This window comes from Balaenoptera borealis (genome assembly GCF_965194805.1).
Source record: "Balaenoptera borealis genome assembly, chromosome: 1".
Taxonomy (NCBI): Eukaryota; Metazoa; Chordata; class Mammalia; order Artiodactyla; family Balaenopteridae; genus Balaenoptera; species Balaenoptera borealis.
The window spans coordinates 193,634,122-193,700,476 of record NC_138860.1 but is presented as its reverse complement, the minus strand read 5'-3'; the positions used below and the strand labels follow the sequence as shown (position 1 = coordinate 193,700,476).

Here is a 66,355-nt window from a genome sequence, read left to right as displayed (position 1 = left end):
CCGAGCCACGCTCTCCTTCCGCGGCTGTGGGGCGGGGGCAGCTGGCAGGGGACCACACCCACCTGTGGCGCGGGCCCCGCCGGCAACTCCGCGGGATCTTGGGGCCTGGACGGGGAGGGGATGGGGCCTGTCGGGGAGGCTTGTCCCTGCCTCAGTTTCCCTTTCCTTGGAGTGATCGTTAATAGAGGGATGGTGAGAGGGTTGGCGTCGCCCCACTGGGTTGGGGGAAACTGAGGCCGCAAGGCCGGGACCAGAACCGAGACACCCCAGGCCCCTGTCTGCTCATGACAGTGGCCAAGGGCCCCATCTGCCCCCCGGGGTGCCGGGAGGAAGGGGGAGGCTCCGGAGGGGCTGATAGGGCCCTCGGGCTGCTGCAGCAGGTAACCTGCTTCCTGGGTCCAGGTGGAGCAGAGGATGGGGGCCAGGGGAGGGGTGACATCATCTGTAAGTGGGGTCAGGACTCCAACCGGGACTCCGGTCTTTGGGAGGGGCTGCAGTCAGCGCTCTGTCCCCCCCATGCCTCCACCTCTGCCCCCCCCATGCCTCCACCTCTGTCCCCAGTCTCCCCAGCTGCCTTTGTGCCCCCACCGCACGCCCCACCGGTTGCTTTACCTGGAGGCTGAGCGGTGTAGGCTTCTTCTTGAAAGCCAAGCCCTGGTGGCCCAGACCCATCCACCCACCACTCCTGGGGGCTGGGCCGGGTCCAGCCTTCACATAGAGTCTGCTGAAGACAGGGAGGGTGTGGGGGCTTGGAGGGGTCAGCTCTCCTTTGCAGATGAGACATGAGCCCAGGGGGTGCCCCAGGCATGTGGCCAGGGTGCAGAGTTGGAACTGCTGAGAGTGTGAACCTCCTGTTGGCTTAGGACCCCTCTCCCCCCCGGGGTGCCACCCCAGGACCTTTGGGGTGTGACTGAGCAGGCTTTCAGGGCTTCCTTGGGTAAGGGCAAGTGCCAGCTTAGGGAAAGCTCAGGCCCTGGGGGTTCTGCCCTGGGTGTGGGGCTGTCTGGGGGCCACCACCTGGGGCTGAACCCTTCCCTCTCCCCCAGGCCCCCCGGCATCTGCCCCCCAGGGGGACCTGCTGTTTCTGTTGGACAGCTCGGCCAGCGTGTCTCATTATGAGTTCTCCCGAGTTCGGGAGTTTTTGGGGCAGCTGGCGGCCCTGCTGCCCCTGGGCCCTGGGGCCCTGCGTGCCAGCCTGGTGCATGTGGGCAGTCGGCCGCACACCGAGTTCCCCTTCGGCCAGCACAGCTCAGGCTCGGCCGTCCAGGACGCCATACGCGCTGCAGCCCAGCGCATGGGTGACACCAACACTGGCCTGGCGCTGGCATACGCCAAGGAGCAGCTGTTTGCCAAGGCGGCGGGGGCCCGGCCGGGGGTGCCCAAGGTGTTGGTGTGGGTGACAGACGGCGGCTCCAGCGACCCCGTGGGGCCCCCCATGCAGGAGCTGAAGGACCTGGGCGTCACCGTCTTCATCGTCAGCACCGGCCGCGGCAACCTCCTGGAGCTGTCGGCCGCCGCCTCGGCCCCCGCTGAGAAGCACCTGCACTTTGTGGATGTGGATGACCTGCACATCATCACCCAGGCGCTGAGGGGCTCCATTCTTGGTAGGTGGGAGGAGGCAGGGCCCGGGGGAACCCCAGCGGGGATCTCAGGAGGAGGGCCAGGTGAGCCTCCAGGAGGACCTCGCACGTCTGGAGCAGAGGCCAGGGCTGCAGGCACAGGGGTGCACACGCGGCTCCTCCAGGGACACACTCCAGCCGTTCACCCCAGGCGCCCCCCAGCCTGGGCTGAGGCGGGACAGAGGGGCAGGCTTGAGTAAGCACCTCCAGGTGGGGCTCTCTGCTGGAGAGTGGGGGACTTGGTGTGGGCTGAGGGACTCGGGCGCTGCATCTGGTGGAATGTGTCCACCTGGAGAGGAAGCGTAGGAGGTTGCAAGCCTGGAGACTCTGCAGAGGGGCCCACCAAGCCTGGAGGGAGGGGGAGGGCCAGGTCAGGAAGGGCCGAGACTGCCCCCCAAGAGCTAGGGCCCTACTCTCCCCGGGGCGAGGGCAGCCGCGGAGGGGTTGGAGTGGGACTGCACAGCAGGCGGTTGGGGATTGCTGGAGAGGAGGGCGGAACTTGGAGGGCCCACTGCGGGGGCTAGCAGCTCCCCTCCGAGTTTCTTGTGGAACCCCCTGACCCAGCTAAACCTGGCGGAAGAGGGAGCTGGTGTTGAAGGGCCTGGTCACTGGCAAGGTTGGCTGTAGCCACTGAAAAATGCCAACGACCCCAGGGTCCTCCCAAGTCTCCACCTGTGGTTAATCGTCCACCTGAAACCGGAAGGGGTTGAACTGTGGGTTGGAGGGAGGTAGAGTATCCTTCCGAAGATTTACTCCAGGACACCTGGCCCTGGTGGCCCCTGGGTCAACCACTGTGGCTGAGCCTGGAGGCGACAGCAGGAGAAAGGGCAAGCAGCTGGACAGGAAAAACCCAAGGCTGCAGGGCAGTGAGGCAGTAGGGCGGGGGCTCCTGGGAGCGGGGGCAGGGTCTGAGTGTGGGGGATGGGCGAGGGGCGTGCCAGCCGGGCAGCTGCACACCCAGCATTAAAGAAGGCAGCATGGGGTCCCGAAGGGCTTAACCCTGTCCAGACATTTATGAGCTTCACCCCCTTTGCACGGCCACTCAGACGGCCCTGTGGTGCTCGGCATCAAAGCTCAGGAGTAACACACGTTTGGGGGTCCCACCCTGGAGTGCTCCCAACACACTCTCCTGGGGACTGGACGCCGGCAGCACCCGAAACTCCAGGTCCAGCTGCTCCTGGGGTTGTCACATCTCTCCTGCCCCTCGGGGCATTCTCCAGTGGCTCCCTTCTCCTGGCTGTACTGTGGGCCCCCTTTTCCTTGACTGTTCAGAGCTGAGCTGACCCCAGACTCTGTGCCGGCCACTCAGGCTGGATGGGGGGGCTGGTCCTCTGTTCTCTGACATCATGACAGTTTGGATCCTGCCACCTTTGAGGGGCCCTTGTCCAGGCCACTGGACTGGGTGGGAGGTGGCTGCTATACCTCCGCACTGGTTTGAGTTTGGAGCTCAGGCCAGGAGGGAAGCTGCTGACGGGGCAAGGTAGGGGGCTGGCTGCACTCATGTCCTTCTGCGGATCCTTAGGATCTGGTGGGCGTGGCCGGGGCTGGCCTGGCGCCCCGCGCCCTGTTCCCCGCCTCTGGGTGTCTTCCGGGAGTCAACAGTCAGAGCCCCAGTGTCGGGCGCGAGGAGGCACCTCTGTTCTCTGACCCTCTGCCCCCAACCCCGCAGACGCGATGTGGCCGCAGCAGCTCCGTGCCTCCGAGGTCACGTCCAGCAGCTTCCGTCTGGCCTGGCCGCCCCTACTGACCGCCGACTCGGGCTACTACCTGTTGGAGCTGGCGCCCAGCGCCGAGCCGGGGACGGCGCGCCGCCAGCAGCTGCTAGGGAACGCCACGGGCTGGGCCTGGGCCGGCCTGGACCCTGACACGGACTACGACGTGGCGCTGGTGCCGGAGTCCAACGTGCGGCTCCTGAGGCCACAGCACCTGCGGGTGCGCACTCTGCCGGGTGAGGCGGGACGCGGGGCCAGGCGGGCTGGGGGTGCGGGCGCGGCCGGGCAGGGCGCGGGGCCGGGCGGCGCGGCCCCCTCCCAGCTCACAGGCGCTTCCCCCGCAGAGGAGACCGGGCCGGAGCGCATCGTCGTCTCGCACGCCAGGCCGCGCAGCCTGCGCGTGAGCTGGGCCCCGGCGCTGGGCCCGGCCGCCGCGCTCGGCTACCACGTGCAGGTCGGGCCCCTGTGGGGCGGCGCGGCGCAGCGCGTGGAGGTGCCCGCGGGCCGGAACAGCACCACGCTGCAGGGCCTGGCGCCAGGCACCGCCTACCTGGTGACCGTGACGGCGGCCTTCCGCTCCGGCCGCGAGAGGGCGCTGTCGGCCAAGGCCTGCACGCCCGACGGCGAGCGCAGCCGCGCCTCGCGCCCCCAGTCGCCGGGCGCCGGGGGCCGGGAGCCGTGAGCCGGCCGCGCCCGCGCACCCGAGGGCGCCCTTCTCCCGAGCTCGGTGGGTCTTGCCCCGGGGGTGGGATGCTGGCCGGCCTTTGGCCCGCGGGATCCCCGCGCAAGAGGGCGCCCTGCTTCGGCGTCCGCCCTTCAGGACGCGGCCTCGCCTGACCCTCCGCGGCAGCTCTGGCAGCGGCGCGTGCCCTCGCGACTCCCTCCCCTGCCTGGCCCAGAGCTTGGGCAGGACTTAGCGGGGAGGTGGACAAGGAGTCGGGGTCCCGTTGAGAACGTGAGACCCGAGATGGCTCTGGGCCCAGGACCACAGGGCGCCTGGGCGGCCGGACCTTACACTTGTATTAAGGGCCACACCCTCTGGTGGCAAAGGCTAGCATTTGTTTGAAGGAGCTTGGTCTCCGTGGCAGCTCTGAGTCCCCTCCGGCCACTCAGGTCCTGGATGGGAAGGGAAGGAGGTGGCTCTGGCCAGGTCCCCAGAGGCTTCCTGGAGGGAGCAGGGTCTGGGAAAGGGGAGGGGAAGTGCTGGGAGTTGATCGTGTGGTCAGCAACTGGGTGGCTGGAGGGACAGTCTTCACCGGCATGCTCAGCCGGCTTGGGGGAAGTGCTTGCTGGGAACAGTGGCCCTTCCTGCCTACCCAGGACCCCACTGGGCCCAGCCACAGCCACTGGGACGCAGATGGCACCTTTTGGGAGGAATGGGACAGGAGCTTGGCATTTGGGACCCTGGAGACAGGCGAGCTTGTTCCTGCGGGACCCCAAGGCTGGCGCTTGCAGGGAGCGTTCCCTGCTTCTGGCTGGAGGGCCTCCAGGCAGGGGCAGGGACAAGCACGGTTCCCCTGGGTGCTGCGCCCCAGCCATTCTCTGCAGTGTCTTCTGACCCCACCTCCTGTCACTCCTTACTATCCTGGGGCCACCAGGCAAGTCCCAAGGCAGTGCTGCTCTCCCTCAGCCCCACCAGGCACCTCCTCCTCCGCCTGCGCTGACTCAGTGCTCACTTTGCCTCTTCCCCACTAACGCCCCAGACTTTAAGATACAGTAAATCAGATGTAAACTTAGCCCTGCAGTCTCCTGAGAGTGCTTTATTCCTTGTGAAAACACGCCAGCCCCATAAAAGGTTGCAAGTTAAGAAAAACGTCTTGGGTGGAGGACGGATGGTACCCCGGCTGGTGCTGGAGAAGAGGAGGGGGGAGCCTCCCCCTCCCAGTGCTGGGACTCAGGCCACCGTGCCCCCTGCGGCCTCCCTGTGCATCTCCTCTTCAGAGAGCGCAGGCCCCGTTTCTGAGGGCATTGCTGGGACCTGGGACGGCAGGCCCTCTGCAGGGCTGCCGCCACCTCTGCTGGCCCAGCCAAACCCTCAATGGCAGTCTGGCTCCTGCTGCCACCTGCTAATGGGAAGGAGAGCCCCTAACCCAAGCAACTGCATGTTGAGAGGTGGTCTCCGGGGCCCCGGTTGGTGTCTCAGGCTGCATGCCCCCGCCTGGTGGGTGTGTTGTCGGGGAGGCTTCAGGTGCACCCGCCTGCCACCATTTCCCAAGCACCTGCCTCTGAGCATCACGTGGCCCCCTGCTCAGGCGCCCACAGCCCACACCGCCCACCAGTTCAGTGTGCTCGGCGTTCGTGGGGGCAGGCTGTGTGTGAACCCAGAGACCCCTGCCCTGCCTGTGTGAGCAGAGTGGGGAGCGGGGCTAAGTTGACGAGTCAGACGCAGGGGCAGATGGTAGTGTCTGGCCAGGCCAGACTTGGGTGGTGGGGCCGTGTGGGTGGGTGTTGTTTCTCCTCCATGTCCCCCAACCCCCTCAAGGCAGGCTGAGGGAAGCCTGGGACTGTGGCCTGTGCCACTGCAGGTTTCTGCTTACACCCTGAGCGGCGTTCAGCAGTCAGCTGAGGGTCAGAGGCTCCTGTGATCTCAGCAGCTGGCCCCATCCCAAGGCTGGTGAGCGTGAACAGCAGGGTCCCAGGGTCCCAGACAGCACTGACCAGGGAGGGGAACCCTCCCCGGGCCTGGGACCTGGGCCTGATCCATCCCTGATGGGCAGAATTCCCCCTGTGGAGGCCTGCATCCCCCACCCCAATCCCCTGGGTGCTCGCGGGTCACAGCCCAGAGGGGCACCCCTTTCATGCTGCACCCCTGAGCCCAGCTTGCGGCGCACCGTGCAGGCGGCAGGAGAAAAAGCAGGAGGTGCTGGTGGGGCGTTTCCTAGTGGCTCAGTCACATACTAAAGACAAGTTGGGCTGTGAGCCCCTTCCCCAAAAACATGCCTCCAACCCCGAGAGAGGGCAGAGCAGCTGGAAGACGCACACCCCCACCCCCTGGAAGAGGCTCCAGCCTTGCCTCATCTCTGCTGGATGCTGAGGCCCAGAGAGAGGAGCCCCACATCCACCTCCAGGCCAAGGAACGCCCCTCCGGGAAGCCCTTGTCTCGGAAGTGCCGCCCTTGCATCATCCCAGGCAGTTCTTAAAGGTCTTGGAGTCTGGGCCACGTCTGGAAAGAGTCTCCAGGAAACAGCTTTGTCCCGGTCTCCACCCCTTCCCTCTACATCCCCTGACTCGCAGGCCCTGGCTCCGTGGTCCACTCTGGGTCTGGGGCCCAGGCTGAGGCCTGCAGGGACTTACACGTGCCACTTCCTAAGGCAACTGCGAGCTTCTGGGAGCACCTGAAAGTCAGAAAGGGCCGTGCAAGAGGTTATGATCCGCGTGGCAGCCCCGGTGCCTGCGGCAGGAGTGGGCCAGGCGGGGGAGGATCCTGCCGCTTCTAGGGGACCCCAAAGGGAGGCTCCTCTGGTGATGCTGGGCGGGCACAGTTCTCACACTCACGAAGGTTGCTGCCACTTCCTAACTTGACGAGGAGAAGCCAAGGATTTCCCCAAGGCTGCATGTCACACTCATCCCGCGTGGGGTCTTCCCTGCAGCCCAGGGCTTGCCTGACGGCAGGGAGCTGCGAGGGCCAGGTAATGGACAAAGGCTGTCTGTGAGAAGGCCAGATGGCTGCTGGGTCTGGATCAGGTCTCCGGAGGTGGGTGTCCATAAGTGGGTGGTGCAGCCACTGGTAGTTCCCTGGAGCAGGAGCTGTTACCATGGCGACAGAAATAAATGGTGTCAGGCCGCTGAGTGAGACGTGTGAGTCCTCACAGCCTCCTGCTGTGGTGAGGGGGCAGCTCAGGAAGCTTGAGGCCGACAGCTGTGTGTCTGTGCTTTTCTTCTGGGATGAAAAATTTTCTTCCAACATCCATTAAAACAAAAATGCCAGTGGAAGTCATAGCTCCCCCTAGAGGTGAGTGTGGTGAGAGGGCCCCCCCCCCCAACCCTGGAGACCCTCCCCCACAGGTCCCAGTCCTTAGGTGGGAGGTGGAGAGGGCAGGGTGTGCTTCTGGCTGCCGGCCGTCGGCAGGGGGCTCCCGGGCCAGAGCCCTTCTTGGGAAGGGAGAGGGCTGAGGTCTCCCAGGCAGGGGCGGGGTGGGGCGGGCGGGAACCCTGTTCACTGACATGTTCTCACCAGGAGTTAAAACTCCTGCCACTCATTGCTTATGTTTCAGAAGTGTCCGTGAAGGCACCCATGACAAATTATATCGTCCTAGCCACAGACACTAAAGCCTCGCAGGAAGGACAGGCCCCCGTCCCCACCAGGTGTGTGCACGAGCACAGGGAGAGCAGTGGATGGCCAGCGGCTTGCCTGAGCCCCTGACCACAGTGTCCACGGGAGCGGAGGCCACGACCACCCGGCTCTGGTGCCGCACGCGGGGTGCACAGCACTTCCCAGGGGAGGGGGTGAGAGCCACGAGCTTCTCAACTCGCTGTGGGCCTGGGGCCCTGGCCAGCTCCCAGGCCCGCTTCTTCCTCTGCCCCAGGGCCAGCCCCTACTGGACGTGAGGGCACTGGAGGCCGGTCCCAAAGGCGCCACTCCCAGCCCCTCCCAGACGACACCGGGGCTCCATCAGTGCCACAGGGCTTGAGCGACTTGCTTCCAAGGTCTGTCCAGACTATGCAGCTGACCCGGCTCTTCTCCTGGGAAGGCAGAGGTCCCAGCTCAGCCCTTCAGGGGGCAGGTCGACGCTCACAGCATGTCTCCTGTCCTCAGCGTGGTGGCCGGGCAGCTGAGCGCCTGTGCTGAGGGTCCCCGCACCCTGCGTGCCTCTGGGGATGGCCTGGCTGTGCTGGCCTTCTGCTGGGTGGGCCTGTCGGTCCAGCTGGTGGGGAGGTGGGGCGTGGCTCCCGGGGGGAGGGGAGAGCTGCTTGCTCGCCAAGAGCAAACACAATGCAGGAAAATGAGGCCCTGAGGGCTCCGTGCTCCCTCCCCTCGTAGCCTCTTCACCCCGGAGCCAGGAGGGGAGGAGCTGCAGGGGACCTACGGAGAGGGCTTTGGTGGGTAGGGTGGGGACCAGCAGCCGGAGGCCCTGCCCCGGGGGACCAGGCCGGGCCAGCAGCTTTTCTTTCGGCTGGACTGGGGCGCGTGAGCTGGGGTTCCAGAGACTGGAACCAGCAGGTCCTGTTGGAACCTGAAGAGAGAATGGGAGCGGAGGGGGCCCAGCTGCGTGAGGGAGAGAGATCCGCCCCTGAAGGCCCAACTGTCCTAGGAGAGCAGGACCGAAGAGTGATGCTGGGGGGCTCCAAATTCAAGTGGACAGGCTTCTGTCCCTGGGAGACACTGGGCAGGTTGGGCAGCTGGCGCTGCAGCCTCAGTGCTGGGAAGTCCTGGGGCCTGATGGAAAGCCCCAGCTCCCCAAGGGTCTGGCCAGATGCAGGGGACTCAGGAGCCACACCTGCTGGCCAGGCTCTGGGGGCAGAGTCCTCTGCACTGGGCCTGGGTGGGGCCCACTCTGCTTCTGCTGGCTTGGGCTCTCGGGGGCAGCTGTGTCCCCTCACCCTGGGCTCAAGGTCAGGCTGGAGGCCAAGCTGTCCACCTGCACCTTTAACTTCTGCAGTCTCTCCTCCAGGTCTTCAAAGCTGGAGGACTCCTTCAGAGAAAAAAAAATGTCCTGTGGGGAGGGGGGATGTTGGGGGAATCCTGTCAGCAAAACAGCGCAGCATGGGCGGCTGAGAACCCCACGTTTGTCAAACATGAACACGTCAGGTAGAAAGCATCATCCTAATTCCCTTTTATTAACTTAGTGTCTTTAGGAAAGCTGTGTCTGTCCTGCCTAGTGGCTTCCACCTAAGACTTTAAGTGATAAACACAAGTGGACGGGACATTCTGCGTGGTCCATTGGAAATTGGAAAGTGTGAGCCGCACTGCTCTGATGAGGGAACCTGGAAGGAACCCCTCCATCAAAGGGAGGGAGCGCAAGCACTTAAATCTTAAGACAACAACTTAAGATTTCTGTTTTTTAAGCCAAGTTAAACGAAACTGACTTTTTTGTGAAACTGACTTAAAGAAATATATATTTATTTGGCTGCCCTGGGTCTTAATTGCAGCATGTGGGATTTTTTGTTTGTTGTTTGTTTGTTTTAGTTGCAGCGTGTGGAATCTTTAGTTGCGGCATGCAGGATCTTTATTTTATTTTAAAAGAATTTTTATTATTATTACTTTTTAATTTTTTGTTATTTTTTTATTTATTGTGGCTGTGCTGGGTCTTTGTTGCAGCATGCAGGCCCTTTGTTGCGGCATGCAGGCTCAGTAGTTGGGGTATGTAGGGTCTTAGTTCCCCGACCAGGGATCCAACCCAGGGACCCTGCATTGGGAGCATGGAGTCTTAACTGCTGGACCACCAGGGAAGTCCCTGAAACTGACTTTTTAAACGCAGAGCTTTATTTTCAATTACTCCTTGTCATACAAAAGTACACAAGCTTTCCAAATGCTGGCCTGTGGATGGAGCTAGAGAGTTGCCTGTGACCCAGGACCTCACCTCTCTTAACCATTTCTTCTTTATCCAGCGAAGCCAGCCTGGGGTTCTATTGGTTGTATGGTTTGTGGCTGGTCTGTAGAGACCTTGATGATGGCCAATGAGGGACATCTTTGGTTTTTCTCTTCATTTGGGGAAACGAAACAAACAACAAACCCCAGACAGAATTATCTTAGATTTTTTTTTTTTTCCTATTTTTCTTCAGGCTTAAGATTAAGACTGTTTTCAATCTAGTGGAGAAACTCCGTATAATACTGGGAACTCAACAAATTCCATCAGGGAAAGAACGCAGGGGCAACTTGGATATTGGCCCAAGAAGAAATCTCTGCTAACTTTGGACACTGGGTTCTAGAGCAAGGCTGGCCTGTGTCCATCCTTGTCTCCCTCTGCCCCAGGCGGTCCAGCCTGCACCTTGGTCCCTGAAGCAGGCACGTGGCCTCTGGGGGTTCCCAAGGAGAAACCTCACCAGGCAGTGACCAGAGCCAGGATCCCTGGGCCTTGAGGAGCTCTCCTTGCGCGAGGGCGCCCTCTGTGGGGCCTCGGGGGCTCTGCCGTCCCATACTTCTGGGGTTGCAGAGCTCTGTCCCCTCCCTTGGGAGCCACTTTACCTACAGCCACGGACCGCTGAGTTTTGCTGTGACGCCGAAGAGGAGGCAAGGGAGACCCCTTCATTCTACTGACGGTTGCGGGAGATTGGCCGGGGCCGCGTTTCCGCCCTTCCATCATCTCCGTAGCACTGACTATGCGCTAGCACCGAGACCCACTAAGCACCGGGCCGGCTTGCCCCGCGCCGGACACTCCCGGCCCGTAGGGCGGCCCGCCCTGCGCTGGACACGGCCGGCCCGTGCTCCGGTGTCCGAGGGGGCCGCTCAGCCCGCGGCGCCGGCGCCTGCTTTCGGCCCCAGTCCCCGGCCCCCCGACCCCGCGCCCGCCGCGGGCGGGGTCCTCCCCCGCCTATCGGCCGCGTCCCACACTCTTCCTCTCGTAGCCTCTCCCTCGGTCGGGACGCCGCGCATCAATCAAGTGACCTCGGCTCCAGCACTGGTCTCTCTGCGGCCCCGGGGGCCGGAACTCTGTGGGCGCCCATAGCAACGGGGCTGGTGTCGTTGCCACGCGGAAATGACGTACCCAAGGGCGCGCACGCGCCCAGACCCTCAATTTCGTCCCTGACCAACCCCGGTCACCTGGCACCTCGCCCCGCCCCCTGACGGCCCACCCGCCCCCTCCGCAGCTCCTGCAATCGCTGCAGCGATGCCGTGACGTCACGGTTCTCGCAGCCAATCCGAGGGCCGCGCGGGGGACGTGGCCCTCACGCGCATCCGTCGCCCGGGAGGAAGGGCTGCCGCCGCGCCTGCGCAGTCTCTACCGCCGGCTCGCGGCGCGTGGACCGTGCTCTGCGCCGCGCGCGTTCACACGGCTCCGGGTTCCGGCGGCGGCGGCGACGCGTGGCGCTCGCGAGCCATGTCGTGGCTCTTCGGCATCAAGGGCCCCAAGGGCGAAGGCGCGGGGCCGCCGCTTCCCCTGCCGCCCGTGCAGCCCGGGGCCGAGGGCGGCGGGGACCGCGGCGCGGGGGACCGGCCTGCGCCCAAGGACAAATGGAGCAACTTCGACCCGACGGGCCTGGAGCGCGCGGCCAAGGCGGCACGCGAGCTGGAGCACTCTCGTGAGTGCGGGGTGTGGGCGCGGGCAGGGCGGCCGGGCGGCGGGCTCGGGGGCACGGTGGCCCTTAATGGTCTGAGGGATCGAGCGGCGAGTGGCCGTCGGGGGAAACCGGTCTCCAGCGGTAAGCCCGCCGGAGCCACCCTGCGTGCAGGGAGGTTCGGGATCCCCTGACCCTCTGGCATCTTCTCAGTTGCCACGCGTCCTTCAAGTGGGGAAACCGGTGCCGAGGGGACTCAGAGGCTACAGGTAGCAGCTAGCAGGGCTGCACCCTGGTCTCCAGTTACCGCCTCTTGCCGTCTCCACGTGGAACGGCCAAGGGTGGCCAGATCGGGGATCCGTCCGCGGTGGTTGCTCGGCAGTTTTCCGCTTAAGAAAGGAGACGTGTTTGAGGGTCGTTGGTCTTAAGAGAAATAAAGCAGATTTGCATTTATCATTGGAAAAGACTAGCGTTCAGGTAGGCGAGGTCTATAAAGCAACAGATCAAGCAGCCCTGGGCCAGTTGATGACCTTCCTGACCCAGGCCCTCAAGACATCAGCGGTGAGTGTACCTTCACTAAGCCCATGGGTTTTTCTTACAACCTTCTTTTTTCCTGTGGCTTTAACAGTTTGTGTCAAGATCAAGATTAAGGGTCTGGAATATAGCACATGCTGAGTAGATAATAGCTGAAAGGGTACAGTGGCTCTTAAACTTTTAAGCAGAGGTGCTCTATTCTCAAAGGAGATCTTATAGAGTAGCATTGTTGTGAGCAGAGGTGAGCACACTCTTCCTGTCTGAGGGGGGGGTTGGCCTGGCACTTTGTGGCTCAGTCCCCGCCTTCCCGCTGGGGCCACGAGAACATCCTGGGCAAAGGTCTCCAGCCTTTCTGGTTCTCAGATCCTGGGAGGGACATTCAAAACATGTGGCTATTTGGGCCTGGGCCCAGAGCAGCCTGTTTCCTTAGGCCTAGCTGGAACACTCTCCTCCTCAGAGTGGGTATTAAGTATGTTAGATGTATTAGGTTTGCAAGATAATTTCAGTCATCATCTGATGATTGAAGAGAGGCTTGCAGAGGAGCTTGAGAGACAATGGTTGGGTCTCAAGAAACCTCAGATGACGACAGACTTCTGACACGAGACCTAATTTCTTAGGTTTGTTGAGGGGGTTGGCCCATTCACCGTGCCCAGAATTTCAAAGTTTGCCTCCTTTTGGAACGTGAAGGCTGACTCTGAGGTCGTAGCTTGTGACTGGGGGGCTCGAGGGGGCCTGCGCTGAGCGATTTACGTGCTTTCTCCACCTCACTCCACGGGTTGGGGGAGGGAGCGCCCTGCTCCATTGGCGGGCAAGGTGCTTGGAGCGGCCAGCCTACCTGCCAAAGGGCACGGCGTGAGTAGGCAGGCCAGCTGCAGGTCCTCCCCAAACTCTGAAGCCAGACCATGGTCCCCAGCCTACCTCTGAGCCCTAGAGCTTCCACCACATGCCTAACACGTGCTTGGAGCCGGCGAGCCCCAGGGGTTACGCTGTAGTCAGTGACGCAGGTGCTGCAGCTTGGGGTCCTGGGGTCTGCAGCTTACCTTGAAGGCCTCAAAAAATAAGACAGATTGTGGTGGGGGGTAGAAGGGTGGACGTGTGGGCAGCAACCTGGGAGCGTGGTAGCATCAGGGGGGTGGGCTCATGGGGTCCCAACCTTCTCTCCGTGCTTTTATGTGTTAGAAAGTTTTTGTAGTGAAGCATGGCGCATAGGAGAACCGTGTCATCACGGATCTATTAGAGAGGCCCGACGTGCAGGCTTTTTCAGCAAGGAGAGCACCGGACACTCACGTGTTTCCACATGTGCATTCCACTGATGAAGAGAATACACCTGGAAGACGTCAGTCACACACACACGTGTTTCTAACATGTGGCCTGTGAAGAGCTGTCAGCCTGCATGCATCGGCTTCTTTCTGGGTTTTGGTTTGTTTTTTTTTTTAACATTTATTTATTTGGCTGCACCAGATCTTAGTTGCGGCATGTGAACTCGTAGTTGTGACACATGGGATCTAGTTCCCTGAGCAGGGATCGAACCCGGGCCCCCTGCACTGGGAGCACGGAGTCTTAGCCACTGGACCACCAGGGAAGTCCCTTCTTTCTGGTTTAATCCTCGTTTGCCCCTTATGTTCTCGCCTGTCTGTGAATCAGCAACAGGTATCAGAGGCTCAGGAAAAATGTTTGCACTTGAAAAATAAAGGACGTTCTAGCCACAGGCTTGCTTTTTGTTTAATGGGGAAACGACCACCATGTTGACCCTCCTGCTGTCAACAGGTGGGCGGGGGCAGCCTCTCTGATGGAACCCTTTGGAATGTGACAGTCCCCTGGGGGGCGGATCTCACACACACGGTTTCTGTTGGGGATGGAGCATACATAGGTGGCCCTTGGAGGGAGGGGTGGCTGAGCAGGTCTGAGCAGGAACCAGGGTGGCCACGCGTGCGCTCAGGTCGAGGTGGGCTGTGGTGTCCCTGAGCAGCCCCTGGCACTCGTGAACACTTGCCCGGTGTCCGGATGCCCACACACCTGCCCCCGCTGCAGGACACGCCAAGGAGGCACTGAGTCTGGCACAGATGCAGGAGCAGACGCTTCAGCTGGAACATCAGGCCAAGCTCAAGGTGAGTGTGCGTGTGGTGCTGGCAGAGGTGGGCTGCAGCCCCAAGGCTGAGGGGCCCCCGGACAGACAGAACATGGGCGGTGGGTGCAGCACCTCCCTCTAGGATTTGAGGGAAGCGGGGATCAAAGACGGGTGTGTGGCCTGAGTTTTGCACAGAACTATCTGGAAGGGCAGCTGTGGGTGAGGAGTCTGGTCTCCCCGAGGGGGGGACTCCTGCCATCACTCTGAGCACGTAGTGAGCGAGCGTAGGAAAGGCGCAGGCTCTGCCCTCCACCACGGGCTGTTGTAAAGCGAATCAGAAAGCGAGCACATGGCATAAGCCCAGCGGAAACGGTGTAGGGGGCTGGGGGAGTGACAGGCGCCCCAGGAGATCGTCTGGCTGCTTTGGGGCCTGGTCCTGTCCGTTTTCCTGGCTTCTCTCTGCCTGTGGGTCTGGGTCCTCCCGGGCCTAGGTGAGGCTGCAGCTGAGCGCCCACAGGCCTGTGGGGTGCAGGCCGGGCTGCATCCCTGCCCAGGGGCTGCACAGACCGTCCGGCTCCTTTGGAGCCCGCGCCGGGGAGGGGCGTCGGGGCGGGAGGCCTGGCCGGGCCCTGGGCTCAGGGCGGCCGGTGTGTCGCGCAGGAGTACGAGGCGGCCGTGGAGCAGCTGAAGGGCGAGCAGATCCGCGCGCAGGCCGAGGAGCGGAGGAAGACCCTGAGCGAGGAGACGCGGCAGCACCAGGCCGTGAGGAGGCGGGGGTGGGGGCGCGGGGCGCTCGGCGGGGCCCTTGGCTTCTGCGCCGGGCCGTGTTCACACCGCCCTCTCCCTCCCTAGAGGGCCCAGTACCAGGACAGGCTCTCCCGGCAGCGCTACGAGGACCAGCTGAGGCAGCAGGTGAGCTCTGCCCGGCGGCCCGTCTTCCCCGAGGGCGGGGGCCGCCCGGCAGCAACCGCTGTGTGGGAGGGGTGGGGGTCTGCCCGCGCCGCCCGGAGGGTCTCCCGGGTGGGACCCTGGCTGACGGGTCTGTGGGGGGCATTCAAACGTCGAGCCTGTTGTGGGCATTTTAGTTCTTAAATTAAACAGTCCAGCCAAAAGCCTGTTTTGTGAGGACAGCTGTGGGTCAGGGCTGCTCTGAGGCCAAGCTAGGCTGGGGGCCGCGGCTCCCGCCTCGGGCCGTGCAGCCTGCAGGCCTCAAGGTGACCGTCCCCTGGGGTCGGAGCCCCCGGGGCGATGGGACATCTCTGAGGCCGGAGCAGCTAACCTGTTGGTGTGATGTTGACCGTTTCCTAATCTCGAAGCTCTTCCCTTCCCCTTGTGGCTCCTGTTCAGCAACTTCTCAACGAGGAGAACCTACGGAAGCAGGAGGAGTCGGTGCAGAAGCAGGAGGCCCTGCGGCGAGGTAGGGCCCGGGCCTGGGAGCTCACGGGCCTCACTTTAGGTCCTCCGCTTCCCAAGCGGCATGAAGCAGCGGGCGTGCTGAGCCCCTCGGGCGAGGGGGTTGGGGGGGTGCCCTGGGCTTGCTCTTCAGCCCCAGCGCTGGGTCGGGGGGCCGCGGGCCTCGGGCTGAGCGCTGCACCCCGCTCTCCCACGGCAGCCACCGTGGAGCGGGAGATGGAGCTCCGGCACAAGAACGAGATGCTGCGGGTGGAGGCCGAGGCGCGTGCCCGGGCCAAGGCTGAGCGCGACAACGCCGACATCACCCGCGAGCAGATCCGCCTGAAGGCTGCTGAGCACCGCCAGACCATCCTGGAGTCCATCAGGTGAGGCCGTGCCCCGCGGGCATCCTCTTGCCCCTTCCCCTGAGCAGGCACCCCGCTACTCCCCTGGCCGGTCCTTCTGCGGTGACCTTTGGGGCTGACCTTAGAGCCTGGGCTAGGCGTGCGGGCACAGCCCGGTTCCTTCCCGGTCATGCCACTGCTTCCCCTGCAGGACGGCTGGCACCGTGTTTGGTGAAGGATTCCATGCCTTTGTGACAGACTGGGACAAAGTGACAGCCACGGTAAACACCGCTGCCGTTTTCCTTGCGGTCTGTGTCACGTGTCGGGGTCTTTGCTGGCCGTGAGAGGCGCCTGGTGCTCTGAGCGTTCACAGACCTACGGTTGAGGTGGTCGCTGCTCCCGCGCCCCCCACGGCCACTGGAAAGCCACAAGTGATGCGGCCTTTGGGTTTGGGGCGCTGGGAGCAGCTCGGCGTTGGCCCTGGTGGGGCTGGAGGAGGGTGCGGGAGGGGTGCCGGGCATCTGTTCCACCTCCGCACCAGTGCCTGCCCTTTGGAAAGGTGCTGCTGCGGCCCAGCTGAGACTCAGGGAGCTGGTGGGGGAGCCCCTCTTTTCTGCCGGGGATGGGGTGGGCGCCACCTGCCTCTTCTGCCCTGTTCCAGGTGGCTGGGCTGACGCTGCTGGCCGCTGGCATCTATTCCGCCAAGAACGCCACGTCGGCCATAGGGCGCTACGTGGAGACCCGTCTGGGGAAGCCGTCCCTGGTGCGGGAGACCTCTCGAATCACGCTGCTGGAGCTGCTGAGGCACCCCGTGCAGGTAACCGCGGGCCTCCTGGGTCCGGGTGGCCTTACAGCCGAATCACACACAGGGCCCCTTCCCCTGTTTACCCAAGTACTGCCCTGTTCTCCTGCTCACTGATTTGCGTTTGGCTTTTTCTTCTTGATGCTATTCCTCTGGCCGTGTGGCGTCAGCACTGGGGGGAACCTCACGCCCGTCCGCTCTGTCCCTCTGTGGGTCTATCGGCGTGACCATCCCCCTGAGTGGGCTGGAGGTTGTATACAAACTCCTGGGGCTCCAGCAAGCCATCTTCCCGTAAGAGAAGTTGCTGGAAGCAGCCCGGTGTCGGCTGCCTTCCTCAAGGGGAGCCAGGCTTCCTGCCTGGCATGGGTGCTGTGCACCCACGGGCAGTGCTGTGGGCCGTCGCTAGAGGTCAGCGTCGCCGACAGTCTCCCCTGCCGGCCTTCTCCAGGAAAGCTGGTAACGCGTGTTCTGGGGTGGCTGCACCGTGGGCGCCGCCCTTGACCCTGATACCCCCGCCCCCCGCAGGTCAGCAGGCGGCTCCTCAGTAAGCCTCAGGACGCATTGGAGGGCGTCGTCCTCAGCGTAAGTGGGGCTGCCTCTCCCTGGGACCTTCCCGCCCGGGCGGGGCTGCTCCACCTTCCTGGAGTCCAGTTTGCTGGCTGAGCCCCAGGCAGGGAGAGGCGGCCTCTCGCGCAGACCCAGGCGCTCAGGAGGGATGGACTCAGCAGCAGAGCGCCCCCAAACCTGCATGTCCCCTGGCAGCCCAGCCTGGAGGCTCGCGTGCGGGACATCGCCATTGCCACGAGGAACACCAAGAAGAACAGGAGTCTATACCGGAATATCCTGATGTATGGACCACCTGGCACTGGCAAGACGTTGTTTGCCAGGGTGAGGGCACAGTAGTTGGGGGTTGTGGAGTCTCACCTACTGGGAAGAGGTGCTGTGGGCAGGGGACACATGGGAGGTGGCCCCTACCCAGCTCTTCCAGGCAGGGCATCTCCCCACACGCGGTCTGGCCCCTAGCGACCGGGGAGGTGGGGAGGTGAGGTGGAGGGCAGACGGAGCACACGTTAAAGTGCCTTTCCCACCCAGAAACTCGCGCTGCACTCAGGCATGGACTACGCCATCATGACGGGTGGGGATGTGACCCCCATGGGGCGGGACGGCGTGACCGCCATGCACAAGGTCTTCGACTGGGCCAGCACCAGCCGGCGAGGGTGAGCCGGGTGCCTCCTGGGTGGCCCTGGGGCTCCTGCTGGGAAGGGGGGTTGGTGACTTTCCCCACAGCCTGTCCCCAAGGTCCGGGAGCCTCTTGGTCCCAGAGACTTAGTTTTATTTTATTTTTGGCTGCGTTAGGTCTTCGTTGCTACGCGTGGGCTTTCTCTAGTTGCGGCGAGCGGGGGCTACTCTTCCTTGCAGTGCGCAGGCTTCTCATTGTGGTGGCTTCTCTTGTTGCAGAGCACGGGCTCTAGGCGCGTGGGCTTCAGTAGTTGTGGCATGCAGGCTCAGTAGTTGTGGCGCACGGGCTCAGTAGTTGTGGTTCGTGGGCTGTAGGGTGCAGGCTTAGTAGTTGTGGCTCACGGGCTCAGTAGTTGTGGCTCACGGTCTCCAGAGCGCAGGCTCGGTAGTTGTGGCGCACGGGCTTAGTTGCTCCTCAGCATGTGGGATCTTCCCGGACCAGGGCTCGAACCCATGTCCCTTGCATTGGCAGGTGGATTCTTTTTTTTTTCTTTTTTCTTTTTTCTTTAAATTTTATTTATTTATTTATTTATTTATTTATTTATTTTTGGTTGCATTGGGTTAGGGTTAGGGTTGCTGCGTGCGGGCTTTCTCTAGTTGCAGCGAGCGGGGTCTACTCTTTGTTGTGGTGTGCGGGCTTCTCATTGCAGTGGCTTGTCTTGTTGCAGAGCACAGGCTTTAGGTGCATGGGCTTTAGTAGTTGTGGCACGTGGGCTCAGTAGTTGTGGCTCATGGGCTCTAGAGCGCAGGCTCAGTAGTTGTGGCGCACGGGCTTAGTTGCTCCGCGGCATGTGGGATCTTCCCGGACCAGGGCCTGAACCCGTGTCCCCTGCATTGGCAGGCGGATTCTTAACTACTGTGCCACCAGGGAAGTCCCGGCAGGCGGATTCTTAACCACTGCGCCACCAGGGAGGCCCAGTCCCAGAGACTTTAAAACGTTTAAGACAAGGGGTCACCAGCCTGTTTTTAGTTACTTTCTCGTGACACTGGCACTTGACACGCCCCCGTCTGCGGCCAAGGTCTGGGTCCCGGTGGGGGCAGCGCGAGGTTTGGGGTTCCCGCGGGGCCGTGCCCCACCCGGCTCACATGGCCCTGCCCTTGCAGCCTCCTGCTCTTCGTGGACGAAGCAGACGCCTTTCTCAGGAAGCGAGCGACTGTGAGTGTCTGGAGGCTGCCCTCTGGCCTGGGCCGGGCCAGCCGCCGGGGAGCAGGCAGGGCGGGCGGCCCGGGCCACGGCGTCTGCACTTCTGGGAAGGTCACCGGGAACCTGCTCCTCAGCTGCGCTTTCTTCGTCCATTTTGTTTGAAAAGTGGAAGTTTAGCGTCTTTTTGGAGTCACGCTTCAGCCTTCGGATTTAGATTCATTCTGTCGTGGACGAGCGGGGGCTGCGCCTTTCTGCGGAGCCTTTCCTTAGCGCCCCCGTGGCTGCTTATAGAACTCCAGCGTGCAGACCTGACGCCGGACTTTTCTTTCTGCAGGAGAAGATCAGCGAGGACCTCAGGGCCACCCTGAACGCGTTCCTGCACCGGACGGGCCAGCACAGCAGCAAGTGAGGAGAACCCGTGTGCGGGGGACGTGGCACTGCCTCAGCTCACGCGGCTGCTGCGGGGCGGCCGACCGAGCAGGCTCACGCCTGACCCACGTGGCCGGACGCAGTGGGATGGCCAGTTGGGCGCCGTGGGGCGTCTGTGGAGCTGCGGAGACAACGTGCTGGGGACTCTGAGGCAGAGCCGAGGGGCACAGGCCCGTCCACAGGCCACTGCCCTTGGCTCAGGCCCTGGGCATTTCCGGCTGCCCATGAGATGCGTTGTCAGGGGCTCTCCCCACAGCCAGGGGCCCCAGGTCGCAGGTTACCCGAGGGGTGGGCTGGCCCCTCAGCCCCCTGCCCACTGGTGGCATCTAGCCCTGCCGGTCAGCCACGTGGCTGCCACGCCAGACCCACTAGCCTTGCCCGCTGCAGCTGCTGCCGGTGGAGACCCTACCCCCAGTGAGACCCCCGGGGGCGTGTCGAGTTCCCGCTGAGTTGGCACCTCTGCTTAGCTGAACCCCAGGCTTCAAGACCCCAGCACTTGGTGTGGGAGGGGCAGGGGTCTGTCTCGGACCTGGGGCCCTGCGTCCCCGTCCCTCCTGCACACAGGGAGGCTTCCGTGGCTGGGCCACCAGTCGGGGAGAAGCATGAGCTGGGGCAAGACGGGGAGGGATGGGAGGCAGAGGGCAGCGCCCGTGCGGCGGGGTCTTGCGTGTTAGGAAGCCGCGCGGCGGGTTCTGATGGCCCGGAACCCTGAGCTCTCGCCGTGCGCCGGCTGCAGGTTCATGCTGGTCCTGGCCACCAACCAGCCCGAGCAGCTTGACTGGGCCATCAATGACCGCATCGGCGAGATGGTCCGCTTCGACCTGCCGCGGCGGGAGGAGCGGGAGCGCCTGGTGAGAATGTATTTTGACAAGTATGTTCTTAAACCAGCCACAGAAGGAAAGCAGTAAGTGTCCCCGCCACCACAGCCGCTCCCCGCCCGTCACTGTGCCCCTGGGTTTCACGTGTGGGGTCATGACCGCCCATCACTGGTGGCCCTGCTGCCCCGTCCTGCCTTTGAAACGCTCAGATCCAGGCCGCAGTCAGGCCCTGGCAGTGACGGGCTGTGACGGCCCATTTCTGGCCTTGCTGAGCCTCCCTCTGGGCCCCTCCCCAGCACACAGCAGGGCCCACCAGGTCGGGGGTGCCCTCCCTGCTCGTCCAGGCCCTCTCGCTGTTGTCGGGAGCGTTCCAGATAAGCCAGCGCTGGTCTATTTGTAACCCTCTCCGGGGACCAGATCTCAGCCCCACTGACCTGGTTCCCGCCTGGCGCTGCCGAGCCGTCTTCTGTTCTGCGGCGGGCTTTGCCTGCCCCTGCCACCCGTCTGTCAGCTGCCCCCAAGCTCTCTTATCTGGGTCTCTTTTCCCTTTTGCCCCTGGCTGGCCCCAGTCCCCCACCTCCCCAGCCTGCCTCCAGCTCCCGGTGGCACGTCCTAGCCCAGCTGCAGCCTGGACACTGCACGCAGCCTGAGGTCCTGAGGACTTTTTCACAGGAGTCTGAGCGGGCTCTCTTGGGCCTTCAGCCAGGCCTGACTGGGCCTGGGGTCCGCATGCGGGGGCGGGATTAGGAGTTCGGCTGCTGTCTGAGTGCTGGGCGGGGCCCCTGTCCCCAGGCAGGCGGTGGAGCTGGGAACAGGCCCCCGGAGCTCCTCTGTTCTTACACATCCTGAGTGGCCCCATGGCCGCCCCTGAGCCCAGCATGTGCCCCTCCCCGGGCCCCGTCTTGGGCTCCACGAGGAAGGGACACATGCCCAGCAGGGTAGGAAGGTGGAACGGCCAGACCTGGCCCCAGCAGTGGACGTTGGGCAAGGGGTAGCTCATTAAAGTGAGGGGGTCGGACATGTCCCGCCTGGGGTTTCCCAGCACAGGCTCCTGCTCTCCGTCTGTGTGGGAGCCTGGGTCCCTCACGGGTCTCTGCTCTGGCCCGGGTCCTGCAGGCGCCCAGGCATCACTTGGGAACTCTTTACCAGGCGCTTGAAACTGGCCCAGTTTGACTACGGGAAGAAGTGCTCAGAGATCGCACAGCTGACGGAGGGCATGTCGGGCCGGGAGATCTCCCAGCTTGCTGTGGCGTGGCAGGTGAGCCGGGGATGCGCCCCGCAGGCCAGGGCCCGACCGAGCCAGGGGCCCTCAGAGTGGTCGAAAGGTGACTGGGCTGGCAGCTGCACCTCCCCCCCACCAGGATGTTTCTGAGTGATTTTCTGCACAGATGTGACATGATGCCCTCCCTTCCTGCCACCACCCTTCTCTGCCTCCCGCAGCAGGGAGGATGGGCCAGGGCCGTCCGTGGCTTCGCATATTATGGTCCTTCCCAGTGTCATTCTGGCCCAGGTCAGACGGGGCCCTCTCAAATCAGCAGCATGTCCGGTGGTCATCAAGCTCAGTGTCTTAGGAACCTGGGCTTTGTCCCAAGCTGGGGCCCAGGACAGTTGGCACAGCAAACTGCAGATGGGTGGAGGGTCCGGGGGACACAGCCTGGGCCGGGGATGGAGCATCCGTGAGCTGTCGGTGGGCTCATCCGAGGGCACAGGACATGAGGAGCTAGGAGGTGACTGACCTGATAAGGAGTCAGGCGTCTCCTTCCCAGCCCCTAGAGGGAGACTGCTGCCTTCAGGACTGTCTGCGGGGGCGTGAAGGCCTCAGGTGTTCTGGCTTTTTGGATGGGTTTGCTGAGTCCTGAGGGTCTGAGGACAGCTGGACCACGGGAGGTGATTCCATCTTCACCTTGTGGCTCAGGGCACACAGGCCAGAGTGGCCCTTGTCATTCCCAATACCCAGGCTTTCATCTGAAACATCCCAGCAGTGGTTCCAAGGGTGCCCAGGGCAGGGAAGCCCATTGACCCCCAGGAGCCTTGGGTGCAGCCATTCAGAACAAGTTTCCCCGTGGTCCTTGCCAGGTGGAGGGTGCTGAGTGACTCATGTCTGTGGCCACGTGACAACCTGGCCACTTGTCAACTTAGCACGAATGCTAAGTAGACATCTGCTTGGATTTGAACATCCTTGCCCAGATACACAGGGGGGCTGTATTAGTCAGAATGAACTAGGTCATGCTGCTGTAACAAACAGCTCCAGATTGCAAACTCTGTCCTCTTGTGAGTCACAGGGTGCTCTGCTCCAGGCTGGCCTCACTCAGGAACCAGGCCTCAACGAGGTTGGCTGTTTCCACGACCAACAAAGTGGCGAACAGGGTGGCTTAGCCTGGGCAGCCGTGACAAAATCCCACAGCCAGGCGCTTGAACAGACATTCATCTCATGGTTCTAGAGGCTGGAGGTCCCAAATCAGGATGCCAGTGAGGGGGGTTCCAATGCGGGTCCGCTCCCTGGCTGCCAGCCAGCCGCCTTCTTGCTGTGTGCTTGTGCAGAGCCCTTGGGGGTATCTTCGTACAAGGACGCCAGTCCTGTAGGATCAGGGCCCCACCCTTAGGACCTCACCCAACCTGCATCGCTTCCTTAGAAGCCCCATCTCCACGTGCAGCCACACTGGGGGTTAGGGCTTCAGCGTGAGCTCGGGGCCAACAAATGCTCAGTCCCAGTGGCGCTCAGTCCCAGTGGTGGGGAACACCCTGGCGCGCCTCCCCTCCCCCACCTTGCCCTGCCCTGCCCTGCCCTCCCTGCTCGTTGGGGAACCAGGGGACAGCCCTGTGTGTGCCTGCGTGTGGGGAGCTGAGGGTAGTGGACCCCGCACGCGCGTGGGAGGGTGAGCGTCTGCGCGTGGAGGCCCAGAGCCCGTGGGTGCTCCCCCTGTGTGTCCAGCCCCTGGGCAGCTGGGCCCTGGGCATGTCTGCTAGTCTCCACCCCCACCCCCTGCGAGAGAGGGCCAAAACGCCTTAGGGGTCCCACCGTCTGGGACAGAACATGTCAGTGTGTCCCCTTGGAGTTTCTCCCCTGTGGCCCCAGGTGCACGGGGCTGGGCTGCTGTGGTGGCTCCTGCCCACCCTCCTCCTCCCTCCGGGCTGAGCGGCCCAGGACGCGTGCACCTGCTCCCTGAAGCCCACCTGCTGGTGTCGCGTGGACCCCGCTGCAGCTGCCACCCCTGTGTGATGGTTTTGCCAGTGCAAGTCCGTGCTTCTTACCCTGCAGCTACCTATCATGGGGACCTACTGGGTTTTTTTTTTTTAACATAAAACTCATTATTTTAACCATTTTTAAATGCACAGCTCCGGCACTGAGCACATTCACATTGTTGTGCAACCATCACCACCGTCCGGTCTCCAGAACTTTCTCTTCTTTCTGAACTGAAACCCTGTCCCCATTAGACACTCACTCCCTCCCCCAGCCCTGGCCCCCACCCTCCTGCTTCCTGTCTCTGAGTGTGCTTCCTCCAGGGGCCTGATGAGGGATCATACAGGATTTGTCCTTTTGTAACTGGCTTATTCACTGAGCACAGTGTCCTCGAGGTTCATCCGTGTTGCAGCAGGTGTCAGTCTTTTCCCTTGTTGGGCCTCCTGGTAGCCCAGAGTGCGGTGGATGCCCCTTGCATCCAGCTATGGGTGGGCACTTCGGTGGTTTCCACCTCTTGGCTGTTGTGCACAGTGCTGCTGTGAATGCGTTTAGCCTGTTTGCAGTTTTGTCGTGCACATTCTCACAAGTGGAATGGCTGGTCACACGGTAATTCTGTGTCTGCTCTTTGAGGAACCTCCGTACTGTCTTCCACAGCAGTGGTGCACCTGCGTCCCAGGTTCCCCATATCCTCGCCAACACTGGTTGCTGTTTTTTGCTGGTGGTCATGGGTGTGAGGTGGTGTCTCGCTGTGCCGTTGATTCGCGTTCCCTGATGATCAGTGATGCTGAGCATCTTGTCATGAGCCTGTTGGCTGTGTGTGTCTTCCTTCGAGAAAGGTCTGTTCGAGTCCTTTGACCTTTTTTGAACCGGGTTGTTTGAGGTTTTCTTGTTGAATTGTAGGGGTTCTTTATGTATTCTGGATATTAACCTTGTATCAGATAGTAGTTTGCAAACATTTTCCCGTTTTCTGTGGGTTGCCTTTTTTACTCTGTTGATAGTGTCCTTTGAAGCACAAAAGTATTTAATTTTGATGAAGTCCGATTTTTATCTATTTTTTTCTTTTGTCACCTGCTTTTACTGTTGTAGCCAACAAGTCATTGCTAAATCCAATGTCTGGAAGCTTCTCCCATCTGTTTTTATCTACGAGGTTTATAGTTTGGGGTCTTATGTTTAGATCTCTTATCCCTTTAGAGTTGATTTTTGTATATAGGGTACAACTTTGTTCTTCTGTATGTGAATATCCAGTTTTCCCAGCACCATTTGTTGAAAAGACTGTCGTTTCCATTCAGTGATCTCAGCATCCTTGTTGGAGGTCACTTGACCATATGTGAGGGTTTATTTCTGGGCTCTTTGTTCTATTCCACTGGCCTGTGTCTGTCTTAGTGCCAGTACCACACTGTCTTGATCACTGTAGCTTTGTAGTAGATTTTAAAATCGGGATATGTGAGACTTCCAACATATTCTTATTGAAGATTGTTTTGGCTGCTTGGGGCCCCTTGAGATTGCATATGAATTTTGGGGTGGATTTTTTTTTTTTAATTTCTGCGAAAAACATCATTGAAATTTTGATAGGGATTGCATTGAATCTGTAGATTGCGTTGGGTAGTACTGACGTCATAACAACGTTGTCTTCCAATGCATGAACACAGATATTTTTCTGTGTTTTCACGTCCTTAATTCTAGCAACATTTTCTAGTTTTCAGTGTACAAGGCTTTCACCTTCTTAGGTAAGGTAACTCCTAAGTATTTTATTGTTTTCGATGGTGTTGTAAATTGAATTGTTTTCTTAATTTCTTTTCCAATTATTCAGTGTTACTGTGTAGAGACACGAATGGTTTTGTGCGTTAATTTTGTGTCCAGCAACTTTGCTGAATTTATTACTTAGGGTTTACTGTATATAATAAGATCATATCACCTGCAGACAGTTAATTTTACTTCTTCCTTTCCAGTCTGGATGTCTTTTATTTCTTTTTTTTTTTTTTTTTTTAAAGAGTACATTTTTTTTTTTTTAATTTTTTAATTTTTTTTCTTTTTTTAATTTTTTTATTTATGGCTGTGTTGGGTCTTCATTTCTGTGCGAGGGCTTTCTCTAGTTGTGGCAAGTGGGGGCCACTCTTCATCGCGGTGCGCAGGCCTTTCACTGTCGTGGCCTCTCTTATTGCGGAGCACAGGCTCCAGATGCGCAGGCTCAGTAGTTGTGGCTCACGGGCCTAGTTGCTCCGCGGCATGTGGGATCTTCCCAGACCAGGGCTCGAACCCGTGTCTCCTGCATTAGCAGGCAGATTCTCAACCACTGCGCCACCAGGGAAGCCCCTTTTATTTCTTTTTTTTGCTTGATTGATCTGTCTACAATTTCTAGTGCTCTGTTGACTGGAAGTGGTGAAAACGGGCATCCTTGCCTTGATCCTGATCTCAGAGGAAAAGCTTTCAGTCTTTCACCATTGACATGATGTTTGCTGATGTTTTCTTACACGGCTTTTATCAGGATGAGGAAATTTCCTCATATTCCTAGTTTATTGTTTGTTTGTTTGGCTGCGCTGCACGGCTTGCGGGATCTTAGTTCCCCGACCAGGGATCATACCCGGGCCCTTGGCAGTGAAAGTGTGGAGTCCTAACCCCTGGACTGCCAGGGAATTCCCCCTTGTTGATTGTTTTCATCAAGAAAGTGTGTTGAATTTTGCCAAATGTTTTTCTGTATTAATTGAGACAATCAAGTGGTTTTTGTCCTTCATTCTGTTAATTACTTACCTAGGTTGATTTTTCCCTAGGTGAACCATCCTTGCACTCCAGGAAAAAAACCCCACTTGGTTGCGGTGTATAATCCTTTCAGTATGCTACCGAGTTTGGTTGTTAGTATTTCGTTGAGGGTTTTGCATCAGTTTTCACAGAGGGTCTGGGTCTGTGTGGTGTTTTGTTTGGTTTTAGTATCAGGGTGATGTTGACCTCAGAGTGAGTTAGGAAGTGTTCCTTTCTCCCCAGTGTTTGGAAGAGTTTGAGAAGGATGGGTGTTAGTTCTCCTTTAAGCTTTTTTCAGTGAATTTGTTTGTTTTGGAATAATTCCAGGTTCACAGAAATGTCGCAAGGCTAGCACAGCTCCCTCTACACTGTGGCCGTCTCACCACATCCCTCGATTCCACCTCAGACGTGATCTCTCCCTGAACCCACCCAAATGCCCACGACATTCAGTCCTCCTGTCTCGGGCTTCCCTGGGCTGTGACAGTTCTCAGGCGTCCCTTGTTTCTGACGGTCCCGGCAGTTTTGAGGAGTGCTGTAGGACGTCCCTCGTTGGGTCTGTCTGATAGCTTTCTCATGAGCGGACTGGGATTGTGGGATTTTGGAGGAGACCAGAGGTGAGGGCCCCTTCTGGTCACGTCGTATCAGGGGGCACCAGACGTCCACACCACGTCACAGGGATGTTGGCCTGGATCCCCTGGTTACTGTGGTGCCCGCCTGGCTTCTCCTTGGTAAAGTCTCTGCACACCCTCTACCTGCCCCTTCCCACCAGGGACCCCCTCTGGCTGCCACCCCACCTCCTCAGCTGCTTTGCAGAACTCGTGCTCCTCGCGGGAGGCCTCAGGGACGGCCCCTCCCTCCACAGCTTCAGCCAGGTGCTGAGGACAGCCGTGTCCCATGGATGGGGCCAGCCTGGGGGAGCAAAGTGACTGGTCATCTCGGATGGTGGGAACTTGCTCCCTGTGTCCTGCGTGGGCTGAGGCTCCTGAGGGACCTAGAGAGAAACAGCTGGACTGGCTTGGGCTCCCTGCTCAGTGGACACTTGAGTGCACATGTCAGAGCCACAAGCTGGGTGACAGGAAGCAGGTGGGGCACTGGGTCACCCAGGAGGCGTGCAGCCTGGCCAGAGGTGGCCTGCCTTGGCAGCCGAAGTGCTGTGGGCCACACTGGGGCCCGATGAGCCAAACTTCGGCTCCCTGCCCACGTGCACGGCCGGGGAGCCTGGGCGTCGCAGGTGCAGAGTGCCACCGGCGGCCTGGACTGCGGCAGCCCGCGGTTCTGGGAGAGCCATCTGCAGACAGTGGGGCCCCGGGTGCTCCGCGTGGAGGGCAGTTTGGCTCCAGGGGCTCTGCCTCTCTCTGGTGTCTGCATGGCCTATGGTGGTTCTGTCGGCTGCTCCCTGGCCCTGAGCGCAGCCCTGCTATCCACGGGGCAGGGCCCTCCGGTCTGCGGTTGGGCGCTGGGCTGCTCCCTGACAGCGGGCCTCTGGGTTTCTCTTCTTCGAAAATCACTGAGGAAGCCAGGGGAGCAGGCAGCACTGGCGCCAGCCGGGGGCGCGGTGATGGCGGCCACTCGGGGCTGCAGGGTCACCTGCGAGCGCGTGTGTGCGGCCGCGTGTTGGCGTGCGCCTTGGGCTGAGCGGCCAGGCCCCTCCTGCAGCCGAGCGCAGGCCCCGGAGAGCAGCCCACGTTTTGCCCCCGCCCGCCCCTGCCCCAGAGGAGTTGGGTTCTGGAGGGCATCTCCATGGTGGGCGGCAAGTGCAGCAAGGATGGGGCTGGCCAGGCTGCCTTGTGCCTGGGTCAGGCCCTGGCCTACACGGGTGAGTGGTGACTGGTGGGCCCTGAGAAGCCTCAGGCTGAGGCCCTTCCCCCACGCGGGCAGCCCCTCTGCTGCCCTGCCTCAGTGCTCCCTTCCCCTGCCAGGCCATGGCATATGCCTCTGAGGATGGGGTCCTCACCGAGGCCATGATGGACGCCCGGGTCCAGGATGCCATCCAGCAGCACGAGCAGAAGATGCAGTGGCTGAAGGCGGAGGGGAGCCGGCCCCTGCTCCCAAGCTCGCAGGCCGCGTGAGCTGGGCCTGGACGCCTGCAGCACGCGGACCAGGTGGCATCACCAAGAAGAGACACCCAGGCGCCCGGCTCCCAGCGGACGTGGTGGCACCACACAGCCGCCCCCCTCCTGGCGTGTGTGATCTTCCTCTGGTCAGGCCCAGGGCGGCAGGGCAGCGTTAAAGGCCTCTGCTCAGGACCAGCTGTGCTGTGCAGCCTTGAGGCGGGGTTGGTTCCTCTGGCCCCCCAGCTGTCCCCAGGACACTCCTGGGAGACGTGTCCCTCCAGGCCCGGCCCAGACGGGGAGCAGGCACTGTCCGCCATGCCCGGGGCAGCAGCCAAGCTGGCAGCACAGCTTCCCAGGCAGATGCTGGCTGCTGCAGCTGTGACCAGCAGTAGGGGGCCCGGCCAAGGGAGGACCTGACCTTGCCCAGTCCCTCCCAGGGCCAGAACCGAGCCCATGATGAGCAGAGCTGGCCTCTGTGCAGCCCAGCGTGCCCACCGCTGTCCTCGGGAGGGGAGTGCCCTTGAGGCCTGTGAACCCGTAAACCCAGGTGCCGAGAGCCAGCCCACCGACATGCGATGGCCAAGGATGTGCGGAGCAGGGGGGCTGTCCAGCCCACAGAAGCCCTAGCTCTCCCGGATTGGAATTGGGGGTCTTTTTATCCAGAATCTAATAAAAACTGACAGATACGTCTCAGTGACTGTCTCATGGCTGATGTGCGGATCCCTGGGTCAGAGGCGAAAAGAAGAAGCAGAGGCTGGAGCTTTCTGGAGAATTTACTGACCAGCAGGGGTGGGAGTCACAGTGAGGCGCCTAACCGGGGCTGCCGCCGCGGGGCTCGGGAACCTTATTGCTGGGCCTGGGCCTCCCCCGGGCCCCTGCTCCGCGCCCCCACTGAGGGCCGCGGACGCACACGCCTCATGCACGTGCTCCCGTGTGCAGACGTGGGCGCACCCGGCTCCCGGCCGTGCTCCCCTCCGGCAGAACTGGCTCCGGCTCCGGAAAGCAGACGGACGGACGGAGAGACAGACGCGGGCGCACAGGAAGCCGCCTGTTTCCAGCGGCGGACGTGGTCCCGGGCTGGGCGGGCGGTCCCACCCGCGCCCCCGGTGCCGCCATCCCCGCACCCCCGCCCCGGCCCCACCCCGACCACCTTTATAAAAAGAAGAGGAGACAGCACCTTCCGCCGGACGCGCCCGACGGCCGCGGGCGCCCTGGCCCGGGCCGGCCGTCCAGTCCCGTGAGCGTGGGCGCGGTGGCCGGCGGCCCCGCGAGTCCTGCGCGCGGCTCAGAGGTGCCGCGGGCTCGGGTGACCGTTGTGGTAGAGTTTCTGCTTCACGTGCACCATGTTCCCGGCCGCCTCCTCGAACGGCCTGTGCGGCCGCCGGCCCAGCTCCCGCAGGCTGCACAGCTTGGGCAGCCAGGTCCACGAGCCGTCTGCAGGGCGGGGGGCGCGGTCAGGGTGTGGGCTGGTGGGCGGGGCCGGGAGTGGGCAAGGCGTGGGCGTGGGCGGGCGTGGCGTGGGGAGGGCGTGGCCCCGGAGCGGACGAGGCTGTCCCCGGGTCCCCGCGCCGCGCACTCACCGTAGCGCCGGCCGGCCCTCCAGGCGCGCACGGCGCAGTGCAGGACGCCGTCCATCCACACCAGGAACCAGCTGATGCAGAAGCCGAGCAGCAGCCCCAGCATGAGGTCGATCTCCTGCTTGGTGACGTTGTCTGTCACGAAGTAGTTCTCGGAGGCGTCCACCACAGACTGGTCCCCGTCGTACGGGATCACGTAGTGGACGTGGTGCCTGGGGGCGGCAGGGCGGGCTGGCACCTGTCCCGCGGGGCGGGCGGGGACCCCGCAGCAAGCTGCACCCGTTCGCCTGCGGGGGTCTTTGAAGCAGACCTTGTGGGGCGCCGAGGTCGGGAGGGGCCAGCGCACTCGCCCGGGACCCAGGTCACCATGTGGGAGGCTGCCCGCAGGATGGGAGTGTGCGAGGTCATAGGTCAGCGTGAAGTCCAGTGGCTGGCCTCCACACATCAGCCTCCTCCCTCCTCTGCCCAGCCCAGGGCTCAGAAGCAACCCTGACACGGTGACAGGAGCACAGCGCAGGTGGAGAAGGCGTTCCGGGGCGAGGGCCCAGGCGGGGTGTCCCCGCCCAGTGACGGGGTCACAGCCCGCCCGTGGGCCTGTGCCCAGAGGCCCCCGCTGGCTCCTGGGGCACTGCCCCTCTGGCCTCTCCCTCCCACCCTGCAGTCACTCCGCCCTTTCCTCAGCTTCCCCTCCAAGGAAAGCCGCATGGGATGAGCCCTGACTTGGGCCTCTGGTCTTCCTTTTGCCCCTCTGTCCCTTGCAGGAACCTCCCCTGCCCTAGTTCTCTGTGCTTGAGGCCCGGGGGCACCCCCTTAACCGTGCCCCACACAGATCCCGGCTCCTGGGACGGACCCTGGACCACGGTCCGTCCCCTGCATCCCAGCACCCACTGAGGCCTGGGCCGTTCCCCTCAGCCTCCCCTCCCTTGACAATCCAGGCGAAGGCCACACTAAACCCTCCCCACAAGGCTCCCTCCAGCCTCAGGCCTGCCTGGATCCTCTCTTCCTCCAGGAAGCCCTTTGGGCCCCACGATCCCGGGTGGGGTGGCCCTGCCCAGAGACCAGTACCCAGGGCAACAGACTCTGGGCTCCACGCCCCCCCCCCCCGACAGGAGGGCCGGGGAGAAGGAGCTGCTGGGCCCTGGGTGCCCGAGGCACGTGGGGTCCGTGCACCCTGAGCCCGCAGTCACCCTGGGGACCCTCCTTCCCCGAAGTGCAGGAGCCACCTCGGGGTGCTCCTGCCTGGCCCCCCTCCTACCGAGCCCCTCAGCTGGCTTCTCCAACTCTCCACCCCAGCACGCCCCCGCGGCCCCCCACGCCTGCTCTGAGCTCCAGCTGCCTGCATGGCGTCTCCACGTGGGATCTACAGACACCTCAAACTTGCACCTAAAAATAGCTCCTCCCTCCCCAACCCGCTTCTCCCCATCTTCCCTTGGTTACATGTCGACACCTCTGCCTGGTCTCCAGCTGAGATGGGTCCCCGTTCCCCCCCTCGTAACTGGACATGAGCCCCCTCCCCCCGCCCCCCAGGGACCTCCTCACAAACGGAAACCCCCCAGGACATCCCTGACCCCAGGCCCCTGCTGCCCGTCCATCACCGACACCCCTGTGCCAGCGGGGGCCACACAGTGCCTTCCTCCCAGCGGAGGCAGCAGCGGGCAGCCCCATCTCACCCCCCTCCCGCTCCCCTGGGGACTCCTGGAGCCCGTCCCGCTCAGCTTGTCCAGAGTAGAGTAGGTGGGGCCCTTGAGCAGGGGCCACCACACCCGGGTTAGTTGGAAAGGACTGCCCGACACATGGCGGCCGTAGCTCATGCGGTCACGGTTCGCCAATGGCCCTGATCAATCATCAATAAGAGATGGCGAACCATGGATGACCGCCCGGAACGCGTAGCAGCAGAGGACGCCCTTCGTCACCCGTTAGCAGTCCCGTCACCCTGGCCAGGCCCGGCCTCCCAGCAGCTGATAACACTGGGCATCGCCGCCATCTCCTGCCCGCCTGCCTTCTGGACCCCGACAGGGAGGGTCTTCCTCGGGACCACGACTTCCTACCCCTGGACAGGGCAGGAAACTTGAAGATGGCGTCACCAAGGAAGCCAGAAACGCCCCTGCAAGTAGGACAAGGCCAGGGCCCCAACCGCCCCGGGGGTGGGGGTGGGGGTGGGACCTCCAGGGGGTCAAAGGTCATGACCTGTGCCCCCATCACTGTCCCGGCATCTGCCGCTCTTCCCCTGCTCCTTGCCCTCCTCCTTCCTCCAAGTTAGGCAGGCCCCGGGGTGGGGGGGGCAGGTGGGGGCTCAGGTCACCTACGTGCACACGTATTTCCGTGATGTGTACATACATGTGTCCTGCCTGGGCCACGCATGTTGCATGTGTCTACCTGAGGTCGGACGCATGTTGTGTATACACGCCGGCCACATGCACAGGACATGGCGTGTATACCATGGACTCGGCCCATGAGCTCCACATGTGTGCATGTGCACGCTCGCCCGGGCACGAGCATGGTGCGTGTCACATGGAGAGGCACATGCACTGGGCTTTGCGCACAGCCATCCTCTCTGTGGGCACCGTGGCGTATGCACGGGTGTGCGCCCAGACACAGCCTGCCGGCACGCACGCTTCACAGCATTTACACACGTGTCCTCTGTGGGCACCGTGGCGTATGCACGGGTGTGCACCCAGACACAGCCTGCCGGCACGCACGCTTCACAGCATTTACACATGTGTCCTCTGTGGGCACCGTGGCGTATGCACGGGTGTGCGCCCAGACACAGCCTGCCGGCATGCACACTTCACAGCATTTACACACGTGTCCTCTGTGTAAAATTCTCCGTATTGGCATGTAGAAGGCACACAAGTGTGTGTGCGCCTTCTCTGCAAACGGGGTGTACATACAAGTAGAGTCCATTGTGGCAATGTGTGTACGTGGTTTGTACACAGAGGCCTGATATGCCAGACTGTACCCTGCAGACATTCACTGTGCCCACAGGGCGCACACGGGTGCTGTATATTGTGTTACACACATGTACTGCGCATACACATGCATGTTGTCAATATACAAGAATACTTTGTACACGGAATTTACACATCCTGTATGTAATGATGTGTACAAAGCACACATACATGGACACATACACACACGGAAACACTCTACGCCTACAGCAGGCGTGGCTCTCGTGTTGTCTGCGTCTAAGCTGTGCACTCAGGCCTCGCTGTGGCTTGCACTCCGTGGGCACTTGTTTTACACAATCCACGTGTACTCTGGACACTACATATGACCCATACACACACCCGGAACAAATACACTCTGAAAACACACCCTGTCTGCCCAGAAGGGCCTTGGTGTGAGGTCCTAGGCACATATGTGCAGGTCACACTGCAACAGCCCCACATGGAAAATGGGCCTTACTAATGTTTAGGGAGCTGAAGCCTGGGCCGGTGGCGGGCACACCTCCGGTCTCCGGGAGGGTCTCAGGACCCCCGCTTACACCCCCAGTCTGGGTCGGCCCAGGAAGCGTGGAGCTGACCTCCTGCCGTTCCTTGGCCTCGGGCCGTGTGCACCAGGCAGGAACACAGGGATCTCCGCGAGGGTGTGGCCACCCAGCCAGCCCTCTGGATGATTCTTGGCCAACACACGTGAGGGCCGTTTACACGCCCATCTCCATCTGCCCTGCTGCCCATGTTCTGCTTCGACACCTGGTCTGCACACACAGGCATGTAGCATGCTTAGTGAGGCATGAAACTGTCCTGTCTCTCACACACCCCTCGCCCAGTACGTGTGCACACGTCCCTGGAGCAGGAGTACAGGGCAGGGTCAAGAACACAAGTTCCCTGCCAGCCGCGTGGCCCTGGGCAAGTCTGCCTGCTCAGCCTCTGTCCGCTCTCTCGGGGCCCCAGCGTGCGTGGGGCTGAGGGGCTGCTGCGTGTGCGCACATGTATATGCACAGACGGTACACACATGCGCGTCTCATGAGAAGATGTTTATTTCGTACATGGACGTACAAACATGCATGGCCAGGAAGACTCCATCACTACATGTGCACAGAACGGGGGGGGGGGGTTGTCACAAAGTGGGCGTGGGGCCTGGGCTCTCCCCTCTCTCTGCCTGACCTTGAGCAGACTCCACCCCCGGCCTCAGTTCCTCCCGTGGACAGCGAGGGGGTTGGGCCAGATGCCCCTCAAGGTAGGCCCTGCCCACCTTGACCTTCCGCTCTTCCCCCTAGCTGGCTCCCAGGAAATGTCATGGACACAGCTCAGGGCCCAGGGAGGAGGATGGTGTCTGTCCTCTGTGGGCACAGCCGTGCGCAGGATCCCTCCCGGGACACCAGGCTGGGCTGCTGCTCTCCTGGCCTCCACGCCCCGGGCCAGGAGGCCCTGGACCCGTTCTGCCCGTCGCCCGCGGGCCCTTTCTCTAAAGGCAATTTGGGAGGGGGTCCCACTGCCTCGGGCATGCTCCCCGCTCCCGGAACACCTCTGTGCCGCGGAGGCTGGCCGGTCCTTCCCCCACCGGCCTGGCCCAGCTGGGCCTTGCAGCCCGGCCTGCATGGGGCTCGCTGGAGCCCCAGTGGGCCCCACCTCCACCCCACATGTGTGATCACGCGTGTGCCCCTCTGGGCGCAGACTCACCGGCCACAGTTGCAGTGGCAGACGCGGTCCTCGCCCCGCAGGTGCGGGAGGATGTAGTTGTGGAATCGGTCCAGCAGCGCGTTCATGTCCATCAAGCACGCGATGGCCTGGAAGAGCCCATGACCGGTCAGCGCCGAGGAGCGAGAGCCTGGGCCGGCGCCCCGAGGCGGGGGCCGACGCGCTGGGGATGGGGGAGCGCAGGCCGCGCGGGCCGGTAAACAAGGCGCGGGAGGGGGAGGCGGCGCGCGGGCGCGGAGGCGGGAGCGGGTGCGGGTGCGGGGAGCGGGCGCGCGGGAAGCCCCTCCGCTCACCATCACGATCGACGCCCCCAGAATCATGAAGATCATGGTGTTGGCGCTCATGGACATCGGGCGGGGCCGGGCCGGGCCGGAGCGCCGCCCCCCGGCCCCGGCGCCCCCCCGGCCCCGGCCCGATGCTGAGCCCCCGCCGCCTCTGCAGAGGTCAGCCCGCCGCGCACCCACCGCCGCCGGCCGGGGAGGAGGCGCGGGGCCGGCGCGGGGCAGGGGACACGGCGCTCCCGGGGTCCTCGGCCGCCCGGCCCGCGCGCTCGCCGCGCCCGCCGCGCTCCGCTCCGCCCTCGGCTCTGCCTCCCGCCCTGCGCGCGGCGCAGCTCCGGCCCCCTCCCCCCGCGGCCTCCCCCGCGCCCGCCTCCCGGGAGGGACCTCGCCGCCCGCGGCCGCTCGCCCCCGCGACGCCGGCCGGACCCCTCCCCGGGGGCCGCAGGGCCCGCTCGCCCCCATCTGGCCAGTGCCGGCCCTGGCTGCCTGCCCAGCGCCCCTGGACCAAGGGCCGCGTCCCGTCCCGACCCGCCGGGGCGATCCCGGAGAGGCCCCGGGCTTCCTTCCGCTCTCCTCCTCCCCACTTCTCAGCTGGAGGCCCCTCCTCCCCGCCCTCCCGGGGTCGCCGGGTGAGGGGCTGCGGGCAGGCTGGTCAGCACCCAGCCTCCTACGGCAAGAGGCTGCCTTTAGTGGAGGGGCCGCAGGGTCGCTGCCAGGGATGTCACTCCGGAGCCATGGCCACATGGCGCAAGGATGGGGCCCAACAAAGGCTAAAGGATCCCCCACTGCGGGGGCAGGGCCAGCCTCAGCCCCAGCTCTCCTCAGGGGTGGGCCACGAAGCTCAGAGGCCCAGATTGGGACCCCTGACGTGGCTGCCCCATGTCGCTGGGTGCGGGGGAGGGGTCACTGGGCCAGCCCATCGTCCACAGGCCGGGGACAGCACTGCCCACAGAGGAGTCCCCACACTTCCCCACGGGGGCCCTGAGATTTTCCATGGCTGCGGAAACCAGGAGGGGTCACCAGGCATGAGCGGGTCCCCACCCAGGGAGCAGGTGCCACATTCCTCCAGAGTCCCAGTGGACAGGAGGCCCTCGGGGTGGTGCTAGAGAGCTCAGCTTGACCCACAGGCCCGGACTGCCGTCTGAGGCCCCTGACGGGAGGGCCAGGCCAGGCAGGGTACTCTGGATGAAGCCAGGACGAAGAGCAACATCTACTGATTAGACAATGGCAGGTTCTTTCCCAAAAAGTACAGCCTGTTGCTTTATTCAGGGATTTGTACATTGCAGCCAGTTAGGGGAGACGGGAAAGGGGCGCTCAGGGAGAGGCAGATGGCTGGGGGGAAATGTGCTATCAACCGTTTTTTTCTTTTTTGGTTAAAGAAAAAAAACTATAATCAATATCCCACTCATAAGTAAAAGTGGGATGGGAAAAACTTGATTGTTTGTAATCTGGCATTTATGTGTATCTTCTCATTTCATATGTACAGTTTATTTGGGCACTGCTACCGCTGACCGGCAGAATACCTAAAGGTAAAAACAAATATCAGGAAGGAAGAAGTATTAACAAAAGGAAGCTCAGCAAGATGGCTCCAGGCGGGGGGCGGGCCATCAGTAGAAGCAGACGGTGTGCAGGAAGGTCCTGCCGCTCTTCTCCTCAAACTCCTGCAGCAGCTCGTCAATCTCGTTCTCCATGTCCTCCGTGTGCTGGATCTGGAGCCACAGGAGAGCCGCCCTGAGCCGCCCGCCCACAACAGGCAGCCCCGGCCTGGTGCGTGCGGGGCGGGGCCGAGGGGAGCCCGACAGGGATGGGACACCGAGCAGCTGCAGCAGGGAGGGTGGCCTCAGATGCCACACATATGCGCACTGCAGATGCTCGACGCCGGCACTGTCCCCACCCTGTAAACGAGCAGACCCGACCCAGACGGCACCGTCGCGGGCCCGCAGTCAGCCAGTGAGGAAGCCCAGGGGCCGTCCCACGCGCTGTAGGGGGTTGAGCAGCACCTGCGGCCCCCAGCCGCCAGCTGCCACTCGCGTCTCTCCCGGCCGTGAGGCCCACCGGGTGTGTGGTTAGATGTCCCCTGGTGGAGAACCACTGCCCTGGAAGGAGGCGGCCCTGCCAGGGGACAGCCCCAGGGTGGTCCGGGGCCAGCTCCTCAGCCCGCCTGTCCTGGCAAGGGCTGGCCTGCAGCCAAGGCACCTCGTTGCCCCCAGTCTCGGCCTGTGAGCAGTGCCTCTCCTCTGCAAGCTCTCGCCAGCTGGACCCAAGTGGGTGTCACGTGTGCTATTTCTGGGCGTGTCATTCCCTTCAGCCCTGCCTTTTGCATGATGGCCAGATCATGGGAACAATTGCTGGAGCTTCAGCAGCCACCTTGGACCATGAGACACCTTGGGAACAGAAGCTGTGCTGGGCAAAGTAACAAGAGAGCAGGGGCCTGGGCCCCTCACACAGCAAACCCGTCCAGGCCTGCCTGTCTCCAGACTTCTTGGTTAAGCCTCTTGTTTTCTTCATTTTTCTATCACTCACAGTTAGTTGGCCTAAATGCAAAAGCCACAGGCCAAAGATATGACAAGACATATGAGTTGGGTAGGTCCTTTTGTCACATCTAAGAGGAAATGTTTGGCTCTGAGCACAGCTGCACAGTGGCTGCAAAAGCTCTTGGGGTTTCCTGCACAAGGGAAGATGCCCAGGGCCACTCAGGGAGGGCTGGACGTTGAATGAGAAGTGCGGGGGCAGAAGAGGACCAGAGCCCTTTGACGCCACCTCTGGGGGCTCCCAGGCTCCTCTAGCTGTTTGGGGTCTTGGCAGGGGGCCTAAGTCCTGGGAGCCATCTCCACAGAAGCCAGACCCGGGCAGGTCACTCACCACTGCAATCAACTTAAAACGCTCAAAGGTGGATTCTTTAGCCAAAGCTGACTCGGTGACTGTCACCCGTGGGCACCTCTGCACTTGCGGGTTTTAACGTTTGGCAATAAGCAGACCGTGAACCGAGTGGTGTGCTCGTCACGTTCACGCCGAAGCCCTTGTGCGCAGGACACAGGCCCGCCCAGGGCCCGATACTCACGCACTGGCAGAGCTCACAGATGAGGAACGCCCCCAGGGTGGCCTCCTCGTGGTTGTCCTGGATGTCCACATTGATCACATGCACAGGCTGGCAGGTCTCCTGCTCCCTGGAATTCAGATCTGACCGTGACAAGAGGACGGAAGTCAGAGGCCTCAGAACAGAGCGCAGGAGGCTGCGCGCCGCCCAGCCTTCCCCAGCCTTCGGGGATACAGTTAAGGACCGACATCAGAGCATCTGACCAGGCCGAGCACTCCCCGCCCCGCACCCCGGGAGGAGCCTCATGCCGGATACGGCTGGGACCGCAGGAAAGCTCGTGCTCGTGAAACTGGACCCCAGGCCACCTGGTCACACCCGCAAACTCCAGCCTGTCCCACGGGAGAGCACCCTCACTTACAAAGCACCAGGCCCCACTCCCTCCGCACCACACGTGCTCTTTCTGTGCCACAAAGGCCCTAAACCCGCACTATGTTGTTGGCCAGCACAGGTGGTTTTGCCCTGGTGAACACGATCAGCCCAAAGGCCACCATCTCCTGCCCCTACCCCCCTCCCAGGGCCCACACAGGTCAGGGGCCCTCTGTCCACCTCTCCATGGCCTTGCCCGATTTCCCCTGCCTGCCGGAGCCCAAAGACGCACCAGGAACCCTTCTCCAGCCCTGGGCCAGGGACAGACACCACGCACAGGGCAGCCCGCTGCCTCAGAGGCGCTGGACGCACAGCAGGACAGAGGGCGCGGCACAGGGCCGGGCGCTGGGGCTGCTGCGCTTACCTTCCACCACCTGGTCGTACACCCGCTCTTCACAGGTGAGGATCAGATCAAACAGATCTTTGCAGTTCTGGAACCTTTCTGGCCGGGGCTTGATCCTCTTATTTCTGTCCAGCATGTGTAAAATGCCGTTCTGCGTGTAGCTGAGTGCCCGAGTTAAGGAACTCTGGATAAAGGCCCCGCCCCACCCAGCGTCCGCGTAGGTGCAGCCCCCCCGCCCCCCCCCCCCAGCAGGAGCATCAGGGCGACAGAGGCGCGGAGGCACGTGGCGGCAGGCTGGGCCGCGACCCCCCATCCCGCAGGAGACAAGTCAGGTGAGCGTGCTCGCTCCCAGCCCAGCCTCCCGGCTGCCCTCGGAGCCACGCCTCTCCAGAAAGCAGACCTAGTGTCTGCAGCCTTCTCCCAGGTCCGTGTTCCCCCGACCAGGGATCGAAGCTGCACCCCCTGCAGTGGAAGCTCAGAGTCTTAACCACTGGGCCGCCAGGAAGTCACTGATGGCCTTTTTCGTCCTGCAGCATCTTGGCAAACGCTCATGCTGAACCCAAGCCCTTCGGCAAAGACAAAGCTAACCTGGAAACCCAATCCCAAGCCTAGCTCAGCGTGGCAGTGAGGAAATCCGGAAGCCCACCCAAGAAAGGACACGAAGAGCGTCCAGGAGGGAGAAGCCTTGGGTGAGCTGAGAGCAGAGTGAAGGGAGCCCAGGCCCAGGACCCGGAAGGGCCGAGTCCCTCGGAGCTCGGATGGGCCGCACAGGCCCCGCGGTCGAGGTCTGTGCCAAGCAGGCGGCCCTGAGCTGGAAGTGCCTCCTCTGGGACCCTCCAGACAGGACCCCACCCCCACCCCCACCCCCAACCCCGATGGCTGTGTCCTCGGCCCCAGGAGAGGGCTCACCGCCCCAAAGACGAAGCCCGTGGTCTCTAAGGGTCATTCCGGAACCTTTGGAACAAGCATGTTGCCCACTCTACTCAGGAACACAGACGAGCTGATTTAGGAACTCTGAGGGATACATTTACTGTCTTTCCCAGATTTTAAGTTATGAGAGTTTATTTCAATAAGCTCGTATTACTCAAAATACATTTCCTACCTTCTTGGATGGTGAAAACGGCTTTTAAAATACATTTAATTAAGAGTTTTCACTTGAAAAGACACTTGACTGTCAGCTGTGGGGCGTTCTTGGTTCTTGCCGTTTTTTGGACGAGCGTAATACCCACGGCCACCTCACGCTGGCCTGCGTCCCCGGGCTGGCCCTGCCACCTCCTGGCTGCCCACAGCGGCTGCGCTGATACAGCTAGGTCTTCCTCCCCAGAACCTGGTCCTTCGGACGCCTGGCACCCACGTCCGGCAGAAAGACACGGGCCAGGGAGGCCCCGCGTGGTGCAGGGCTGGTGGTGGAGCTCCCTGCACTCCCACGGTGGCTCCGAGACCGGCCACCCAGACGGCCCGGCTTCACGTGACACCAAGGCTCACGGTGACGGCCCCCTAGGAGGGGAGGCCACCAGGTGCTCGGGGGCTCCTCAGGGTCCCCAGCAGTCTTGCAAAGCCCCTTCCTTCTTTCCTTGACCCTCAATCATGGACATAGATGATGTAACAGATGAAACTCAGCTGCACGTAACTGAGGACAAAAGGCCTAGTTCAGAGATCAAAGCCTCACCTTCATCGGTGTAACAAGGAAGGAGTAACAGGGACATTTTGCGACTGTTTTCTGGCAAATCCCAGAGATGCAGGGCCCAGGCCGTGCCAGGCAGGACCAACGACAGCGCATGCTGGGTGTGGGGGTGGGGGGGGTGGGGGTCCTTGAGGATAAAACCACAAAACACTGGATTCCCAGGGACCTGCCTGAACTCCCGCCTCCACACCACGGTGAGACAGGAAAAGTGGGGATCAAGATGGCGACAGTTGTCTGCCACCAAGACAAAGCCTTCATTAGGGTCTGGCTTCTGAGGGAAGGCCCATGCTCTGTGCACGGAGGGAGGGAGGGAGGGAGGGAGGGAGGAGGGTAGCGTGCTCACCCCACGGAGGTTGGGATGCTGCAGACGCAGGGGCCGAGCACTCCTGGTTGAGCCACGACCTGCAGGGGCTGAGGCAGCAGGGCCCCCCTGCAGGGCCCTGGCCACTCGAGGCATCTGCACCGAACCCATCAAGGCCGAGCCCGTGGACCAGAGCTGCAAGGGAACCGGGCAGCCAGGACCACCCCCTGGGGCCCTGCCAGGTGGGAAGGACACGTTAGGTCCCTAGAACCACTCCCACCCCACACGGGTGCTCCCGCAGCCAACAGCGACCTTGGGCCCAGAGGCAGCGGCAGGCCTGGCTGACCACAGTGGGTAAAGGGCCAGCCGACCTGCCGAGGCAGGAAGCCTCCTCGAGGGAGGGAGAGCTGGCTGGGGCCTCCCTTTGAGCTCACACACTTGTCAGAAATAAACCCCCCGGGCGGGGAAAGCCAGCTCAAGAGCCCAACCCAGGCAGACAGGGGCCCCGGTGGGTGCAGGCAGAGAACGCGGTGTCTGGGCCCCGCCCCTGCTCCACGTCCGCGGGGCTGCAGCCGTGCACCCCAGCTCACACCTGGATCCGCTGCACCTTCAGAGGGCTGGTCTCCCCCTCTCACCTGGGACAGATGAAGGGCGGCGTGGGCACCTCCTCTGCGGTGCAGATCCGCAGCTCCTCAAGGGTGGGGGCCCCAGAAAGACGAGAGGTTCTGTCTGCTGCCACAGGAAGTACGACAACAAAGGATCGTTCTGAAACACTCTGGGGTCCTACCCATCAAACAATGCAGACCCTGTCGGCGGAGAGGACGTGCTCTCTAAACTGCTACATGAGCACCGGCAAGCCTGCTGGAGCGACCCCGCGGGGAGCACTCAGATTCAGGATGGGCCCAGGGACTGTCCTGAGGGGAACACAGCAGGCACAGGGGGCTCGTGTCCAAAGTTCAAGGGCAAAAGGCAAACATACTGGAGGGTTTGCGATGCACCCACAGGGACCACAGACCGGCCTCGAGCCAGGACCTGGGCCTGGAGGCTGCCCGCCCGGGATGGCAGAACCTGCTCTGATCCGGGTGCCCGAGGGCTCCAGTCTGCTCTATTTCAAGGCAACTTCTCAGATGTGAGGTTCAGCCCCCAACCACGAGTTCATCCTACGTACGTGTGCTCAGCACAGAAAACAGGCTCAGCTGAACGCTTCTGTCTCAACAGCGATGCTGAGAGATGCGGGCCTGACTGCGTCTGGCGGACGTGACTTGCGGGCGCCCAAGGCAACGCCTTCCCGAGCCCTCGGAGCGCAAGCATATCATTCCTCCTGCCGCCCCAGCCCAGCCGTGTGGGGGGATTTGGCGAGGATGCGGCTCTGCTTCCCGTCGGACAAGGAGGGCCCGGGAGGTGGGCAGAGGGGGCCAGGCCAGCACAGAGCAGGGCCCGGTGCGCAGAGCCCACGCTGGGAACCTGGGGTCAAAGCAGAGATGCCCCCTGTGAAGGCAGGTGGCTGAGGGCAGAGGCTGGGGCCAGACCAGTGAGGAGACAGATGGGCCGATTCCAGGGCGGGGGTGAGGCGCCGACAGAACCCACATACGGGGTCAGACGCTCCCTCGGAGGTTTAACAGTGGAGCCCACGCCCCCACGTCCCCTCCCAGCCCAGGGCCCAGGCCTCTGCCGAGGACCGGCCAGGCTCCCGCTCCCCCAGGGACAGAAGCGCTTCCCTTCCCAGGGTCGGAGGTGAGACAGTTCAGGCTGGTCGCGCACAAACATCACCCGGCGCATGTGATGGAGGCAAACCTGGGAAGAGACAGCCTCGGAACCCCGAGAACGGAAGCAGGATCTCCAGGTAGAGTCAGAACCCCGAGGAAGAGGGCGAGGGGGCCAGGGGCAGTGCCAACTGAACCCTGTCGGGAAGGCGCTTCCGCCAAGTGGCCTCCCAGGCCCGCCGGCTGCCATCACCCGTGTTCTCTCCCAACAGCCAGGCCCGGGAGCCCGGCTCTGCCCCCGCACCGGGGCTCTGGGAATGGAACGGGCAGGGGCGGCTCGGGCAGGCCCTGGCTGGACCGTTGCGGTGTGTGCTTCACCGAGAGAGGACGCCCTCATCCGAGCTGTTCCTCGGACGCTGACCCAGCGGAGCCCAAGGACGTTCTGGTCCATCGGCATCAGCACCTCTGCCCCCAAACGCCACCAGGCGTTTCCCGCTTCGAGGCTTCGCCTGGGGTGTGAACCCAAATCCCATGGCACCTTCCAACCTAATTCTACTTCCAGTTCTGAGCTTGATCCAACTGAAACAGAAGACGCAACACCCCTCACACAGGGGCCCAAGTGCCTCTGCGGGAAGGTCCTCGAAGACAAGGACCAGCCCCCGGCTGGCAGAGCTCAGGCACTCGCTGGCCTGGACGGGTGACCACTGGCCAGCCACGCCCCGGGCAAGAGCTGGGGCTTCTGCAAACCCACTGGGCCGAGCACAGCACCAAGGCAAGCAGGACCTCGTGCCTCTGGAAGCCCACGGTGACCTCCCAACTCCAAATCCAGGAGTCTGGACCCCTGGTCAGCGGCCCTGCGCTCTTCTCTGCTGGATTCAAGACTCCACTCAGAGCCCTGCCCACCTGTGGGGCTTCCCTCTGGGGTGCCCGTCCCAGGGGAGGGGGAGGCAGCCAGGAGCCCCCTCCCAGCACATGAAGCCTCCTGGGCACTGAGCGGATGTGCAGCTCTGCAGGGAGACGGGCCTCCCACCCCATCTTGGGAACAATTTAATCATTTTGCTCAAATTTTAGCCTCACTACCTAACGACAACCTTGCCACCTTCATTTCAGATGGGCACCAACCGAGGCTGCACGGGTCCAGCCCTCACCCATGCCTTCCCTGTGCTGCCAACAGTCTGCTGTCACAACACCCCCAGGGTTTTGGGTCAGAGCCATTAGCCTCATAAGGCCTCGTGAAAAGCACAAGCCCGAGAAGCAGTCACTGGCCGCTGGGGGAGGCAGGACAGGTGACAACCTCGTGTCTGTGAAACGCCACATCCCCAGACGGAAAACTTAAGAACAAACTGGGTGCCGCAGACATGCGTGCTGCACAAAGGACGCCCTGGAGGACAGCGCAGGGAGCCACGGGATGCATAACTGGGCCATTTTTTGGAACAGGTACCACATAGAAAGAGAATGATGAAAATTAGAAAAACAAACCTCTTGAGCAGCATGTGCAGAGAGGGTGCTCCAAACGGCCTGAGGCCCACAGGGACCAGAAGCCTCTCTCTTGTGAACCGCGGTGGGGCCGGGGCCAGGCGAGCAAGGCCACCGGCAGCCAGGAAAGGGCAGGACAAACCGAAGCAGAGGAGCGACTACAACTCCCCAGACTGCAACGTAGCAGCGAGGTCGCTTTGGTTGGGCCAAAGTCAGCAGAAAATGAATCGGGAAGTAGCAAATACGTTTCATCCGTAATCATGTTCTACGTGTGACCAGCTGCACCCACACTAGTCACAGGCCCGGCTTCCAGAGCACGTCCCGGTCGTGTGGAGACCCCCGGAGGGCAGCTGCCACCCCCCCCCCCCCCGCCAAGAACACAGCCTGGGCCGGCAGGCGAGGAACACTCACCCGTCTGATCAACCAGGGCCCCGCCACCAGCCCTCCCGGGACGGGCACAGCATCCTAGGGGCTCTGCTCGCCCGGCCTCTTCTGCACAGGGCCTGGGGCCCGGGAGGTGAGAACCCGCCATCCCTCTTCTTCAAAGGAAACACTCCCTGCACAATGGTGTTAGAAACAAAACAAAACAAAACAAAACAAAACAAAACAAAACAGTGACGGCCAGAAAGCAGACTCTGCAACCCTCCAGTCCAATGTCTCCTCCTCAGAAACCCGACCTCAGAAGCCGCCTTAACTCAGCCCGAAGGGGACAGATGGCAGAGACAGACTACACCGTCTAACCAGGTGCGGCTTTAGCAGACTTTAAACAATAAAAGTGGGGCTTCCCTGGTGGTGCAGTGGTTAAGAATCCGCCTGCCAATGCAGGGGACATGGGTTTGAGCCCTGGTCCAGGAAGATCCCGCATGCCGTGGGGCAACTAAGCCCATGAGCCACAACTACTGACGCCTGCGCTCTAGAGCCTGCGAACCACAACTACTGAGCCCGTGTGCCACAACTACTGAAGCCTGCGCTCTAGAGCCCGCGAACCACAACTACTGAGCCCGTGTGCCACAACTACTGAAGCCCGCGTGCCTAGAGCCCGTGCTCCACAACAAGAGAAGCCACCGCAATGAGAAGCCCAGACACCGCAACGAAGAGTAGCCCCTGCTCGCCGCAACCAGAGAAAGCCCGCGTGCAGCAACGAAGACCCAACACAGCCAAAAATAATAAATAAATTTATTTTAAAAAGTAAATAAAAGTGGTAGACTACTTGTCCAAATAGGGTAAAATGCTAAATTTATTTAAATTTGAGAGGAAGCTCAAGAAAAATTTTTTTTAAATAAATTGGCTGGATAAATAAAAATGTAATGGGAAAAATATCTTTCGTCTTAGTGTTTTGTTTCAAATAGACACATACCTACCCTCCAGCTGTGTGACATCATAAAAATTTTAACCTCAAAACAAAAGAGAAAGCCTGAGTCCTAGGTTGGAGCATTTTAGTGAAAATTAACTTACTTTTTGAGAAAAAACCCTCAGATCATGAATTAGCCTGCAAATACCAAATCACTTCTACATAAATGGTTCAAAACAGACTAAATCCCAAACATCACAAGGCGGCGGCGGGGGGGGGGGGGGGGGGGTGCGGTGGGGGAACGACGTGGTGATGCCCTGGGTGCCGATCTCCTGGCCGCCCACCGCCCACCGCCCAGCAGCGCCCGAGATCCACCCCAAACACTGAGTTCAAGGAAAAATAAAATGACCCCCGCCCTCACTGAAATTCCACTTACTGAGTGATATAAGCAGGAACAGCACCAAGCCCAGGGTGGCCACCGACCCAGACATCCCTGGATGACCCCCGGTGCTCCCTGCCGAGCCCTGGCCAAACTTGGCGTTCTCGAGACCACGCAGTTTGCACAAGAAACCAAACCGCTGGGCTCAGATGGAGGGAGGGTGGGGGGCTGGTCCAAGAGGCCAGTGGTCACTGCAAACCAACCCACCTGTGCCCAGCAGGGTTCCCTGTGGGGACCCGCGGGAGCAGCCAGGGTCGAGAGGCCTCTGAGAAACACAGCAGCAGAGGACGGAAGGGCCGCGAGCCTCCCAGGCAGGAAGCAGCAGAGAGGAGAAGCACTGCCGAATGTCCCCAGGTACCTGGGATGCACCAAGGGCTGCCCGACACGGCCTGGCAGAGCCTGTCCTGACAGACTGTCCATTCTTATTCTGGTGGTCATGGTGACGCCCTGCCTGTCCTGATGGCGCTGGGACGGGATGGCTGTGCTCCTGCACACGAGCCAGGGAAAGGCCGACGGCAGAGTCAGAAGCTTACAGGTGGCACCCGCGGGCCAGCGAGACGCTCCACGAAGTGGCCGCGGAGACGGTGCTTTGCGGCCAGATTCCTCGAGCCCAACCCCGTGCCAGGGAGAGGCCCTGCCCTCAGACGCGGACATGCGACCCAGACCCTTCCTGAAGGCCCCCATGACAGTGCTTCTCTAGTTTCCAGGATGTGTCCCCCCAAAGACGCCCTGCTCAAGTCCCTCGCTTTAGAGGATGGCATCGGGAAGGTGCAGGTTCACGTGTGGACGGGGCATCTCGGGGGCAGGAGCCCGGGGCACCTGCTGGCGACGCAGCTTGGACACGAGGCTGCTGGTGTACTCACTCCTTCAGTCCCTATTCACACGAGGAGCGGTCAGTGCCGAGGTGGACGTGGCTGGACCCCGTCAGGGTGCAGGGCCAGGGGGAAAGCCGTACCCACGCGGTGCTGGCACCTAGACCCACACCTGCCCGCAGCAAGGCCTGCCCAGCCCACTCCCACACCTCCTCACAAGCCCTGCCGAGGCGGGGAAGAGCGCATTCCTGATGCCCACGCGGCCCCTGACCCTGGAGCTGTCACAGATCACCCAGATGCCCACCAGCCGGCCAGCCCTCCGACGCTGGTCACAGGCCACAGGCCACGGCCACGGCCACCTCGAATTCAGATTCCAGACACACGCCAGGTGCCAATGGGAGGCGGCCAGAGGCTGACTACTGCTCCCCCCCCAGGGAACCCTGACAACCCTCACCTGTTATGGATGGAGACACCCTCCCCTACAAGGCCCCCAGTCTGTGTTTTCATGGCAAAGCGTTAAGCAGCACGGATGCAAGAGGTCTCCCTCAAGCCACGGGGCTGGGGCAGCACAGGGGCCCAACTGCAGCCCGCCATGGCTCTGAATCGGGCCCCTTCCCCCCTGGAGCTGGGGGGTGAGGCCAGGGCTTCAAGAGCAGGCCGGCGGGCGGGCGGGTGGCACCGCAGCTGCTGTGCGTGGCCACGAGCACACTCAGCCACCAGCCGTGCGAGGGGTGCCCTCGGCATACCCGGGTGTCAGCAAGGCTGACAGCAAACAGCTTTACGCTTGAAATACTCTCAAAGGGTTGTGGCGACTGCCGGGACCCTCAAACATGAAGAACCGATTCACCACAAGCTGTCACGAGGCCCCACTGCTCCTGAGGCTGGCGGCGGGAGCTCTGGCGGGGTCGGCAATGGCCTCGCCACCCTGGTCCCCAGTCAAAGGGAAACGACCGGCGTGGGCTGCGGCGTCACACGCTGGCTACACGCCCGCGTCTGCACCCCACCTGCCGCAGGCCGCGGGGACCAGGCCCGACCTGCCCTGCTGTCGACTCAGGAGGGACCCAGCAGCCACCCTGGCCAGCCAGCTGCTCAACTTGGAGCGATGTCTGCCAGACATGAAGGCTTCTCTTCGGGCCTCATCTGAAATATCTGAAGGCCTTAATTTTTATTTTAAGCCTGAGAGCTTTTCTAAAATCCAAAAGCTTAAGTACCAGTAAAACTAGATCTGAGCCTCCCTGGGAATCAGTGTCTGGCTTAGGAACACTCGTATGTTAAACACAGTTTTCAATAACCATTTGAAACCGCAGCTGCCAACCAGGGTGAAATGAGATGGGGTCACATAGGCGAGCTCATGCCAAGCACGCACGGGGCCAGTGAGGGTGACCAGGGACCGTCAGCGACAGGGGTCAGGCAGGACACGCTGAGGGTGGGAGCCCAAGGGGCTTGGACTTGAAGTGCAGGAAGCGTCCTCAGGGCAGGGCCGGGGGCCGGGCAGCCACCCCACCCCACCGAGCGCAGCACGAGAAGGCGAGAAGGGTCTGATGAGACCCCAAGAACAAGGTTCTGGAAAAGCCCAGGGGCCTTGAGCAGGACGGAGCTGCCGCGTCCACTAACCTCATACCCAGGATGGAGGTCCGGAGGCTGTGGGATTTATACTCTTAGAAATCACATTTATTTTTACCGTTTACCCCAAGACAACAAAAATTACACAGTGGAGAAGTGAGTATACACATAAATTAATCTAAGGCCTAAAAGACAATGAAATTGAGAAACTGAAAATGAATAAACAAATAGTTAAAAAACAATCTAAACCCCAGAGGTACTTAATTACAAAAGAGCCACAGGAGAAAGTGGGAAAGTATGCTAGATACAAGTTCAACACGCAGCCTCCACTTACGAGGATAAAGTCAGGATCTGGGCAAGTGTTAGTTATATCTGCACTTCAACTCACTGTTTGGGGAGCAACTGGTTGCATGTATTAAAAATCACATGAACTATATTTACAGCCACACATTCACTTGCTTTTTAAGACAAGTGGTTTTGTAACTCACTAAGCAAGTATCCAAAACCAACGAAAGATAGCTCTCCTGGAGCCGTGAGGACACTGCCAGCCTCACCTTTCCTGGCGGCCCCTCCTCCGTGACTGGGCCCAGGGACCCTGTTCCTTAGGTCACAGGTTGGCCAGTCTTACATTTAGAAGAAAATGACTTATCTTCCCCCAAAAGTGCTCCAAGTAGGCTGAGGTTCAGCCGCAGATTCTGCTCAACCGATGCTGGAGAGCCCGGGAGGAAGCTCAGGTGTGGAAACTGGCTCTGGCAGAAGATGGAAAGATCTGGAAGCCTCCACCCACTTGACACAGGAGGTACGCTACAGCCCCCAAACGGAACACCAAGATTGAAGCTGCTCTGTATTCAAAAGGACTCCAAGGCAAAGGGATGAAAAAACTTCAGGTCCGCGGGAATATTTACACGTAAAAGAGGACAGACAGCTCGACGACGACAACGACAAGAGGACAGCTCAATTTCAGACGTTAGGCAGAAGCCAGCTCCTAAAGACCCGTGTTGTACGACCCGTGGGTCAGAAACGTCCAGAAGAGGCAGAGCCACAGGCGGGGACTGGGCCAGCAGCTGCCAGGGGGCTTCCTGGGGTGAAAACATCCTACGGTCTGCCGGGTGCACAACCCCGTGGACCCACGGAGCTGTGCACGTGAAGCAGGTGGATCGTCTCACAGTCAAGGACCGCTCCCGCCTTAGAGGCGTCCGAAGAGAAGACCCTCTTACATGTCTGGTGAGGGTCAGGTGAACCCAGATTTCCTGCACTATCATCGACAATTCCCGCAGGGGAGGGAAACGTAAACCTCACCAGGCTGTCTAGCTCCTCACAGGGCTGGGTGACAGTGGGCAGGTGCTCTGCGGCCACACCTGTCACCGTAGAACCGAGGCCAGAGCCTCTCAACCCAACCCCACTCCTGCTTGTGGCGAGAAAACCAAAACCAAAACCCCTATTTACAGCCAAATAATTAACAAATAAACTGCTTGGATACTAACGACTACAGACCAGAACTCACTGAGGGCTCAAGAAGCACAGGGTCCCAGGCCCCAGCCCACGGGGTGCAGAGCGGTGCCCAAGCAAAGCCCGCAGACGTCTCCAGGGCCCATCTGTCCCTGCCAGCCACTTGGCCTCAACTCCCGGCTCTGCCCAAAAAGGGGCATCTTCTCTCCCCTGGAAATTCAAACATTTACTGAATGTTGTTTTATCCTTGGGTTACATCTTACAATATTTTCCTAGCTTTGCACTGTAAGTTACAAAAGCCACCACTTCTGCAAATGCCCAGGTATTCTACGTTACAGACTTAGGTTTTTAGCTCTTGTCTGCTGTGTCCTGAGCACATGGGGAAACGCGGGGCTCCCTGCCCCACACCTGATCACAGGGCCTCCGCCCCCCACCCCCTGCAGTCCTGCCAGCGCCCCAGTGGACGCCCCCCCCGCCCCGCCGGCAGATGCTCCTGTTACCGGCCAAGGGCTGACTCAGGCAGAGCTGAGCGCGGCGCCAGACACGGCCTTGTTCTGCCCCTTCCCACCCGCCCCAGAAGGCAGAAATCCCACCCAAGTGAAGCCAGCAAAGCGACAAGGGTCCCTCCCAGAGGCTGGGGAAGGGCAACCAACCGGGGTGGAGGCTCATGGAGGCAACTTCCCTACACGGGGCCCTGACAGCAGGTCCACCACCCCCTGCACTGGGCGTTGCTGGGGAGACCGGGCCTGTACAGTCACCCCGAGAGGAGAGTCTGAGTCCTGAGAGGCTGGGCTCTGCCCCTTCGTTTAGAGCCACCAGGGACACGTACAAAATCCCTCCAGATTTGGTCTACAATGTGTAAATGCTGCCCATTTCCAGAAATAGCTCTGATGTGAAAGGACCTAACTTACAATTATTAAGGGAGTACAGACAAGTAAGTGCATTATCTGTTTCCGTTTCTCTCGTTGAGTTTAAGTCTTCAAAAAACGAATGGTGCTAACTGAACAATAATCTTCAAAAATACTGGGTTGGCCAGAAAGTTCTTTCGGGTTTTTCTGTAACATCTTATCCTACAGAAAAGCCCGACCGAACTTTCTGGCCAACTCACTAGATGGGGTCTCAAGTTAAGCTTATCGACACAGAGAGTTGGCAGTGCAAGAACCAAAAGCCTGGAGTTGGATCACAGCTTTCCTGGGGGGGCGGCCGCGGCTGGCGCCTCTCCACAAGGCTAGGACGGCTCTCACCGCATGGCACCACCACGCGGAGCCCAGGACACAGCTGGCGTCTACCCGGCAGTACGCTGAGCTGCTCCTAACGTGGTTCTGCGCCTTCTGAGAAAGGAGTGTGTGCGCGAGGCGCGCTGCAGGCTCTCTTGGGGCTCCCGCACCCCCGGGAGGGCCCTGGGGCTGCATGGGGTGGTGGGGGGTGCTGGCTCTGGTGGGCGTGAGTCCTGGACCCCCAGCATCAGTGCCCGGCTGGGGCACTGACGAGAAATACCTGCGTTTCTGCCCCAATGCCCCCACCCGACGTTTCCCTTGCAGCTGGGGAGGAGCGGGCACAGGGTGGAGCGTGCAGCAACCACCAGCGCCCAGTACATTTTGCTGGAATGATCTCCGGGGCCCCTCGCAGCTAACTAATTAATCTATAGGTGTACAGAGAACGTTCATAGTTTATTCACAATTGCAAGAACGCCGAAGTGAAGAAAGCTTTCCACCCGCTGTCTATACTCCTCTCGCTTGGGATGTGTCCGGTCTCCATCCTGAGAACCACCATCACTCATGGTAACATGAGGCGTCCCAGGAATTTAAAGCAGCCCCGGGTGACAGTGAAGTGTCTGGTCAAAACCCGGCCGGCAAGGATGATCTTAATATCCACAGCCTGGGGTCACATTCACACGAATCTGGCTTTAAAATACCTTCCTTTCCCGTGAGTCTTAGGAAGCAGACACAGTCTGTTTTGTCTCTTCCTGAAAGGAAGTCAAGTCCCCTCAAATTCCCTGCTTCTACCACGCTTCCTTCGGCACCCAATGTGGCCCTCTCACGAGCTGACCCTCCAGAAAGAGCAGAGTGTGAGGCAGCCGCCCGGGAACCAGTGCACACCCACGCGCACACCTACCTGCAGTGTGCAAAGCCACAGATGGTGGGGTCCCACCTTCCTCACCTAAGCTGCTCTAATACCGTATCACAACCTTCCCCGACTGTGTCCACGTGGACTGCAGCCCACGGCCCCGAGTGGCTCCAACCTCTGGACAGTCCCGTGAGCACCAGAACAGAAACCCAGTGACCCCGCACACCTCAAACGGGCCGCCGCGTCCCCTGCCTCACAGGTGCCCCTGAGTGGTGCCCACAGGTGACACCTGTCAGAGACAAGCACACAGGGTTAAAGGGCAACCACTGGGATGCAGTTCTTTGTCTTTCCTAAGGAGATCGTTGTACATCTGGTCATATGTGGTTTTGAAATCATAAACGTTTGGCTTGTCGGGTGCTGGTCCTGGAAGCTTCACGTGAGTTCCTGTTCCAAAGGACCGGACGCTGAATCCTCGTTTGCTGAAAGACACAAAACGAAAGAGAATCACAGTTGGATTAAATGAGACACAAAATGCTAAAAAGGAAAATGAAACGGGAAATGGACTATATGAACAATTTTGTTGGTCTCAAAGAACATGTTTCTCAATTCTTAACTTTAAGTATTTTATTTGCAAATTTTAAAAAATCCTATAGCGCGTTACACAAAAGCTAGATGAAGCCAATCCAAACAGAAGACAAAGGATCCTGGAACGTAGGGGAACGAGGTGGATGTCTGTGATGGCCACAGGACAGACACGTGGTAGAGAGATTTCACCTAGAACGTCTTGTCATCTGACTCCTGTCCCGCCCTCTAGAAGGAAACCATTTGTCCAGGTTTCCAGCTGCCGTGACGCAGGCTTCCCAGGACCAAGCATGGAGCTCCCGGAGCCCCCGAGGAGAGGGACACACCCCCGGCCTCCTACCTTGAGGCGCCGGCTGCGAGGGCCAGAGATAAGGGAATGGCCAAGTGTCCCCTAATAAAGTGAGGGAGCCTCCCTGGCAGGCAGCGTCCACGAGCCACAACCGCACCCTAAGGAAGAAAGGTCAGCGCGCACCGCGGCCCCAACGCCATGCTCACTCAAGGGGGTCTGCTGCAGGCCCCACGTTCCCTCAAACTCACAAGCGGTGAAAGCCGACACTGGGAGTGTTCAGAGCGTCTACGTGAAACGGCCTTCTCATCCTAACCTCGTGTTTATACGTCACTAAACGTCCGTGTGGACGCATCCCTGCCCGCCAACTCGGGAGCAGGCCCCAGGCCCACCAGCCCCGACGTTCTCCTCACGGCCCCGCAGGCTCTGAGGCGGCCGCGGGCACTGTCTCAAGCTTTTTTGTGCATTTTATTGCCGCTCAAGGGTGTCTGGCCACATCTGGAGATGGTTTTGGTCCTCGTGAGCAGGAGGCGCTGCAGGCGTCTGGAGGCCCACGGAGGAGCGAGTGTGTCCATGCACACACGTCCCAGCATGTGGGGAAGCCCAGGTCCGCGGGCGCCACTCCCCCGATCCCTCGTGGGCACCGATCCCTCTCTGCTGAAAGGCGGACAGATAAGGGAGGAAACCTCACTTGGCCCCCGGCGCCCGTGGAGCGAGACCCGCGGTCTCTCCCACCAGACACAGCACTTCTAGAAGCCCAGCCCGAGAGCCGCTGTCCTCCCACAAAAGACAGGAAGGACCCACAGGCCACTTGCTGCCACTGTGAGAACGGGGAGGGACGCGAGGAGCGCAGCCACTGCGCCTGGCGCGACAGAGCCTCACGGACACACGTTTTTAAAGCGCTTCTCATCCGGTTTGGGTCAAACACCTTGCCTGAGTCCTCTGAAGCTGGTAAAAGCCGAGTCATGTCCCTCTGTCCCTGGAAGGCCCGAGCTGTGCCCCCAACCAGGCCCCAGAGGTCACTGTGATGGAGAACACGGGGGACAGCAGGCACGATCGAGGAGTGAATGGGGCCACGGCCACCTGAGCTGTAAACGGACCACAACCAACCCGGCCCCTGTTTACGTGCAGCTCCAGGCCCCGGGGAGAGGCAGGCTGGGACGCAAGGGCCCAGCCACGCGGACACCTCCACCCACAGGCTCCAGCAGGTGCCCAACAGACCACGTCACCCAACCCGTTTCCTCACCAGGTCAGGTACGTACAATAAAAGAAATGTTTTCTGTCAAAGCACCAACAAGCCAGGGATGAAGGCCCCCTTGACAACAGCCGCGCGGGGGTCACACTCTCCCAAGACAGTGACCGGGAACAGGTCACGGCCATGAGAGCCATGGGGACACATACCAGTGGGCCACGCTTGTCTTGCTGGCTCCATGATTTGCCACTACTCCACAAGAACTGCCCAAAACAGAGAGCTTATCCTCGTAGTGCCAAGGCCCCCACCCCAAAAATACCCTGGAGGGAGCAGGTCCTTGAGGGAGGAACGTGTGCTATGGAAAAACACTAACCCACAGAAGCAAGGTCCCTGAGGGCTTGGAGCTGAGTCCAGTCCCTGCAGAGGAATCCCAAGGTGTGACCTTACCGGGAAGCGACACAGTGGCTGCGTGAATGCAGCTGCTCGACACACACCTGGGGCCACCCCGGGCCTGTCTCCAAAGGCCACACATCTGTTCACAGGATCTTGGGAGAAAGGCCTGTCTTTTGGTGGCAGCCCTAAAGGCCTGACTTCTGGTGGATGCTTTAAACAAGTCATTTGAAACCAAATAATGAGTAAGTTAAATATGTGAGAAATAGTGCCTTTACAGGTCAGAATAAGAAACCACGGTTGAGATCACTTTTCTCAGCTAGCTACCTAAGAAGCCTGCTCCAAAAGGAGTCCCAAAAATCATTTGGGGGAACAGTGGGAAAAACAAAACGCTTCCCAACAAAAATAAGTGAAAGATTGATTTAGACACAATTCCTCCATCACTTTTTAAAAAAAAATCAGTATTTCTACATCTCAGTCATTTCCTTCTGGTCATTCCTTTGAGATACTTACTCATAATTAAAGAACTTATTTACATGAGCCCAACTCTTAAACGTTAAGTTCAAATTTATTAAAATGAGCCCAGGCACAAATACTCTTGAAATACATTAATGAAATATATAGTGAATAAGCCTTAATTTAGCCAGGCAGCAGCAGCAGAGACTGTTAAATCCCCAATGGCTAAAGTTTTAAGACTGAAAAACCACCACCATTTCTACTGGTGGCAGGTTAGCCATTCCATTTTTGATCCAACAGTATTTTCTGGAGCTTACTATATGTGCTGGGGATTCAGCAGTGATCGAAACAGACCTCAATCCCTCTCCTCAGATGCTCTGGGAGTGGGAACAAAGTAGGTAACCCTCCAGGAGACAGGACGGGGGAAGCCCAGGGATGGCAAAGCTGCGGGGCGGGGCTGGGGTTGACGGGAGACAGGGTGCCTTGGGGCTCCCAACACATCCTGCACCCCGTGACGCAGGCCCCAGACAGGACCCCAGGGTGTTCCAGGTTGGGGTAGGGCAGGTGTGCCACTGAAAAGCTGCCCAGAGGGTTCCCAAGAGGTCCCAGGTGGAGAGGCCCCAGCACAGGGTCTCACATGCCCCCGCCTCCTGCCGGGTGGACAATCTCCTTCCCTCACCTCCTGTCACAACGGGGGCTGAGGTTTGCGTTAGGTGTCCAAGTGAAACACTGTCCATATCCCTGAAAGTAAATCACCCCACAGATAACCTGGGCCCATTTTCCACCCGGCTGATCCCTAACAGGGCTTCTAAGAGGATGCCTGCTGGGTCTCTGAAAGGCTGGGTGAGGTCTCTCCTACTAGAAACTGTCGGGGGAGGGGGGCCGCAGCTGCCCTCTCCTCACTGCCCTCCCCAACTGCCTGAAATGTTACTCAAGCATATTTAAAAATAAAATGAAACCCCAAAAGAGGAATTTACTGGCAGAAGAATTTAAACCACACACACAAAAAGAAACCCAGTTTGTTCTTCCCCCAACAAAATGTTCACAAGTGGCAAAAAGGCTAGTTAACAACAGAAGCCCCGTTTCTTCTAAGCTCATGCAACTGACAGAACAGCCCATCTTGTGTGTGGACTATGTACAGGGACAATGTGTTTCTTACATAAAAGGACTGAGCGCTCTAAAAATACTGCTGACCACCAAAAGGCTTTGTCTCAGGGGCCAATTATTTTGTATGTTAAACAAATCTTCCAGACAAGTATTTATCAAACTTGTCTTTATAGGTATCAAAAATCTATTAGAAAGATATAGAAATTATGTTACACGTTAAGATACAGAAATGTTAAGTTATAGAAAAGATAGATTACAGTATCATAAAAATTGTTGAATTTTGGGAAATAGGATTGTTTCAATTGTTATCCTGATGCCTAAAGGTAAAATAATAAAGTTAAAATGAATACCAATCAAGAAAACACCCAAATTAACAGTATGGGTTATGCCATTTTTTTTCTATTTTCTATAGTGTGGTTATTAACCTAATTCAAAACATTATCGTGGCTAAGACTGAAATCCGAGACCACTGCCAACCTTCTGAAAGAAGGACCTGTCTCTGAGTAGGACACAACATGCTTACGAGCATAAGTCACCTTTACTACAGGTAAAATCGCCCACTGCTTAATCAGCCCAGTTTCTAGCTACACAATGACCTCATGTTTACCCAACACAAATCAACTGCTCAAGCACCATCACACTTAACACCTGCCTGCAGTTTCACTGTGGTATAGCCACAAGCCTGGGAAGGTCAACTTCCTGAAATGTTGACATTCCAGTAAAGTTGATGTCACCACTAGTAAAACGTCAGCCTAAGCACATCCCAGTGTTTTCTAGGGTTTATTTTATTCTTACCCTCCCACAAGGTCAAGAAGAAACCAAAAGGCCTCTCAGCATGAGATCACCACGCACGGAGCTTGTCAAACGTGCCACTCTGTTTAGCCCCCAAGAGAGCTCCTGCTTAGATGTCCCTGCTCCAGGCCTGCTCTTCCTCAACCCTGGCTTCTCAAAGGGCAGCTTGCTCTGCTGGCCACTGTCGGCCTCCCCAGGGTGCAGGGCCAGCAGAGTAGGTCCTCAAGATCTGGGATTTCAGCTGTTCCAGCCCCAGCACTGCGCTAAGCGCTACTAACCATGGTGAACCCACTCAACTATCTTCCCTGGGCTCGACCTGTTCTCACCTACAGAAGGTTGGAGACGATGATCCTTAACGCAGGGGAAAATGTTTTAGCTGCTGGAACTGATACCATGCTTGGTCTACCCAGTTTCGTCTCAATGTTCACATCCAAACAGAAATCTACCTTCTTCCAACCAATCCTTCTGGTCTTAGTTCTGCCTCCTGAAGACAAAAAGCAAAAAAACAATGCAGAGTCCCTTAAAATCTATGATGGCAAACGTGTCCCCTGTAGGCACCTCTTCTATCCTTACACACACAATATCAAATCTTCCACCTCCCCAGGTAGTTTCCAGTTTACCTTCTTCAAGTGTACCCAGAAACAAAGCATCAAAAATGCAGCCAAAGGGGCCGCAGGGCATAGCCGGACAATCCCTCCCTGGTTTAGGACAAGAGGCTTCTGGAAATGTGTTCAAGACAAGGGGAGAGTTTAGCACCGTCTGGGAGAGTGCTGTGTCAAACTGCCTGGGCTCACTCAGATCCTGTGTTCAGATCCCAGCAGCCCTGAGACTCAGTCCCCCCTGGGAGAGGATGTCTGAGTACCTCCATCCCAGTGTGGCTGGGGTCCACATACTCTACTCATGACATTAAGACTTGAGCGCCCCACCCCAAATCGGAGAATCACAGGACCTCAGCTGACTGTTGCACTCCCCACAGCCTGGATCCTCCTCCAGCACGTGTTTTATCCCATCAGTTCTGCTACTCATCCATCAGGACTGGAGCCCCTTGTATCCAGATCCTTGCTGTCACTCATGAGCTGGGGCTTCTTGCTCTGGGTATTATCTCCTCACCTGTGTACGTGTGCACATCCTAAGAGTTGTGAGGATGAAATCAGATGGCATTTGCAAAGCACCTGGTACAGAGGAGCTCAAGAGACTGATTCTAACCTTGTTTCTTCCACATCTGCAGCCTCTCTGCTCATCCTCCCAAAATCAAACTGCCCAGGAAGTTATGATTGAAAACAGTAATTTAGAGAGAAGTCTTTCTTTAAAATCTGTTCTGGATTGCTACAATTAAAAACAGCTTCCAAAAATCAGCAGGCCCCTTAACATCTAAGAGAGAGTTTGGAACAAAAAAATAAATTGGCTCCAAAGGGACACCTTAATCCACAGAGTACAAAGAACAGGAGGCTCTGTGGAAACAAACATAGTCTTCCTGCACCCCTTAAAAAACCTGAATGGCTCCCAGAACTAGTATTTCAAACAATTTAGTCTCAAAAGATCAAAAATGATCACCCCAGGGAATATTATGACTAGCTCTAGAAAACGCCAACATTTATTAACACTTGTATTCGACTTGTCAGAAAAATACAGCCTAAGCAGATTTTCAAGGGAGCAAAAATAAAATTGGGTTTCACTAATAAATGACCTAGCGTGTATGTTTGATCAACTACATTCCTTTTGATAGTTCATTCCAGAAGCTTTCCTATGCATAGTTTTATTTAGTTGTAACCAAACTGCATACACAATTTTCCTGTTTTCACTTATACCTTTTTTTTTTTTGCCATGCCCTGCAGCATGCGGGATCTTAGTTCCCACACCAGAAACTGAACCTGTGCCCCCTGCATTGGGAGCTCAGAGTCTTAACCACTGGATCGCCAGGGAAGCCCTGGCATACCATTTTTAAATGCTTTTCACAATCATCTTCAAGGCCTAAGTCTCTAAATCTTTTACAAGCTCTACTAGTTGTAACAAAAACCATCATATAAATTTCTTAAACATGCTTTTAAACCCTGTAAGTTATCGAAATAAAGCCATAAATAATTTTCAAAAGTGAAAACGACACAAAAAGTTGTTCAATCTCGATAGCAATTTTAAAACTAAAGGGCGAGATACTTTTGCCCCAGCAGCATGAAAAGATGTAAATAATGCCCATATTGTGAGGAAATGGGAATTCTATAAATAGGTACTTTTCTGGAAGGCAGTTTGGCAGAATGTATGAAAATGTAAAATATGCCTACCTTTTGACTCAGCAATTTATGCCAAGGAAATAACTAGAAAAGTGTACAAAGATACTTAAAACGGCACAAGGATGTGGACATTATAAAACTGAAAACCAACCACCTGTTACGGGGAGTGGTTACCAAAGCGACTGCTGCACAGGATTGCTCTGAGTACTGGGTCATGTTTTGTAACCACTGCTATTACTCAACATGAATAGATATGTTCAACTCCAATGTATAAAAATAAAAGCACAAACGAATACGGAAATCAAACTATGTTCACGTTCTGTGGAGAGATTACCTAACAGTGTTTTGATCTCCCTTAAGTGTGTCTGTATATTCACAAGAACATCCAGAAAGAAGGATGTACACCGAAATGGTACGGTGATCCTTATCTTCTTAATCTTCTGTATTTTCTACAGTGAGGATTTTTTGCAACAAGCAGATACTATCATTTTAACAAAGGAAAACACCCCCCAAATATAAGCATTTTAGAAATTAAAGATCCACGTCTAAAATAACTTCACATTCATGATACAAATAATGTATGTTACCCTAAACTTACCTCCTTTTGCCCTCATTCTGAATCTACTCTTCTCATGAGTAAATTTGAAAGACACTAAAACGGGTAAAAGTACACAAGCATTCCTACTTGGTGATTATTTGCGGGCTCTTCTGCACCCTCATTTCCACAGGAGACCCAAGGCTGTGCCAGTTACTTTGAACTAAGCAAGGGCTTAAATCTTGCGGTGACTGTCTCAGGGCTATCAGATCGGCAAGACTTTGGAACTGATTTACTAACAAAGTTGCTACAGGAAATTTAAAAACATTTCTTTTTGTAAGATTTCACCCCAACTTTGTTATGCAGATAGAGAAGAGTTTAAATAAAGGATCACCAGCCAGAACCAGCAGAATGAGGTGGTGTCCAGATCACTTGTTATTCTAATTGAAGACATTAAATTTTATTTTCCTTGAATAATTTTCCTGGAGCGTGAACCTTGCAATCTTTTCCTTAAATTTACCACTTTTAGTGACTCTGAAGAGATAAATGCAGTTTGGGGATCAGATCCAGCACACTGTAATTCTTGCACTTTTCCGATTTTAAAACAACTTTACAGTGTAAAAAATTCTAGTTTAGAAACGAACTCCACGTTGGTTTGTTAGGTTCCAAGCATATCACACTAGACCAAAAAACATTAACTGAATACTGCAGATGGAGAAAGAATTAAACTCATAACTAGCAGATCGTGGACACCTGGTGCGTCCAGCTTCATTAAAAACGAGGGGCGAGGGAGAATTCTGATTTCCCCAGGAGAGTCAAAGCTGACTGCCGTAGTAGGAGAAGCAGCGAGGCATGGTTGTCCTGTAATGTCCACATAAGGAAACTTCGGAAGAAAAGGCAGTTTCAACTTTTACTGTCAAAGTTGACATGTACACCTAAATTTAACTGTAATTCAAGGGGTCAATTCACATTCTGTAAAGTGATTTTGAACGAAAAAAAATTTATCAAACGGGAATAAACTTTTATTAAACATATACAACACCAGGGTCACAAAAGGGGAGTTGGCACTGAAATATAAACTAGAAACGTGAAACCAAACTCACGTGTGGTTCAGAAATTATCGACTGGAGACTTTCCAAGGGAGGAGAAAGGATTTTTTTGCATTAGACTTGAAAAATGTAGATAGAAGCAAATACACAAATGCATGAAGTTAAAATAGGCCATTTCCGTGTTTTTACGACTTGTTCTATCCTGAGATCCTGTCGCGCCAAGTTTTCCATATTTGATAAAAAGGCGACACGCCCTGGGCACAACCGGCCTATCCTCTCGTGGACCCTAACCTTCGTCTTGCAACTTACCGCCTCACTGCTGAGCATTTTACAGAGGCCATGATTTTCAGATACACAGACGTGCGTACGAAGTAGACGCGAACAGCATCAGCCTTTCAGGTTTACTAGCAGCTTTGAGGTTTCGGCGACCCGGAAACATTTCGGCTCAGAATGTGAATTTTTCGCGACGCTAAGCACACGTGGGGGACCGCGCGGCGAACCGAGTTTTGTCGATTCCTCGCTGCACTCGGCCCTGGAGCCAACGAGCCCGGACGCGGCGAGGCCTCTCGGCCGTCCTTCGGGGGCCGCCGCGCACCGCCCGCCTGGGAAACTGGGCCGCCCAGCACGGGTCAGGGAGAACCAGGGCCGGGAACCGCGGCCACCGCCACCCAGCACGAGCCGGGAGCCGGAACCGCCCAGCACGGGCCGGGAAGGCCGGAGGGACGGCCGGTCGGCCGGCGTCCGCGGAGCGCGCTGGTCCAGGGCGGAGGCCCCAACTACCTGAGAATGTTGTGCGCCTCCATGCTCCGGTTCTGGTTGCTCGAGCACACCACCGCCACCCGCAGCGGCGACGACGGCATGGCGGCGGCCGCACGGTCCGCGACTCCCGCTTCGGGACTCCCACCCAGCCGCGCCGCTTCCGCGCGAGCAAGATGGCGGCCCCGGCGCCCGGAAGTCATGACGCGAAAGCGGCGGCGCCGGCGACGTAGCGCGTAAGGATGCCCGGCGCGGGCGTGTGTACGGCGTCCCAGTGGCCTCCCAGCGCCGGCCCAGAGCGCTGGACCGCGGACGGTGGGAGGCCCAGCTCCCCGGGCGCCAGACCGGCCGGCGAGCGCGTCGCTGCTTCGGGCGCGAGCGCCGAGGCCGGCGCTTGGCACGGGAGCCTCCTGGCGCCCCGCTTTGGCGTCCTGACGTCACAAGCCCCCGCCGCCGTCGCCGCTAGTGACGCGCGAGGCGTCGCGCCGGCTCCTGTGACGTCACGCGCCGTCGCCGTCGCTGGGAGTGACGCGGGAGGCGCCGCGGCCCCTGGGGCGGGCGTTGGAGGTGACAGGTCGTGGCCGGCGTCTCCAGGTACCGCTCTGCGCGCTCCGTCCACCCCGGTTGTTTTCGCACCTGCCGCCCGAGCCGCCGCTCCTCCCTCGCCCGCTCTCCGTTCACCCTCAGCCAGTCCCCGAGATCCTCCATGTCGCTCCTTGCGCGCCTCCACCGCTCTAGGCCGAGCCCCCGCGCCCCTCCTGGGACGACTGCCACGGCCTCTTACCGGCCTCCCGTCCCCAAGCTCGCGCAGACGCCAGCGCGCGGCTGTCCTCTGAAAACCCTGGGAAGTTTGACATTTAAGTGAAGTTGTGAAAGTATTTGAAGAGATGACTAGAGAGGAGGCGTAAGGAGGTGTAAGGAGACCTCCCGGGTTGGGAGAGCAAATTGACTTAGATCCTTGGGTTGGTTTGGAGGCGCGAGGTTTGGAGTCATGATATGACAGTGAAACTAATCAACCCGGTTTTGTTGCTCTCCAGCCACGTCCGGCCGCTTGGAGTGGCCAAAATGAGTTGGTGTTTTGATCTGGGAGCGCAGCAAAGGGAGGGGGCAAGGGAATGGCGATTCTCCGCCATGGATCCAGAAATGATGAGACATGAAGGGACATGAAGGGGTGGCGGCAGTGGAAAGGTACTGTGTGCTCTGAATTGGAGATCCTAGTGGAAGAAATGTCACCAGAGCCAAACGGTGGTAGAGCAGGATACTTGAAACAGGGTGTGGAGGGGGCCGCTTTTTGAATACCTATAGGCTAGGCGTGACCACAGGCAAGGGTAGAAGACAAGTCTTCCTGTTGGAGAGGGAGAAACTCAGAAGCCAGGGCAGTGAGGGGCCACACTCACTGATGTCCTACCATTACTCCTGATGTTTTCACAGAGAAAAAAGCTGAGAACCAGACGCTCAGAATATTTAAGGACCCTTGGGGGCGGTGTATGGGAGGGACAGTGCGTGACTGCAACAAGGAAGCATTTACTTGGAAGGACCTGGGGGTTGAGGGATGAATGAGGAGGAATGAGGGCATCTTCCCCCACTCCCCGCACCCTGCTCTCTATGTATTTGAATATATGCAGAACATAAGTCCAGGAAGACATACAGTGAAATTTGGCAGTGGGAAAGACGGCATTTATTTTTATTTATTTATTTTAATTAATTAATTAATTTTATTTATTTATTTTTGGCTATGTTGGGTCTTCGTTGCTGCACGCGGGCTTTCTCTAGTTGTGGCGAGCGGGGGCTACTCTTCATTGCGGTGCGCGGGCTTCTCATTGCGGTGGCTTCTCTTGTTGCAGAGCACGGGCTCTAGAGCACAGGCCCAGTAGTTGTGGCGCTCGGGCTTCGTTGCTCCGCGGCATGTGGGATCTTCCCGGACCAGGGCTCAAACCCGTGTCCCCTGCATTGGCAGGCAGACCCTCAACCACTGCGCCACCAGGGAAGCCCCGGAAAGAGGGCATTTATGGGTGGTAGGGTTAACAGTGCTTTGAATGCCCGTTATACTTTTTTGAATTCCTTAACTTTGTATTTTATGATGAACATGTATTTTCTCTTACCCCCACCACAAATAATAGCGCTGTTTACATTTTGAAAGGAAGGCCCCCTCCATGGCTTCCCCAGTATGTGCTCCTGAATTCAAAGACATTATGGTCTGACGGTACCGGTGCAATACCGAGCTCTCCTACCTCACCTCTCCCTGCTTCTTGTTTAGAACTTAAGGGACCACCAGCTGAAAACTGTCCCATGCCTTTTTTACCTCTGCGTATGGCACCCCCATACCTCAAGTCTTAGTCCAGGCACTGAGATTCAGATGGATATCACCAGCTTCAAGAAAGCTTACCCGCGCCCTCCTCCTCTCCCGCTGCCCTTTCTCTGCTCCCAGTACCACCCTCAACCTGCTCTTATGGTCTGAACACTGTTAGCATTCTGTGCATCTCTGCCCCGCTGCATTTATAGACTCTGAGCTCCAGAGGGCCAGGGCCTCCACTTCCAGCCCAGATGGCTTTGTTGCCTTACGTGCAGTGCATTTAGAAATGTCCCTCTAGAGGCACTCACTGAGTGCTCGTCGGGCAGGTACATGAGGGTGAAGGTGCCCAGGTGGGTGTCAGAGCCCTCTGTGCATGGTCTGTGCTTATGCTACCAGCATCTGATGAACTTTATACTTTCATCATGGTGTGGGAACCCCAAGCTGAAATATAACTAGTCTTGGGAACTTCCCCGGTGGCGCAGTGGTTAAGAATCCGCCTGCCAGTGCAGGGGACACGGGTTCGAGCCCTGGTCCGGGAAGATCCCTCATGCCTCAGAGCAACTAAGCCCGTGCGCTACAACTACTGAGCCTGCGCTCTAGAGCCTGCGAGCCACAGCTACTGAGCTCGCGCGCCATAACTACTGAAGCCCGGGTGCCTAAAGCCCGTGCTCCACAACAAGAGAAGCCACCTCAACGAGAAGCCCGTGCACCGCAACGAAGAGTAACCCCCGCTCCCCGCAGCTCGAGAAAGCCCGCGCACAGCAACAAAGACACAATGCAGCCAATAAATAAATAAATAAATAAATAAAATTTATTTAAAAAAAACAATAGCAACAAGATAGTATTTATCACCTTAAAAAGTTTCTTCATACCCCTTTGTAATTCCTCCCTGCGCTCCCCTCCACCTGCCCCCCCATCTCACCAGGTGACCACTGAGCTGCTTCCTGTTGTATAGATTAGTTTGTAAATTTTAGAATTTTATATAAATGGAATCATAGAGTACTTTTTTTTTTCGGTGGGGGGGTCTGGTTTCTGTCACTCAGCATAATCATTTTGAGATTCACCCATAATGTTGCGTGTATAAATAGTTCATTTCTGTTGCTGAGAAGTATGCCATTATATGGATATACCCCATTTGTTTATCCATTAACCTGTTGATAGACATTTGCGTTGTTTCCAGCTTCTAGCTATTACAAATAAGGCTGCTGTGAACATGCATGAATGAGTCTCTCTTTTTTTTTTTTTTTTGGCTGCGTTGGGTCTTCATTGCTGTGCGTGGGCTTTCCCTAGTTGTGGCGAGCGGGGGCTACTCTTTGTTGTGGTGTGCAGGCTTCTCGTTGCGCTGGCTTCTATTGTTGCGGAGCACGGGCTCTAGGCATGCAGGCTTCAGTAGTTGTGGCTCACGGGCTCAGTAGTTGTGGCTCTCGGGCTCTAGAGTGCAGGCTCAGTAGTTGTGGCGTACGCGCTTAGTTGCTCCACAGCATGTGGGATCTTCCCGGACCAGGGCTCGAACCCGCGTCCCCTGCATTGGCAGGGGATTCTTAACCACTGCGCCACCAGGGAAGTCCCCATGAATGAGTCTTTGTATGGACGTATTCTTTCATTTCTCTTGGCTTAATGCTTGGGTGTAGGATGACTGGATCAGATGTTTAGATGTACGTTTAACTTTTTAAGAAACTGCTGCTAAATTGTTTACAAAGCGGATGTACTATTTTTTTTTCCTTCATATTTTCTTGGCCACGCCACGCCACATGTGGGATCTTAGTTCCCCGACCAGGGATCGAACCTGTGCCCCTTGCATTGGAAGCGTGGAGTCTTACTGCCAGGGAAGTCCCGTGGATGCACTATTTTACATTCCCATGAGCAGTGTTCCAGGTTCTCCACATCCTTGCCAGCATTTGATGTGATTAGTCTTTTCAGTTTTAGACTTTTTTTTTTTTTTTAGTTTTAGACATTTTTAGACGAGGTACCTCATGGTATCTCAGTGTGTTTTTAATGTGTATTTACCTAGTGACTAATGAAATGGAGCATAATTTCGGGTGCTTATTTGCCATCACTATGTCTTCTTTGCTGAGATGTCCAAATCATTTGTGCATTTATCATTGTGTTGTTATTAAGTTTATGTATGTATATTCCAGATATGTGATTTATAGATATTTTCTCTCTGCAGGTTGTCTTGTTGTCTTATCAATGTCTTTCGAAGGACAAAAGTTCTTAAGTTTGATAAAGTACAATTTACCAACTTGTTCTCTTATACATTGCACTAAAATATCTGATATGAAAAATATACTGGATGGGTTTAATGGTAGATTAGACATTGAAGAAGAGAAGGTTAGTGAAATTGAAGACATACAAATAAAAAGTATAAATGAAACAGAAAAGCGAAACAAAATGAAAGAGAAAAAATAAACAGAGCATCATTGAGCTGTGGGGCAACCTCCAGCGGCTGATACATGTAAAATCGGTGCCCTGGGGCTGGGTTTGCACTCTGGCTGGTTGTCAGAGACACTGCTCCTGGCCCTGCTTGAACTCTGGGGAGTCTTGCCTCTAATCCTGTTTGTTGGCGCCTTTCTTGGCCTGGTGATTCCCTCACACACACACTAGTCAGTCCTAAGCTATAGATCTTCACATCCTCTTTCTTATTCTGTGTTCTGCCCCCCAAACTGCAGCCATCTTGGCCTCCCTGGCCTCCCAGATCCATCCACTCAACCCAGGACAATACTGGGCTCTGCCTGAGTCTCTCCTCCTTGCTCTGCATCCTGAAAATCCTCCAGACAGTAAGCTGGAGCAGTCACAGAACTCAGTTCATTTCTTTCCTTTCTCTCAGAGGTCATGGCCCTTCATTGCATTATAGCCAATGTATATGGAACTGTTGTTTCACATATTTTGTATGATTTTTTAGTTGTTTCAGGTGAAAGGGTAATTCTGGTCCCTGTTACTTCATCTTGGCTGGAATCAGAAGTCTCACTAAGTCCATTTTAAAGGAGTGAAATGTGGGACTTCCCTGGTGGTCCAGTGGGTAAGACTCTGTGCTCCCAATGCAGGGGGCCCAGGTTCAATCCCTGGTCAGGGAACTAGATCCTGCATGTCGCAACCAAGGGGTCTGCATGCCACAACTGAAAAAACAGATTCTGCATGGCACAACGAAGATCCTGCATACTGCAACTAAGACCTGGTGCAGCTTAAATAAATAAATAAATAAATAAATATTTTAAAAAAATATACATATAAATTTAAAATAAAGAGAGTACAATGTGGAAACTCACCCTACAGATGTTAAGGTTATAATAATGAAGATAATATGGTACCACTGTATGAAAAGACAAACAGACCAATAGAATACAATAGCCCATAAATAGACCCATGCCCCT

General features: G+C 58.6%; 6 protein-coding genes across 13 annotated transcripts in view; 3 read left to right on the top strand and 3 right to left on the bottom strand.

Moving 5' to 3' along the window:
- The window catches only part of VWA1 (von Willebrand factor A domain containing 1), a 5,551-nt gene extending 484 nt beyond the window's left edge, over window positions 1-5,067 (top strand). Inside the window, exons 2-4 of one of the 2 annotated variants that reach the window (XM_082404738.1) lie at window positions 1,047-1,604; window positions 3,289-3,567; window positions 3,676-5,067. In XM_082404738.1, the coding sequence (XP_082260864.1) occupies window positions 1,047-1,604; window positions 3,289-3,567; window positions 3,676-4,013 (1,175 nt within the window). In that variant the 3' untranslated portion in view covers window positions 4,014-5,067. Of the gene's footprint in view, window positions 1-1,046; window positions 1,605-3,288; window positions 3,568-3,675 lie in introns of those variants that run through there. The other variant, XR_014248194.1, reaches the window with a different exon arrangement.
- A 6,125-nt stretch (window positions 5,068-11,192) lies between these two features.
- Window positions 11,193-28,922, top strand: LOC309634549 (ATPase family AAA domain-containing protein 3). Of its 4 annotated transcripts, none has more exons than XR_014248198.1 (16): window positions 11,194-11,512; window positions 14,054-14,130; window positions 14,751-14,852; window positions 14,943-15,002; window positions 15,438-15,507; window positions 15,703-15,868; window positions 16,038-16,107; window positions 16,488-16,643; window positions 17,154-17,210; window positions 17,391-17,516; window positions 17,721-17,845; window positions 18,972-19,023; window positions 19,346-19,416; window positions 20,177-20,291; window positions 21,408-21,516; window positions 28,095-28,231. XR_014248198.1 is itself a non-coding variant. In XM_082404759.1 (16 exons), the coding sequence occupies exons 1-16, from the start codon at window positions 11,311-11,313 to the stop codon at window positions 28,242-28,244; spliced, it is 1,761 nt and encodes a 586-aa protein (XP_082260885.1). In that variant the 5' UTR covers window positions 11,195-11,310; the 3' UTR covers window positions 28,245-28,922. The 4 variants fall into 4 exon arrangements, 3 of the variants coding, with proteins under 3 accessions (XP_082260886.1, XP_082260885.1, XP_082260887.1); XM_082404759.1 differs by having other exon boundaries at window positions 11,195-11,512; window positions 20,177-20,344; window positions 28,095-28,922; XM_082404761.1 differs by having other exon boundaries at window positions 11,195-11,512; window positions 20,177-20,344; window positions 21,375-21,516; window positions 28,095-28,922.
- Window positions 28,923-28,984: 62 nt separating this feature from the next.
- On the bottom strand, window positions 28,985-35,038 carry TMEM240 (transmembrane protein 240). Its single transcript, XM_082404835.1, has 4 exons — window positions 34,740-35,038; window positions 34,429-34,535; window positions 29,810-30,018; window positions 28,985-29,663 (listed from the first exon to the last, which is right to left on the bottom strand). The coding sequence occupies exons 1-4, from the start codon at window positions 34,794-34,796 to the stop codon at window positions 29,515-29,517; spliced, it is 522 nt and encodes a 173-aa protein (XP_082260961.1). The 5' UTR covers window positions 34,797-35,038; the 3' UTR covers window positions 28,985-29,514.
- Window positions 35,039-35,959: 921 nt separating this feature from the next.
- Window positions 35,960-61,057, bottom strand: SSU72 (SSU72 homolog, RNA polymerase II CTD phosphatase). The gene is made up of 5 exons (XM_082404922.1): window positions 60,716-61,057; window positions 51,654-51,797; window positions 38,555-38,694; window positions 37,789-37,907; window positions 35,960-36,436 (listed from the first exon to the last, which is right to left on the bottom strand). The coding sequence occupies exons 1-5, from the start codon at window positions 60,892-60,894 to the stop codon at window positions 36,335-36,337; spliced, it is 684 nt and encodes a 227-aa protein (XP_082261048.1). The 5' UTR covers window positions 60,895-61,057; the 3' UTR covers window positions 35,960-36,334.
- LOC309634599 (uncharacterized protein) lies at window positions 38,773-44,254 on the bottom strand. Of its 4 annotated transcripts, XM_082404911.1 has the most exons (4): window positions 44,109-44,254; window positions 41,154-41,250; window positions 40,561-40,753; window positions 38,773-40,163 (listed from the first exon to the last, which is right to left on the bottom strand). In XM_082404911.1, the coding sequence occupies exons 1-4, from the start codon at window positions 44,227-44,229 to the stop codon at window positions 40,119-40,121; spliced, it is 456 nt and encodes a 151-aa protein (XP_082261037.1). In that variant the 5' UTR covers window positions 44,230-44,254; the 3' UTR covers window positions 38,773-40,118. The 4 variants fall into 4 exon arrangements, 1 of the variants encoding a protein (XP_082261037.1); XR_014248221.1 differs by lacking the exon at window positions 44,109-44,254 and adding exons at window positions 41,687-41,982; window positions 43,701-44,074 and having other exon boundaries at window positions 38,859-41,250; XR_014248219.1 differs by lacking the exon at window positions 44,109-44,254 and adding an exon at window positions 41,687-44,102 and having other exon boundaries at window positions 39,791-41,250.
- LOC309634613 (uncharacterized protein) lies at window positions 60,934-65,153 on the top strand (the record flags this gene model as incomplete). Its single annotated transcript, XM_082404921.1, has 2 exons — window positions 60,934-61,285; window positions 61,729-65,153. The coding sequence occupies 2 exons, from the start codon at window positions 60,934-60,936 to the stop codon at window positions 61,758-61,760; spliced, it is 384 nt and encodes a 127-aa protein (XP_082261047.1). The 3' UTR covers window positions 61,761-65,153.
- Between the last annotated feature and the right edge of the window lie 1,202 nt (window positions 65,154-66,355).

Excerpts from the sequence above, each read along its gene's own strand:
- LOC309634599 (XM_082404911.1), bottom strand. The coding sequence starts at position 44,229 with ATGGCGGGTTCTCACCTCCCGGGCCCCAGGCCCTGTGCAGAAGAGGCC. Across the intron at positions 41,251-44,108 it reads GGCCCTGGTTGATCAGACGG|CAGACAGAACCTCTCGTCTT; the intron begins GTGAGTGTTCCT and ends TTCCTGTGGCAG. Across the intron at positions 40,754-41,153 it reads CCGCCCTTCATCTGTCCCAG|GGCCCCAGGGGGTGGTCCTG; the intron begins GTGAGAGGGGGA and ends CCCACCTGGCAG.
- LOC309634549 (XM_082404761.1), top strand. The coding sequence starts at position 11,311 with ATGTCGTGGCTCTTCGGCATCAAGGGCCCCAAGGGCGAAGGCGCGGGG. Across the intron at positions 15,508-15,702 it reads GCAGGAGGCCCTGCGGCGAG|CCACCGTGGAGCGGGAGATG; the intron begins GTAGGGCCCGGG and ends CTCCCACGGCAG. Across the intron at positions 16,644-17,153 it reads TGCTGAGGCACCCCGTGCAG|GTCAGCAGGCGGCTCCTCAG; the intron begins GTAACCGCGGGC and ends CGCCCCCCGCAG.
- SSU72 (XM_082404922.1), bottom strand. The coding sequence starts at position 60,894 with ATGACTTCCGGGCGCCGGGGCCGCCATCTTGCTCGCGCGGAAGCGGCG. Across the intron at positions 38,695-51,653 it reads CTTAGGAAAGACAAAGAACT|CTACACGCAGAACGGCATTT; the intron begins GCATCCCAGTGG and ends TCGGGCACTCAG. Across the intron at positions 37,908-38,554 it reads GTACGACCAGGTGGTGGAAG|ATCTGAATTCCAGGGAGCAG; the intron begins GTAAGCGCAGCA and ends TGTCACGGTCAG.
- TMEM240 (XM_082404835.1), bottom strand. The coding sequence starts at position 34,796 with ATGTCCATGAGCGCCAACACCATGATCTTCATGATTCTGGGGGCGTCG. Across the intron at positions 34,536-34,739 it reads TGGGGGCGTCGATCGTGATG|GCCATCGCGTGCTTGATGGA; the intron begins GTGAGCGGAGGG and ends GGGCTCTTCCAG. Across the intron at positions 30,019-34,428 it reads TGCCACTGCAACTGTGGCCG|GCACCACGTCCACTACGTGA; the intron begins GTGAGTCTGCGC and ends TGCCGCCCCCAG.